General features: G+C 42.2%; 1 protein-coding gene across 1 annotated transcript; it reads right to left on the bottom strand.

Annotated features, from left to right (window-relative positions):
- Positions 1-3,514: 3,514 nt before the first annotated feature.
- Positions 3,515-20,564, bottom strand: LOC120020673 (caM kinase-like vesicle-associated protein). The gene is made up of 10 exons (XM_038964377.1): positions 20,470-20,564; positions 20,044-20,175; positions 17,899-17,973; positions 17,170-17,308; positions 14,450-14,570; positions 13,222-13,297; positions 12,806-12,942; positions 12,549-12,627; positions 4,154-4,241; positions 3,515-3,925 (listed from the first exon to the last, which is right to left on the bottom strand). The coding sequence occupies exons 1-10, from the start codon at positions 20,562-20,564 to the stop codon at positions 3,515-3,517; spliced, it is 1,353 nt and encodes a 450-aa protein (XP_038820305.1).
- Between the last annotated feature and the right edge of the window lie 51,525 nt (positions 20,565-72,089).

Here is a 72,089-nt window from a genome sequence, read left to right on the forward strand (position 1 = left end):
GACAAACTGCACATATTTATCATTGTCATAATCTTTGTGCATTCAGTCACTCTGATGATGATGGATGATGTCACTTCAGTGTCACAGGAAACAGAAGCATCCATAGTAAACGGTAAAGCTGAGTGGTTTATTAAGAGAGGCAGGCTGAATGACATTACATATGACCTGAAATTGGCAGCTCTATTTAAAGGTAATTATGTGCAGCGTTTATCGTGAATGCAGTCACTGCTGACACAGGACCATTGGCTTTAAATTTCAATCATGCTGTAACGCTGAACTTCCGCGATACGGATTGAATAGAGCCCTAAATTTTGGGTTCTGATGGGGTACAACAGTTGAACGAAGCTCATGAGGCATTTATAAGTTATATTCTTCAAGAATCAATGGGTATATATAATTAATTTCTAAGTACAAAAATGTATGTAGCAATTAAGGAATAGCTGTGATCACTGGTCTTTAATTTTATTAGCCGCCAGTCTTTAGGAGGTTCAGGAAACTGACAGTCTCATTCCTCCCAACACAACTTAATGTAGTCATTACATGTCACAGTGAGAGAGCTAGAGAGCATCTCTCAGGCCTAACGATAGCATGGATGGCTGAATACAGATGAAAAGAAGGCCTAAAACATGGGAAGCCTCACTAGAGGAAGGATATCCCATTCCCATCTCAGCCCAGAGAGGCGTCTTTACCCATTACCATTCAGAAACCAATCTGAATCAATTCCAAGTATCCTGGCCAGTAGGCTATCTAGTCTACAGTGCCTACTGGCTAAACACATATCAAATATGACAGAGAGGGCATAATATGAGGTGCCTGCTTATGAGTCACTGGTGAATCTGTCCATCTTTTCAAGTGAAGCTCATGTACAACACCGAGGGCTCGATTCAATTCTTAGCGCTGAAGATCAGCACTATAGCGCGTTTGAAATGTATAGCAATGTTCGCGCATTGGCGGAGACCGCATTCACGGTAAACAAAGGATATGTCGTGTGGATCAGAAATTACCTTTACATTTCAGTTGCGCTATATCGCTGATCTTCCGCGATACGGATTGAATCGAGCCCTGAGTCTTTGCCCTGGATTGGATAGTTCCTTGCCGTTCTAGATAAGACATGTTCTGGCCATGTATAGCACATCGTAGAAAAGTAAATGGCTGAGGGGCACACGTGAGATAGCCACAGATATTCCATGGGTAAACTTTTATTACCATCAAAGTCATGAACTCAGTCAACGAGTACATTACAGAGCTTACACATGAGAAACAGTCAGAACCTACAGGTGACCACTGGTCCTGATGAACATTACATCAAAAACAACAGGTACATCAGAAAGTGCATGTAGAAATGAACAGATGTGGAATACTACATACAGTGGCACTGAAACAAAGCATTGCTTTAGATTGTGTAGCAGTATTTATTTGTGGTCTTAAGAGGATGAACGACACAAAATGGTACATTCATACAACTTATTTCAGATATTCCTGTTAAGCTTTTTGTGGAAATCTAAATGTTTTAACAAAATAAAGACATTGTGTAATGCTATATCTCAATAATGTTTCTGAATATGCATATCAATCAATCAATACCTTTTCGTAGATAGAGATGTGAATAGACAATAGACTGGGGAGCAATAACTTATCTCTGATCCAAAAGAAAAGGAGCAAATTTGATTTGACTTCCTGCATTCTATTGAAAATAATTGCTCCAAATTGTCTTAAATACATATTCCATAAAATGTAGTACCTTGAAAAGTAACCTGCAGAGGGACCCATAAAACACATGAATATACTGTATAAGTGTGCATTATAGCTACTGTGTACTGTTAATAAAACCACTGTCTAGCTGTGACAAGGAAGGACGAAGGCTGTATGGAGGATGGCACTGTAAATACAGTACAGAAAGAGGGGACCAAGTCAAGCATGACTAATATGATCTAGGCTCGGCCTTGTTTGACACTGGCCATGTGTTATTGACTGGCCATCTGGATAGGGTATCGACGGTTCTTACGGACTACAGGCTTTTAACTTACAGGTACGTACATGTACTCTATGGAGGACTGTACTCTATATAGAACACCAAGAGAATAATCACAGTTTCGGCAGCAAGTTGAATATTGCAAAATGTATGGTGATTACAGAGAACTCTTGCAGTACCTTATTATCGACCATACTGAAGGGAGCCAGGCTATAAACCGACAACTATTCTGTTTCATATTATTGTTAGGAATAACTTGAGAATAAGTAAACATATGAATAAATAGATAAATAAATACATATGTTTGTAAATATTAAAGACGTTTTAACACAATTGCTCTTAGTTTTTCTGTTTCCTGTAAGCAACAAAAAACGTGTCAACAAAGCTGGTGGGGGGCAGAAAAGCCTTTTACAGTGGTGCTTTTACACAGAAAACTGTATGTAATAGTTTTCCTTGTCGACTAAATTATAAATTATATTTCTTTATAAATACATCCACGTATTAAGGATGTATAAGAATGAATAAGTCAGGTGAAGTGGTGAATCAGAAACAGAATGTAAAACACATTTTAAAGAAATAGAAAAAGTTAATCTAGTCACATAAGATGGATATGTTAGGACAGAGGCCAATTGTGACATTCATAAAGATGAGCTACAAAATACCTTCATGTTTCCAGTTTAAAGGTCAGTAGGATTAGTATGTTTTTTTTTTTTACGAAGTGCTTAAAAATGTAAAATTTACAGCGAAAGTTAAGAATACATGCTGTTTTTGTTACTTCTACAAAGGTTTCTATATACAGAATCTTTACACTGACAGCCATGTGGTTCTTCCTAAGCAGAAGGATGGTATGGCGTGGATGCTGACTTTCACTAACACTGGGCCTACTGCATCCCCCAGTAAACCTACTAACTGCAGCACAAACATAACTACTGATCAGTGTATACAAAAAATAACAAAGAGAGCAATGGTCACCCCCCCCAAAAATATATTATTGTTTAGAGGGGGGTGTGAAGGAGGAGTTTTACAGATCATTATGTAAAATCAACACTACAAGAGCATAGCCAAGCTGTTCATTACCTTATTGACTGCCATGATAATGGAGTGGAATAATATGAGAGTAGGACGGGGGAAAAAGTTCCCAAACATGTCTCATTAAGAAGAAATCAAAGCAGGTTTGGCATAATTACATTACACTTTCATTACAAAAGGCAAAAGTTCAGAGGAAGATATGCAGCTGTTAGCTATAAAGTAAACCTCCTTTCCCCCCCCAAAAAACAACATAATATGGCAAAATCTGGGCTGCATTAAACATTAAAAGCCCCTGTAAGGCCAGAGGGCTGTTTTAAAAAGACAGAATACATATAAAAATGTAGCCAGATAAATTCAACACTCAGGAAAGATAGCATACAGGCTCTGTGAGATGTTACTAACGCTGCAAGTGAGAGATAAGCAGAGTCAGTGTCACCATGCTAGCAGCTAATGTACAGTGTGCAGGAAGGAGGATCTCTGGGAGTGAAGGTGGCATAGGAGGGCGGTGGCTGTCTAATCCTGCTCATCCCCAGCTTCAGCTGCCGGTTGGAGGGGAGTTGGGGCCTCTCCGTTACACTGCAACAAAAGATCAACCTCCTCCGGGGCGGGGGCCTCCACTGGGGCCTCCGCTGAGCTGGCCTCCTCCTCAGGTGGAGCTGTGACTTCTGCTGCAGCCTGGGGAGTGACATCACATGCCATGGCCTTCATTTCAGCAGGGGGCTCTGTGACAGCAGCAGGCTCCCCCTCAGGAGCTGCAGAAGCGGGGGCTGCAGAGGGGTCACTGGGAGCCTGGGGGTCTGCTGGAGCTGGGGCTGGTTCTCCTGCTGCAGGGCTGGTTGCTACTGCTGGGCTGGTAGTCCCCGAGTCAGTACCCTTATCTGGCGCTCTCAGTCGCTTCATCATGGTAGTGACCCGCACTGCTTTCTGTGGGAGGCAGTCGCAGTACACACTCAACTCAAGGGGCCTAGTTACTATATATTTTATATATTTAACAGAATATGTTTCTAATTCAAAAGCCTTGTACTTTCACCAATCATTTATCCCATTTCAAATTCTCAAGGCCCATAAAACTTATATAAAAAATGTGTGATGGATAGTTTCCTTCAATCTCTCCTTCAGTGATGACAAAATAGAACAGATAAAGAGGCTTACCTTCCACTTAGCTTTGGCAAAGTTCTTCTCTATCTGTGCACAGACATTATCCTTAATATTCTTATTTGAGGCTGCATTTCCAGAAATCCTGAGAAGATAAAGGGGGAAAAGGTAACTTCACTATAGGTTTCCACCCAACCTTTTTATGTGGGTAAAGTACGTCGGATAAAAAATATCACGAAAAGCCTGATGGAAACAGCAAATTTGTTTCCAAATGTCGACAAAACAAAATACGCTAGACAAGGTGGGATCTTTTTGTGTTGATAAAATTAAAATTAAATGGCAGTAAAACCCATTATATCGAAGTAAACTTGGAGTCACGGGATGAAATGTTGTGTGGCCCTCCCACTACGACTCGGGAAAGCATGCAGATGAAATAAATGATGAGGAACTTCACAGGGTGGTGAACGTGCACCGTGATGAGCTTGATGCTCCTTTCCAATAAGGGTCTTATTCTGGTGACATCATGATCAATGCTTGGCTGCTGTAATCTCACTCTTATCCATTAAAATCTCATCTTGTAAGTAGCATAGTACATTTTCTACTTGAAAATTGCACTGTTGGTTAGAGCCTGTAAGTAAGCATTTCACTGTATTCGGTGCACATGACAAATAAACTTTGATTTGATTTGATACCCACACTGTATCTGCGAGCTGTTGGCTAGAGCAATTGTGCCAAGACCAGTAACCAGAGTGGGCACATAAGCTTTATAACGACTTTCATTGTGACAAAACCATTATTAGAGTTTTTTATTCCATTTTATTCCGTATATAGGAATGTAACTGCAAAAGTAATTGTTATGTGCACTATGTCATCACGCACAGCCTTTTATCTGCAACAAGTCCATTTGATGGAAACACATCTCTGGTGGGAGAAAAAAAATTATGCGGATTATTGAATATTCGCATGCAAATCTGAGTGAAACCAAGCCAGTGACAGCTCAGCAGATGGAGATGAGTATTACTAATGAAACAGCATCTATAACAACTATGAATCATGATGGCTCCAACCAACATAATGACATTGTCAAATTTGAGTCCTGGTCATTTAAGAACACACTCTACCCTTATCATGAACACATCATACTCTAAATTCATCTGGTTGATTTTCACTGTGGTCATCTGGTAAATCTCCATAGTACTGTGGTCATCCGGTATATCTCCATAGTACTGTGGTCATCCGGTATATCTCCATAGTACTGTGGTCATCCGGTATATCTCCATAGTACTGTGGTCATCCGGTATATCTCCATAGTACTGTGGTCATCCGGTATATCTCCATAGTACTGTGGTCATCCGGTATATCTCCATAGTACTGTGGTCATCCGGTATATCTCCATAGTACTGTGGTCATCCAGTATATCTCCATAGTACTGTGGTCATCCGGTATATCTCCATAGTACTGTGGTCATCCGGTATATCTCCATAGTACTGTGGTCACCCGGTATATATCCATAGTACTGTGGTCATCCGGTATATCTCCATAGTACTGTGGTCATCTGGTATATCTCCATAGTACTGTGGCCATCTGGTATATCTCCATAGTACTGTGGTCATCCGGTATATCTCCATAGTACTGTGGTCATCTGGTATAAATCCATAGTACTGTGGTCATCCAGTATATCTCCATAGTACTGTGGTCATCCGGTATATCTCCATAGTACTGTGGTCATCCGGTATATCTCCATAGTACTGTGGTCATCCGGTATATCTCCATAGTACTGTGGTCATCTGGTATATCTCCATAGTACTGTGGTCATCTGGTATATCTCCATAGTACTGTGGTCATCTGGTATATCTCCATAGTACTGTGGTCATCTGGTATATCTCCATAGTACTGTGGTCATCGGTATATCTCCATAGTACTGTGGTCATCCAGTATATCTCCATAGTACTGTGGTCATCCAGTATATCTCCATAGTACTGTGGTCATCTGGTATATCTCCATAGTACTGTGGCCATCTGGTATATCTCCATAGTACTGTGGTCATCCGGTATATCTCCATAGTACTGTGGTCATCTGGTATAAATCCATAGTACTGTGGTCATCCGGTATATCTCCATAGTACGGTGGTCATCCGGTATATCTCCATAGTACTGTGGTCATCTGGTATATCTCCATAGTACTGTGGTCATCTGGTATATCTCCATAGTACTGTGGTCATCTGGTATATCTCCATAGTACTGTGGTCATCTGGTATAAATCCGTAGTACTGTGGTCATCCAGTATATCTCCATAGTACTGTGGTCATCCGGTATATCTCCATAGTACTGTGGTCATCTGGAATATCTCCACAGTACTGTGGTCATCCAGTATATCTCCATAGTACTGTGGTCATCTGGAATATCTCCACAGTACTGTGGTCATCCAGTATATCTCCATAGTACTGTGGTCATCTGGTATATCTCCATAGTACTGTGGTCATCTGGTATATCTCCATAGTACTGTGGTCATCGGTATATCTCCATAGTACTGTGGTCATCCAGTATATCTCCATAGTACTGTGGTCATCTGGTATATCTCCATAGTACTGTGGTCATACGGTATATCTCCATAGTACTGTGGTCATCCAGTATATCTCCATAGTACTGTGGTCATCCGGTATATCTCCATAGTACTGTGGTCATCCGGTATATCTCCATAGTACTGTGGTCATCCGGTATATATCCATAGTACTGTGGTCATCCGGTATATCTCCACAGTACTGTGGTCATCCAGTATATCTCCATAGTACTGTGGTCATCCGGTATATCTCCATAGTACTGTGGTCATCTGGTATATCTCCATAGTACTGTGGTCATCCGGTATATCTCCACAGTACTGTGGTCATCCGGTATATCTCCATAGTACTGTGGTCATCCAGTATATCTCCATAGTACTGTGGTCATCCAGTATATCTCCATAGTACTGTGGTCATCTGGTATATCTCCATAGTACTGTGGTCATCCGGTATATCTCCATAGTACTGTGGTCATCCGGTATATCTCCATAGTACTGTGGTCATCTGGTATATCTCCATAGTACTGTGGTCATCCGGTATATCTCCATAGTACTGTGGTCATCTGGTATATCTCCATAGTACTGTGGTCATCTGGTATATCTCCATAGTACTGTGGTCATCCGGTATATCTCCATAGTACTGTGGTCATCTGGTATATCTCCATAGTACTGTGGTCATCCAGTATATCTCCATAGTACTGTGGTCATCTGGTATATCTCCATAGTACTGTGGTCATCCGGTATATATCCATAGTACTGTGGTCATCTGGTATATCTCCATAGTACTGTGGTCATCCGGTATATCTCCATAGTACTGTGGTCATCCAGTATATCTCCAGAGTACTGTGGTCATCCGGTATATCTCCATAGTACTGTTTGGACATCTGGTATATCTCCATAGTACTGTGGTCATCCAGTATATCTCCATAGTACTGTGGTCATCCGGTATATCTCCATAGTACTGTGGTCATCCAGTATATCTCCATAGTACTGTGGTCATCCAGTATATCTCCATAGTACTGTGGTCATCTGGTATATCTCCACAGTACTGTGGTCATACGGTATATATCCATAGTACTGTGGTCATCCAGTATATCTCCATAGTACTGTGGTCATCTGGTATAAATCCGTAGTACTGTGGTCATCCAGTATATCTCCATAGTACTGTGGTCATCCGGTATATCTCCATAGTACTGTGGTCATCTGGTATAAATCCGTAGTACTGTGGTCATCCAGTATATCTCCATAGTACTGTGGTCATCTGGTATATCTCCACAGTACTGTGGTCATCCAGTATATCTCCATAGTACTGTGGTCATCCGGCATATCTCCATAGTACTGTGGTCATCTGGTATATCTCCATAGTACTGTGGTCATCCGGTATATCTCCATAGTACTGTGGTCATCCAGTATATCTCCATAGTACTGTGGTCATCCGGTATATCTCCATAGTACTGTGGTCATCTGGTATATCTCCACAGTACTGTGGTCATCCAGTATATCTCCATAGTACTGTGGTCATCTGGTATATCTCCATAGTACTGTGGTCATCTGGTATATCTCCACAGTACTGTGGTCATCCAGTATATCTCCATAGTACTGTGGTCATCCAGTATATCTCCATAGTACTGTGGTCATCCAGTATATCTCCATAGTACTGTGGTCATCTGGTATATCTCCATAGTACTGTGGTCATCTGGTATATCTCCATAGTACTGTGGTCATCCGGTATATCTCCATAGTACTGTGGTCATCCGGTATATCTCCATAGTACTGTGGTCATCTGGTATATCTCCATAGTACTGTGGTCATCCGGTATATCTCCATAGTACTGTGGTCATCCGGTATATCTCCATAGTACTGTGGTCATCTGGTATATCTCCATAGTACTGTGGTCATCCGGTATATCTCCATAGTACTGTGGTCATCTGGTATATCTCCATAGTACTGTGGTCATCTGGTATATCTCCATAGTACTGTGGTCATCCGGTATATCTCCATAGTACTGTGGTCATCTGGTATATCTCCATAGTACTGTGGTCATCCAGTATATCTCCATAGTACTGTGGTCATCTGGTATATCTCCATAGTACTGTGGTCATCCGGTATATATCCATAGTACTGTGGTCATCTGGTATATCTCCATAGTACTGTGGTCATCCGGTATATCTCCATAGTACTGTGGTCATCCAGTATATCTCCATAGTACTGTGGTCATCCGGTATATCTCCATAGTACTGTGGTCATCCGGTATATCTCCATAGTACTGTGGTCATCCGGTATATATCCATAGTACTGTGGTCATCCGGTATATATCCATAGTACTGTGGTCATCCGGTATATCTCCACAGTACTGTGGTCATCCAGTATATCTCCATAGTACTGTGGTCATCCGGTATATCTCCATAGTACTGTGGTCATCTGGTATATCTCCATAGTACTGTGGTCATCCGGTATATCTCCACAGTACTGTGGTCATCCAGTATATCTCCATAGTACTGTGGTCATCCAGTATATCTCCATAGTACTGTGGTCATCTGGTATATCTCCATAGTACTGTGGTCATCCGGTATATCTCCATAGTACTGTGGTCATCCGGTATATCTCCATAGTACTGTGGTCATCTGGTATATCTCCATAGTACTGTGGTCATCCGGTATATCTCCATAGTACTGTGGTCATCTGGTATATCTCCATAGTACTGTGGTCATCTGGTATATCTCCATAGTACTGTGGTCATCCGGTATATCTCCATAGTACTGTGGTCATCTGGTATATCTCCATAGTACTGTGGTCATCCAGTATATCTCCATAGTACTGTGGTCATCTGGTATATCTCCATAGTACTGTGGTCATCCGGTATATATCCATAGTACTGTGGTCATCTGGTATATCTCCATAGTACTGTGGTCATCCGGTATATCTCCATAGTACTGTGGTCATCCAGTATATCTCCAGAGTACTGTGGTCATCCGGTATATCTCCATAGTACTGTTTGGACATCTGGTATATCTCCATAGTACTGTGGTCATCCAGTATATCTCCATAGTACTGTGGTCATCCGGTATATCTCCATAGTACTGTGGTCATCCAGTATATCTCCATAGTACTGTGGTCATCCAGTATATCTCCATAGTACTGTGGTCATCTGGTATATCTCCACAGTACTGTGGTCATACGGTATATATCCATAGTACTGTGGTCATCCAGTATATCTCCATAGTACTGTGGTCATCTGGTATAAATCCGTAGTACTGTGGTCATCCAGTATATCTCCATAGTACTGTGGTCATCCGGTATATCTCCATAGTACTGTGGTCATCTGGTATAAATCCGTAGTACTGTGGTCATCCAGTATATCTCCATAGTACTGTGGTCATCTGGTATATCTCCACAGTACTGTGGTCATCCAGTATATCTCCATAGTACTGTGGTCATCCGGCATATCTCCATAGTACTGTGGTCATCTGGTATATCTCCATAGTACTGTGGTCATCCGGTATATCTCCATAGTACTGTGGTCATCCAGTATATCTCCATAGTACTGTGGTCATCCGGTATATCTCCATAGTACTGTGGTCATCTGGTATATCTCCACAGTACTGTGGTCATCCAGTATATCTCCATAGTACTGTGGTCATCTGGTATATCTCCATAGTACTGTGGTCATCTGGTATATCTCCACAGTACTGTGGTCATCCAGTATATCTCCATAGTACTGTGGTCATCCAGTATATCTCCATAGTACTGTGGTCATCTGGTATATCTCCATAGTACTGTGGTCATCCGGTATATCTCCATAGTACTGTGGTCATCCGGTATATCTCCATAGTACTGTGGTCATCCGGTATATCTCCATAGTACTGTGGTCATCCGGTATATCTCCATAGTACTGTGGTCATCCGGTATATCTCCATAGTACTGTGGTCATCCGGTATATCTCCATAGTACTGTGGTCATCTGGTATATCTCCATAGTACTGTGGTCATCCGGTATATCTCCATAGTACTGTGGTCATCTGGTATATCTCCATAGTACTGTGGTCATCTGGTATATCTCCATAGTACTGTGGTCATCCGGTATATCTCCATAGTACTGTGGTCATCTGGTATATCTCCATAGTACTGTGGTCATCCAGTATATCTCCATAGTACTGTGGTCATCTGGTATATCTCCATAGTACTGTGGTCATCCGGTATATATCCATAGTACTGTGGTCATCTGGTATATCTCCATAGTACTGTGGTCATCCGGTATATCTCCATAGTACTGTGGTCATCCAGTATATCTCCATAGTACTGCGGTCATCCAGTATATCTCCATAGTACTGTGGTCATCCGGTATATCTCCATAGTACTGTGGTCATCTGGTATATCTCCATAGTACTGTGGTCATCCGGTATATCTCCATAGTACTGTGGTCATCGGTATATCTCCATAGTACTGTGGTTATCGGTATATCTCCACAGTACTGTGGTCATCCAGTATATCTCCATAGTACTGTGGTCATCCGGTATATCCCCATAGTACTGTTTGGACATCTGGTATATCTCCATAGTACTGTGGTCATCCAGTATATCTCCATAGTACTGTGGTCATCCGGTATATCTCCATAGTACTGTGGTCATCCAGTATATCTCCATAGTACTGTGGTCATCCAGTATATCTCCATAGTACTGTGGTCATCTGGTATATCTCCATAGTACTGTGGTCATCCGGTATATATCCATAGTACTGTGGTCATCCAGTATATCTCCATAGTACTGTGGTCATCTGGTATAAATCCGTAGTACTGTGGTCATCCAGTATATCTCCATAGTACTGTGGTCATCCGGTATATCTCCATAGTACTGTGGTCATCTGGTATAAATCCGTAGTACTGTGGTCATCCAGTATATCTCCATAGTACTGTGTTCATCCGGTATATCTCCATAGTACTGTGGTCATCTGGTATATCTCCACAGTACTGTGGTCATCCAGTATATCTCCATAGTACTGTGGTCATCCGGTATATCTCCATAGTACTGTGGTCATCTGGTATATCTCCATAGTACTGTGGTCATCTGGTATATCTCCACAGTACTGTGGTCATCCAGTATATCTCCATAGTACTGTGGTCATCCAGTATATCTCCATAGTACTGTGGTCATCTGGTATATCTCCATAGTACTGTGGTCATCCAGTATATCTCCATAGTACTGTGGTCATCCAGTATATCTCCATAGTACTGTGGTCATCCAGTATATCTCCATAGTACTGTGGTCATCCAGTATATCTCCATAGTACTGTGGTCATCTGGTATATCTCCATAGTACTGTGGTCATCCGGTATATATCCATAGTACTGTGGTCATCCGGTATATATCCATAGTACTGTGGTCATCCGGTATATCTCCATAGTACTTTGGACATCTGGTATATCTCCATAGTACTGTGGTCATCCAGTATATCTCCATAGTACTGTGGTCATCCAGTATATCTCCATAGTACTGTGGTCATCCGGTATATATCCATAGTACTGTGGTCATCCGGTATATATCCATAGTGCTGTGGTCATCCGGTATATCTCCATAGTACTTTGGACATCTGGTATATCTCCATAGTACTGTGGTCATCTGGTATATCTCCATAGTACTGTGGTCATCCGGTATATCTCCATAGTACTGTGGTCATCCGGTATATCTCCATAGTACTGTGGTCATCGGTATATCTCCATAGTACTGTGGTCATCCAGTATATCTCCATAGTACTGTGGTCATCGGTATATCTCCATAGTACTGTGGTCATCCAGTATATCTCCATAGTACTGAAGTCATCTGGTATATCTCCATAGTACTGTGGTCTTCTGTTATATCTCTAATAGTAGGCTACTGTGTTAATAATGTGTATTTTCCATACCACTCATGGTTGATGGCCTCCTGAGCAGTCAGTCTCTGATCCTGGTCTACCTCCATCATACGGGTTACCAGGCCTTTTGCTGAAACAAAATAAAAGCATAATCTCAACAAACAGCAGTTACTACTCCTGATGGAATCAGAGAAAAATGATAATTTTTTACATGAAAAAGTAAACAGATGATATCCTCCCTTTTGAATTGCTGTTTACCCAGTAAACTGTCATTCACCCAGTCTCCTGTCACTTCATCTTAAATGTACCTGACTCTGAGATGTCGTCCCAGTATGGAGAGTCAAACTCATAGTCCCCAGCCAAGATCTTCCTGAACAGGTTCTTGTCGTGGTTTTCATAGTCGTCATCATCAGTTTCATCATAGAAAGGAGGGTTGCCTGAAAGCCTGAGGGCCACAAGACAAAAGGAGCTCTTTATCAGCTTGTATTGTTATACCATGTGCATAAATGTCATGTAAAGATATGATTTATTGCAATGGGTAATACCCTATAAATAAGATTCCCTGACTAGTGTTGTGCATAGCATGTGGATTACAGTGATGGTCTCTTTCAGTAAAGTATTCCTGTTGCTCTTCTGTATTATTTCTAATCCCCAGTCCTCTGAGCAGACTCACAGCCAACCCCTCTTGTATATGGGACCCTATGCCGATAATTAAACCACTCACAGGATGTACATGATGACACCCAGGGCCCAGCAGTCCACTGGCATGCCGTATCTCTGTCTCCCAACCACCTCTGGTGCTGCAGGGACACAAACACAGTTAAGGATTATTATTGATGTTTCTCTCACAAATGCTTTTCTGCACTCCCATAAACTACTCCCCTAAACCAAATCTCAAAAATACCCTGCTCCTTCCCCAGACCTTACCCAGGTACTAATCCCTTCCCCGCTCCTTCCTCAGTCCTTAACCAGGTACTAATCCCTCCCCCTCACCTCCCACAGTCCTTAACCAGGTACTAATCCCTCCCCCTCTCCTCCCCCAGTCCTTACCCAGGTACTAATCTCTCCCCAGCTCCTTCCCCAGTCCTTCCCCAGTTCTTCCCCAAGTACTAATCCCTCCCCCAATCCTTCCCCAGTCCTTCCCCAAGTACTAATCCCTCCCCAAATCCTTCCCCAGTCCTTCCCCAAGTACTAATCGCTCCCCCAATCCTTCCCCAGTCCTTCCCCAAGTACTAACCCCTCCCCCAATCCTTCCCCAATTCTTCCCCAAGTACTAATCCCTCCCCCAATCCTTCCCCAGTCCTTCCCCAAGTACTAACCCCTCCCCCAATCCTTCCCAAGTCCTTCCCTAAGTACTAATCCCTTCCCCAATCCTTCCCCAGTCCTTCCCCAAGTACTAATCCCTCCCCCAATCCTTCCCCAGTCCTTCCCCAAGTACTAACCCCTCTCCCAATCCTTCCCCAGTCCTTCCCCAAGTACTAATCCCTTCCCCAATCCTTCCCCAGTCCTTCCCCAAGTACTAACCCCTCCCCCAATCCTTCCCCAGTCCTTCCCCAAGTACTAATCCCTTCCCCAATTCTTCCCCAGTCCTTCCCCAAGTACTAATCCCTTCCCCAATCCTTCCCCAGTCCTTCCCCAAGTACTAATCCCTTCCCCAGTCCTTCCCCAGTCCTTCCCCAAGTACTAATCCCTTCCCCAATCCTTCCCCAGTCCTTCCCCAAGTACTAACCCCTCCCCCAATCCTTCCCCAGTCCTTCCCCAAGTACTAATCCCTTCCCCAATTCTTCCCCAGTCCTTCCCCAAGTACTAATCCCTTCCCCAATCCTTCCCCAGTCCTTCCCCAAGTACTAATCCCTTCCCCAGTCCTTCCCCAGTCCTTCCCCAAGTACTAATCCCTTCCCCAATCCTTCCCCAGTCCTTCCCCAAGTACTAATCCCTCCCCCAATCCTTACCCAGGTACTCTGGGGTTCCACAAGGGTCTTTGATGAGCCCGGTCTCCAGCTTGGCCAGGTGGAAGTCACTGATTACTATTTTGGAGTGCTTCAGGCGGTTAAAGTACACCAAGTTCTCCAGCTGAGAAAAGGAACAGGACGACAGCTAAAGTTTGCCAAAGTTTTGCTAAAGTAATATCATTCAAACATATAGACTTAGAGCAGACTTCATCGCTGTTTAAGGTAGATATTGAAGCAGTCAAACACTTCAGTGTCACACAAGTGCCTAAAAATGAGTCCAATTTTTTTTGTTCAAACAAAGCAAGACCACTGAGTCAATCTTATCAAGTATATTTGCATAATAAATGTGACTTTCAAAATGTATTTTTAAAAAATGGCTCACCCATCTACACACAATTCCCCATAATGACAAAGTGAAAACATGTTTTTAGAAATGTTTACATAAGTATTTGCAACACTGAGACAAGAATGTTAGAATCACCTTTGACAGTGATTGCAGCTGTTAGTCTTTCTGGGTAAGTCTCTAAGAGCTTTGAACACCTGGATTGTACAATATTTGCCCATTAATCTTTTCAAAATTCTTCCAGCTCTGTAAAATTGGTTATTGCTAGACAACCATTGTTAAGTCTTGCCATAGATTTTCAAGCAGATTTAAGTCAAAACTGTAAGTCAGCCACTCAGGAACATTCCCAGTCTTCTTGGTAAGCAACTCCAGTGTAGATTTGGCCTTCTTATTTAGATTATTGTCCTGCTGAAAGCTGAATTCATCTCCCAGTGTCTGTTGAAAAGCAGACTGAACCAAGTTTTCCTCTTGGATTTTGCATGTGCATAGCTCCATTCCATTAATTTTTTTATCGCAAAAAACTCCCCAGTCCTTAACGATTACTGGCATACCCATTACATGATGCAGCCACCGCTTGAAAATATGGAGAGTGGTACACAGTAATATGTTGTAATGGATTTGCCCCAAACATAACACTTTTTATTCAGGACAAAAGTGAATTTGCTTTGCCACATTTTGTGCAGTATTACTTTAGTGCCTTGTTGCAAACAAAACAATGTTTTTATTCTGTACAGGCATCCTTCTTCTCACTGTTTCAATAAGGTAAGTATTGTGGAGTAACTACAATGTTGTTGACTATTTTGGAGTGCTTCAGGCGGTTAAAGTACACCAAGTTCTCCAGCTGAGAAAAGGAACAGGACGACAGCTAAAGTTTGCCAAAGTTTTGCTAAAGTAATATCATTCAAACATACATCCTCAGTTTTCTCTTATCACAGCCATTAAACTCTGTAACTGTTTTTAAGTCACCATTAGCCTCATGGTGAAATCCAAGACCAGTTTCCTTCCTCTCCGGCAACTGAGTTAAGAAGGACGCCTGTATCTTTGTAGTGACTGGGTGTACACCATCTAAAGTGTAAGTAATAACTTCACCATGCTCAAAGGAATATTCAATGTCTTTTTTTTACCCATCTACCAATAGGTGCCCTTTGTGAGGCATTGAAAAACCTCCATGGTCTTTGTGGTTGAATATGTGTTTGAAATGCACTGCTCGACTGAGGGAGCTTACAGATAATTGTATATGTGAAGTACAGAGACGAGGTAGTAATTAAAAAATCATGTTTAATAATATTATTGCCATAGATTGAGTCCATGCAACTTTTTATGTGACTTGTTAAGCACATTTTTACTCCTGAAATTACTTAGGATTGCCCTAACAAAGGGGTAGAATACTTATTGACTCAATTCATTTCAGCATTTGATTTTTAATTTGTTTGTAAAACTTTCTTAAAACATAATTCCACTTTGACATTATGGGGTATTGTGTGTAGGCCAAAGGGAAATAAAAGTTAGTTGAATCCATTTTAAATTCAGGCTGTAAGACAACAAAAGGTGGAAAATGTCAAGGGGTGTGCATACTTTCTGAAGGCACTGTATATAGTATAGCTTCAAAAGTATTGGGACAGTGCATTTCCTTATTGTTGTTTTGGCTCTGTACTCTAGCACTTTGTATTTGAAATTATACAATGATTGTGAGGTTAAAGTGCAGAATGTCAGCTTTAATTTGAGGGTATTTTCATCTTTATTGGGAGAATCGTTTAGAAATTACAGCACCAAAAGTATTGGGACAAATTCATTTATGTGTATTAAAGTAGTAAAAAGTAAAGTATTTGATCCCATATTCATAACACACAGTGACTACATCAAGCTAATTTGCAAATTTGTTGGATGCAATTGCTGTTTGTTTTGGTTGTTTCAGATCATTTTGTGCCCAATAGAAATTAATGGTAAATAATGTATTATGTCATTTTGGAGTAACTTTTATTGTAAATAAGAATATAATATGTTTCTAAACACTTCTACATGAATGTGGATGCTACCATGATTACAGATAATCCTGAATGAATCATGATTAATGATGAGTGAGAAAGTTAGATGCACAAATATCATACCCCCCCCCCCAAAAAAATGCTAACCTCTCACCATTACAATCATTTCTTGGGGGTGTGATATTTGTGCTGGAGTTCAGAGCCAAAACAACAATGTGTATATATATATATCTATATATATACTGTATATACTCCAACCTACAGTAATTCAACACGTCAATTACTTTTAAAGAACCTGTGGCATTTAAAAGAAGGAGTGCTGCTCAACATTCAGGCATTTACAGTATATTGGGGTCCTCCCCTTGACCATCAGAGGCCCCAGGGCTTAGTACCTTGAGGTTCCTGTGGACAATATTCAGGGAGTGAAGGTAGGCGACGGCCTCTAACACCTGACGGACCACATTACTGGTGTCGCGCTCGGAATAGTAGCCCTGGTCCAGGATCCAATCAAATACCTCTCTGCCTGTAGCACTGTGGGAAGAACATGAGCGGCATGAAGTATGGTGCTGACCTACTGTAGATGCTTTGAGCCTGACAATGTCTCTGGATCAAAGCATTCACAGATACTTTTCAAAAATACAACTGACACAGAGACACTTTGAACATGTGAAAATATGGTTGAAAAATTGCATTACTATATATTCCCATAGAAATTACAGCCTCGACAAAATCATGGAATCCACCAAACCTGCTTAATGTGATGATTTCATTCATTTCAACACTGGATTCTCCTCTGATCTCTGATAGTTTACCTTATGACCAGAATTACAGACCCACAAATCAATGCAATCCTGGAGGAGATGAGTATCATATATTTAATGTATCTATGGTAATGCAACAAATCCCCAAGAACACAGACTGATGAGAATATGGAGCAACCAGAAATGAATAATATCTGAATACCAAATGAAGGCTGCAGAAGTGGAGTTCAGAGCTGTGCTCATATCTACATAGCCTCCGGCTACTACAGTTCATTCCCCATGAGTGCATAATCAACACATAGACTCCTGCTGCTGCAAAGACAGGAGCGCAATCTCAACCAATCAGACAACTCAACTCACAGTTCAAGGAAGAGGAAATACTCTTTTCTGGTCTCATAGACCTCCACCAGCTGGAGAATATTGGGGTGCTTCACCCTGGATAGAGCAGGCGACAGGGGGAGAGAGGAGAGTCAAAAGGAGTGTGAGGGGTGGAGAGAGATGGGGGTGCCGTCATTGAAACACATACAGTACGGTATATCAGTACATTAACACTCATGAATAACACACTACAACAGTCAGCCATGCCGAGAGGAACGGCATCCATGTGCAGGAAAGAATGCATCAGTAAACAATCAATTTAATTAAAAAAGGACTGTGAGATCTGCATGCTTAAACATCTTCTTAATGGAGGAAAAATGTATACCCATAAATAATGTACTGTGCTTCATGTATGAGTTGAATGTCTGTTTATGAGGGCCTTACGGTACAAGTCAAAAGTTTGGACAAACCAACTCATTCAAGGGTTTTTCTTTATTTTTTACTATTTTCTACATTGTAGAATAATAGTGAAGACATCGAAGCTATGAAATAACACATATGGAATCATGTAGTAATCAAAAAAGTATTAAAAACATAAATATATACTCCAAATGTTTGATTCCTCAAAGTAGCCACCCTTTGCCTTGATGACAGCATTGCACACTCTTGGCATTCTCTCAACCAGCTTCACCTGGAATGCTTTCCCAATAGTCTTGAAGGAGTTCCCACATATGCTAAGCACTTGTTGGCTGCTTTTCCTTCACTCTGCGGTGCAACTCATCCCAAACCATCTCAATTGGGTTGAGGTCGGGTGATTGTGGAGGCCAGGTCATCTGATCACTCTCCTTCTTGGTCAAATAGCCCTTACACAGCCTGGAGGTGTGTTGGGTCATTGTCCTGTTGAAAAACAAATGATAGTCCCACTAAGTGCAAACCAGAAGGGATGACGTATCGCTGCAGAACGCTGTGGTAGCCATGCTGGTTAAGTGTGCCTTGAATTCTAAATAAATGCGTCTCACAAAGACATGGCGGTTGGAACCAAAAATCTCAAATTTGGAGTTATCAGATCAAAGGATAGATTTCTACTGTTCTAATGTCCATTACTTGTGTTTTTGGCCCAAGCAAGTCTCTTCTTATTATTGTGTCCTTTAGTAGTGGTTTCGTTGCAGCAATTCGACCATGTCCTGATTCACGCAGTCTCCTCTGAACAGTTGATTTTGAGATGTGTCTGTTATTGAACTCCGTAAATTACAATCTGAGGTGCAGTTAATTGCCGATTTCTGAGGCTGGTAACTGTAATGAACTTATCCTCTGCAGCAGAGGTAACTCTGATTTTCCTTTCCTCTGGTGGTCCTCATGAGAGACAGTTTCATCATAGCGCTTGATGGTGATGAACAATGCAGAGTGTAACACTTAAGATGTTAGACAACATGGAAACCATTGGCCGTATGTGGTAGGTGTGCTGCTGGCTTTCAATGGTGCTTCAGGGGATTGGACTGACAGACTGGTATATTTTCCAGTCACTGAAAGTAATGGCCACCAACCACAAGAAAATAAATAAAATCCTCCTGTTCGAGAATTTGAAGAAACCAATTGAAATTGCAAGCCCGATGAAGGTCATGCTTTAGTATATTGGGAGAAAAGACTCCACGGTATTAGATAACCCTTCAAGAAATGACACTTTCATCTTCCATTATGTACATTGGCTTTTTCATCTGTGTTCTTTGAGTTCCCTGCTGCCTGTAACAAATTGTTTGATAAGGCTCAGGTTATGCTAATGTTGGTTTTACTGGAGAGGGATGTGATGAAAGAGAGGCTGCCACAGAATGATGAATAAGGAGCCTAATGGGAGAAAGATAGTTGGAGATAAACACTGTTGGAGAAAATAATGCTACCCAGTGTGATCATTCACTGGGATGATGTTTGCTTTCCTTTTTCATAAAAAATGCTACAGACATTTCTCTGTTCTTCGCTCTAATGGATGTCCACTGTGCGCATTCTGTCTTTCAAAAGATGAAGTGTATAGAAACAAAACATCTTATTCCTCATAGAGATTACACATTCACATAGCCTACAGGAATAATAAACCATCTGTTATAAAACAAAATTCATTTACAGAGAATAGTTTTGTGAACGCAGACACAAAATGACAGATGGCAGAGTTTAAAGTTGATTAAAGCAACTCACATCTTTAAAATGAGGATCTCATTTTTTGCAGCCTTCCGAACTTTCCTCCCATCCTTTTTCAAGAACTTTTTACAAGTAAACATTTTCAGTGTGTTTTTGTCCTTGGCCCTGAAGATCTCACAGAACTCCTCCCTGAAAAAGAAATGCACAAAATCACACATTTATAAACATCCAAAGTAAACGTAAATGGGGTTCTAAATTAGTAAAGCCTTGATTATGATTTTATCATTATGGCTATGGAAACAGCCTTCCTATACATTGTAGGTGGACTTGAATAACACATTTGTCCTTATTGATTTTTTACTTAGTACATTTTCAAATAATCTGGTGCCATACACAAAGGAAAAACACAGACTAGAGGGTTGATGGTGGGTTTCCTGTATTTCCTGTTTGTTCAGTCTGGTGGACCACTAGCAGCATACTTACGATTTAACAATCTGTCCCAGGTCATATTTATCAGTCACCTCAGAGGGATTGTTGTAATCCTTCTTTTCCCCGAGCGTTAAACAGCCAAATGGCATGGCCACTCTTGCCCTGAAAGAGAGAGAGAGATCGAAAGACCTGGAATCATGTAATGAATGTCACACGCTATTTACCATGACTGTACATTATTACACACCACATCAAACAGGATCCCTAAACCATGAAACATGGCACCAGTGGCGAGAAAGAGGGACTGACTGCTGGCCAACGCCAGCAGACAGTATGGTACGACTTTTGAGCCGATTGTTTCACGTGGCTACTGTAACAAGCCTTTGATAATCTTCTATTAACAAAAGCACATTTTGATGAGCTGCAGAGCATGATGCAAGGAGCTGCTAGGCGACTCAACTTTAAAAGCAGCAGGCAACTGACTGACAGGGGGGTCCAAATGCTAACGGAGGCTGAGCAGGAGAATAGAAACTCTACTGCATTGTGCTCCATCAGCGAGGCTGCCAGCCTGCCACAGCAACAAGTGAAGTATTTCCAATCAGGGAAGAGGAGCGACAGATTATGAGCAGAACACCAGAGGACACTGAGAAAAATGAAAGCGCTTTATGGGCTCCGCATGACATTTATGGACCTAATCGCAGTGCTGCTTCTACTTCTCTCTAAGAGCACTGAGTGAAACTGGAGAACAACCTATCGAAATTTACTGTAGAGGAGTTTATGGACAGCTTAATTGGCATGTTATTTTGTTATTTTTGGGGGGTATTGTATCGTCTCTTAAAGACAGGGCCATAGAGTTGTTTTGGAAGTCATGAAAAGAAAGGAGTGTATTGACAAATGTTTGATTTTGGAGAGAGAATCTATCTGGATAAGTGAATGAGTTAATACAGTACCAGTCAAAAGTTTGGACACACCTACTCATTCAAGGGTTATTCTTTATTTTTTACTATTTTCTACATTGTAGAATAATAGTGTAGACATCAAAACTATGAAATAACACATGGAATCATATAGTACCAAAAAAGTGTTAAACAAATCAAAATATATTTTATATTTGAGATTCTTCAAAGTAGCAACCCTTTGCCTTGATGACAGCTTTGCTAAATCTTTGCATTCTCTCAACTAGCTCCCTGGAATGCATTTCAATTATTAACAGGTGTGCCTTGTTGAAAATTAATTTGTGTAATTTCTTTCCTTCTTAATGCATTTGATCAGTTGTGTTGTGACAAGGTAGGGGTGGTATGCAGAAGAATGCCCTATCTGTTAAAAGATAGATGAAATGACACAAATTCATTTTTAAAATGGCAGTCCATCATTACTTTAGGACAAGAAGGTCAGTCAAGCCGGAAGAATTCAAGAACTTTTAAAGTTTCTTCAAGTGCAGTTGCAAAAACCATCAAGCGCTATGAAGAAACTTGCTCTCATGAGGACCAACACAGGAAATGAAGACCCAGAGTTACCTCTGCTGCAGAGGATAAGTTAATTTGCGTTACCAGCCTCAGAAATTGCAGCCCAAATAAATGCTACAGAGTTCAAGTAACAAACACATCTCAAAATCAACTGTTCAGAGGAATCAGGCCTTCATGGTCGAATTGCTGCAACGAAACCACTACTAAAGGACACCAATAATAAGAAGAGACTTGCTTGGGCCAAGAAACACGAGCATTGGACATTAGACCGGTGAAAATCTGTCTTTTGGTCTGATGAGTCCAAATTTGAGATTTTTGGTTTCAATCGCCGTGTCTTTGTGAGACGCAGTGTAAGTGAACGGATGATCTCTGCATGTGTGGTTCCCACTGTGAAGCATGGAGGAGGTGGTGTGATGGTGTGGGGTGCTTTGCTGGTGACACTGTCTGTGATTTATTTAGAATTCAAGGCACACTTAACCAGCATGTCTACCACAGCATTCTGCAGCAATATGCCATCCCATCTGGTTTGCGCTTAGTGGGACTATAATTTGTTTTTCAACAGAACAATGACCCAACACACCTCCAGGCTGTGTAAGGGCTATTTGACCAAGAAAAAGAGTGATGGAGCGCTGCATCAGATGACCTTGCCTCCACAATCACCCGACTTCAACCCAATTGAGATGTTTTGGGATGAGTAGGACCGCAGAGTGAAGGAAAAGCAGCTAACAAGTGCTTAGCATATGTGGGCACTCCTTCAAGACATTCCAGGTGAAGCTGGTTGAGAGAATGCCAAGAGTGTGCAAAGCTGTCATCAAGGCAAAGGGTGGCTACTTTGAAGAATCTAAAATCTAAAATATATTCTGATTTGTTTAACACTTTTATGGTTACTACATGATTCCATATGTGTTATTTCATAGTTTTGATGTCTTCATTGTTATTCTACAATATAGAAAACAGTAAAAATATATTGTAGATTTGATTTTTAGGCCATATCACCCAGGCCTAGTCTGTTGTGTTGCGCAGGCGACGTGAGAGTGTATTGTGTATTGCAGGCGAAGAGAGAGTGTATTGTGTATTGCAGGCAAGGAGAGAGTGTATTGTGTATTGTGTATTGCAGGCAAGGAGAGAGTGTATTGTGTATTGCAGGTGAGGAGAGAGTGTACTGTGTATTGTGTATTGCAGGCAAGGAGAGAGTGTATTGTGTGTTGTGTTGTGTAGCGCAGGAGAGGAGAGAGTCTGTGTTGAGTCTGTGTTGTGTAGCACAGGTGAGGATAGAGTCTGTGTTGAGTCTGTGTTGTGTAGCACAGGTGAGGATAGAGTCTGTGCTGTGTAGCGCAAGAGAGGAGAGAGTCTGTGTTGAGTCTGTGATGTGTAGCACAGGTGAGGATAGTCTGTGCTGTGTAGCGCAAGCGAGAAGAGAGTCTGTGTTGTGTTACGCAGCCGAGGACAGTGTGTTGTGTAGCGCAGGTGAGGAGAGAGTTTGTGTCGTGTAGTGCAGGCGAGGACAGTGTGTTGTGTAGTGCAGGCGAGGACAGTGGGTTGTGTAGTGCAGGCGAGGACAGTGTGTTGTGTAGTGCAGGCGAGGACAGTGTGTTGTGTAGTGCAGGCGAGGACAGTGGGTTGTGTAGTGCAGGCGAGGACAGTGTGTTGTGTAGTGCAGGCGAGGACAGTGTGTTGTGTAGCACAGGCGAGGACAGTGTGTCGTGTAGCACAGGCGAGGAGAGAGTTTGTGTCGTGTAGTGCAGGCGAGGACAGTGTGTTGTGTAGCACAGCCGAGGAGAGAGTTTGTGTCGTGTAGTGCAGGCGAGGACAGTGTGTTGTGTAGCACAGGCGAGGAGAGAGTTTGTGTCGTGTAGTGCAGGCGAAGACAGTGTGTTGTGTAGTGCAGGCGAGGACAGTGTGTTGTGTAGCACAGCCGAGGAGAGAGTTTGTGTCGTGTAGTGCAGGCGAGGACAGTGTGTTGTGTAGCACAGGCGAGGAGAGAGTTTGTGTCGTGTAGTGCAGGCGAAGACAGTGTGTTGTGTAGTGCAGGCGAGGACAGTGTGTTGTGTAGTGCAGGCGAGGACAGTGTGTTGTGTAGCGCAGGCGAGGACAGTGTGTTGTGTAGTGCAGGCGAGGACAGTGTGTTGTGTAGCGCAGGCGAGGACAGTGTGTTGTGTAGTGCAGGCGAGGACAGTGTGTTGTGTAGCGCAGGCGAGGACAGTGTGTTGTGTAGTGCAGGCGAGGACAGTGTGTTGTGTAGCGCAGCCGAGGAGAGAGTTTGTGTCGTGTAGTGCAGGCGAGGACAGTGTGTTGTGTAGTGCAGCCGAGGACAGTGTGTTGTGTAGCGCAGCCGAGGAGAGAGTTTGTGTCGTGTAGTGCAGGCGAAGACAGTGTGTTGTGTAGTGCAGGCGAGGACAGTGTGTTGTGTAGTGCAGGCGAGGACAGTGTGTTGTGTAGCACAGGCGAGGACAGTGTGTTGTGTAGCACAGCCGAGGAGAGAGTTTGTGTCGTGTAGTGCAGGCGAGGACAGTGTGTTGTGTAGCACAGGCGAGGACAGTGTGTTGTGTAGTGCAGGCGAGGACAGTGTGTTGTGTAGTGCAGGCGAGGACAGTGTGTTGTGTAGCACAGGCGAGGACAGTGTGTTGTGTAGCACAGCCGAGGAGAGAGTTTGTGTCGTGTAGTGCAGGCGAGGACAGTGTGTTGTGTAGCGCAGGCGAGGACAGTGTGTTGTGTAGTGCAGGCGAGGACAGTGTGTTGTGTAGAGCAGGCGAGGACAGTGTGTCGTGTAGTGCAGGCGAGGACAGTGTGTTGTGTAGCGCAGGCGAGGACAGTGTGTTGTGTAGTGCAGGCGAGGACAGTGTGTTGTGTAGAGCAGGCGAGGACAGTGTGTCGTGTAGTGCAGGCGAGGACAGTGTGTTGTGTAGCGCAGGCGAGGACAGTGTGTCGTGTAGCGCAGGCGAGGACAGTGTGTCGTGTAGTGCAGGCGAGGACAGTGTGTTGTGTAGTGCAGGCGAGGACAGTGTGTTGTGTAGCGCAGGCGAGGACAGTGTGTTGTGTAGTGCAGGCGAGGACAGTGTGTTGTGTAGCGCAGGCGAGGACAGTGTGTTGTGTAGTGCAGGCGAGGACAGTGTGTTGTGTAGCGCAGGCGAGGACAGTGTGTTGTGTAGTGCAGGCGAGGACAGTGTGTTGTGTAGTGCAGGCGAGGACAGTGTGTTGTGTAGTGCAGGCGAGGACAGTGTGTTGTGTAGTGCAGGCGAGGACAGTGTGTTGTGTAGTGCAGGCGAGGACAGTGTGTTGTGTAGTGCAGGCGAGGACAGTGTGTCGTGTAGTGCAGGCGAGGACAGTGTGTCGTGTAGTGCAGGCGAGGACAGTGTGTTGTGTAGTGCAGGCGAGGACAGTGTGTTGTGTAGCGCAGGCGAGGACAGTGTGTTGTGTAGTGCAGGCGAGGACAGTGTGTTGTGTAGCGCAGGCGAGGAGAGAGTTTGTGTTGTGTAGTGCAGGCGAGGACAGTGTGTTGTGTAGTGCAGGCGAGGACAGTGTGTTGTGTAGTGCAGGCGAGGACAGTGTGTCGTGTAGTGCAGGCGAGGACAGTGTGTCGTGTAGTGCAGGCGAGGACAGTGTGTTGTGTAGTGCAGGCGAGGACAGTGTGTTGTGTAGTGCAGGCGAGGACAGTGTGTTGTGTAGCGCAGGCGAGGACAGTGTGTTGTGTAGTGCAGGCGAGGACAGTGTGTTGTGTAGCGCAGGCGAGGAGAGAGTTTGTGTCGTGTAGTGCAGGCGAGGACAGTGTGTTGTGTAGCGCAGGCGAGGACAGTGTGTTGTGTAGCGCAGGCGAGGACAGTGTGTTGTGTAGTGCAGGCGAGGACAGTGTGTTGTGTAGCGCAGCCGAGGAGAGAGTTTGTGTCGTGTAGCGCAGGCGAGGACAGTGTGTTGTGTAGTGCAGGCGAGGACAGTGTGTTGTGTAGTGCAGGCGAGGACAGTGTGTTGTGTAGCACAGCCGAGGAGAGAGTTTGTGTCGTGTAGTGCAGGCGAGGACAGTGTGTTGTGTAGTGCAGGCGAGGACAGTGTGTTGTGTAGTGCAGGCGAGGACAGTGTGTTGTGTAGTGCAGGCGAGGACAGTGTGTTGTGTAGTGCAGGCGAGGACAGTGTGTTGTGTAGTGCAGGCGAGGACAGTGTGTCGTGTAGTGCAGGCGAGGACAGTGTGTCGTGTAGTGCAGGCGAGGACAGTGTGTTGTGTAGTGCAGCCGAGGACAGTGTGTTGTGTAGCACAGGCGAGGAGAGAGTTTGTGTCGTGTAGCGCAGGCGAGGACAGTGTGTTGTGTAGTGCAGGCGAGGACAGTGTGTTGTGTAGTGCAGCCGAGGACAGTGTGTTGTGTAGCACAGCCGAGGAGAGAGTTTGTGTCGTGTAGTGCAGGCGAGGACAGTGTGTTGTGTAGCACAGGCGAGGAGAGAGTTTGTGTCGTGTAGTGCAGGCGAGACAAAGCATTCACCTTTCCCTGATCCCTCCCTCCATTAGACAATGCAGCTTGGGAAAGAAATAGACTCATGCTAGAGCATCATTCAAATTAAAGCAGAGCTGGTCTGGCAAGCCTCGCCATTAACAAACGCATCAGGAAAAAATGGATTTTACTAATGCACATACAAGACAATAAAAATCAAATTGTCTTTCCCCAAGTGGCTATAACACAGACAGACAGACAGACAGACAGACAGACAGACAGACAGACAGACAGACAGACAGACAGACAGACAGACAGACAGACAGACAGACAGACAGACAGACAGACAGAGACAGACAGACAGACAGACAGACAGAGACACAGACAGAGACACAGACACAGACACAGACAGAGACACAGACACAGACAGACAGACAGACACAGAGACAGAGACAGAGACACAGACAGACAGACAGACAGAGACAGAGAGACAGAGACAGAGACAGAGACAGAGACAGAGACAGAGAGACAGAGACAGAGAGACAGAGACAGAGACAGAGAGACAGAGACAGAGAGACAGAGACAGAGACAGAGAGACAGAGACAGAGACAGAGACAGAGAGACAGAGCGAGCGAGAGAGAGATAAAAGCCTGTTTGTTATGGTTCTCTTTTTTAAAGCCCTGATGAGTTCTATCGGATGCTGCCAAGGTAAAATTAATGTCCATTAAAGTAGCAGATCTAAGCAAACAAACATGTATCCTAAAAGTGGAAGTGATTACAGATTAGGGCGATTGCAACATTACGGACATTACATTTGCATGCAAAATCACAACTTTAATGTCTCACAGAATGGACAAACAAAATATAAATTAAACTTTTGATGTGTGTGTCTATAGTACTCATTAGGGGGAATGTATCCCCAAAAAATCTGACTTGTTGGAGAGATTTAGCAAATAAGAAGTGTTATGATGTTACATGAAATGGACAAGCTTTTTGGGGAGACTGAACATATTAGCAAATTTTTGAGTTTGTAAGTCTTAAGTTAAAATACGCATTGTCATTTCCAAGGAAAGGCTTAGCTGAAAACAAAAATGATCATTTTGAAAAGATTGTCTTTTCCATTATTACTTTAGAGGGGAAAAACATCCGTCATGGATGTTACACCCTCCGTTATTGATGTTACAGCGTCTGAAAACGACATTCAAATCTGAAAGATGTCTTGATCAAATTCATAACACATCTGTTGTCATTTAGAATGTTTTTAAAATGTCAGCAAAAGGCATAGTACCTTAGGATTGGATAATTACAGGGAGCCTGAATAGTATACAAGGCCAGGAACCATACCCTTTATATACACTGAGTGTACAAAACATTATGAACACCTACTCTTTCCATGACATAGACTGACTAGGTGAATCCAGGTGAAACCTATGATCCATTATTGATGTCACTTGTTCAATCCACTTCAATCAGTGTAGATGAAGGGTAGGAGACAGGTTAACGAAGGATTTGTAAGCCTTGAGACAATTGAAACATGGATTGTGTATGTGTGCCATTTAGAGGGTGAATGGGTAAGACAAAATATTTAAGTGCCTTGAACGGGGTATGGTATTAGGTGCCAGACGCACCGGTTTGTGTCAAGAACTGCAACGCAGCTGGGGTTTTCATGCTCAACAGTTTCCCGTGTGTATCAAGAATGGTCCACCACCCAAATGACATACAGCCAATATTGGTGCAACTCAATATTAGGAAGGTGTTCGTAATGTTTTGTACACTCTGTGTATATAAAAATGTACCTTTACCAATTGAATTAAGACACAAATATAAAACTTGTTTTGTACGACAATTTTTCTGAAATATTGTAACAAGATATGCAAATGAGACAATATACTGTACATGTGCGTATACTAGCAAACCATTTTTCTGGACACTGGGTAAGGTCCGAATATTCTGGGGGACTTTCAATTGAAAAATACACTATAGGACTATTCACAGATTACTGAAAAACACATCTCATCTTTCTATCCAGAAATCAGTAATGTCATGTATGAGAAATGCCTTTGGGCATATACTGTATATTCCAAGAGAATCTTAGCTAAAACACATCATTTTCAAGATATCAACAATGAATTGCTTCAGTAAAAGTCTGAAGAATACATCCCAGAACAATGGTGGTGAATGCACAAGCTTCTGAAGCCAAGATATGATACATCAATATCCATCACATTCACAAGCGTTATGCATGTTACGGATATCATAATGCTGAAAAAGGATACTGACAATGAAAATAACAAAACCAATTGTATACCATATAAAACCTTGATGAAAGTGAATGTTTTATAACAACTCCCCCCCCCAAAATACGTTATGGATGATACATTACCTGTCCCAGTCCCTATCTTTACAAGACTGTAGAACACGCAAACAAAACTCAAGACACTTCAATTTGGTCTGTATTGCTACCCTGTAATCTCATCTTCATAAGTAACACTGGGGGACAGCTGTGAGTGGGAAAAAAGCTATGTGAGCCCTTTCTAAAAGCCATGAAATATGATTGACTGAAAACCCTTTTTGGGGACTTGGCCACCTACCCTTTATTGGTCAAAATTACAGCAATTTCCTATTTAAACTTTTCATACAAAGCCTGACCTCCAACATATAGACTTTAAGGATAATTATGAACATGGCTTCAGACTCACTTTACTTGTGCATGCTCAGGTTGACTTTTACACAGAACCGCCGATTAGCTTTCTACTCTGTCACTCTGAAGTCACTCAACACACAGGTTCACAGAGAATGATATTTCTTTGATATCGAACTGTGGAGGCAACCTGGTTTCAGAGCATTTCATATTATTCTGTATGTAAATCTGAGACACTCCATTTAGTATGATATGCTACATTTTGTATGGTATGTATTAATTTGTGGATGTCCATCACTCATTTTGTATAATATGTTACGAATTCCAATTCATACTATATGTTATAAATGTGAAAACGTACAATATCTTACTAATTCGCAAAATGTACTGTATGTTCTGAATTTGCCAAATGTATGATATGTTACGAATTCCAGCTAGGTGGTTAACATTAGCTAGCTGGCTAATGTTAGCTAGGCTAGGGGAAGGGTTAGCTAACATGCTAAGTAGTTGCAAAGTAGATAAAAAAGTAGTAAGTAGTTGAAAAGTTGCTAATTGGCTAAAATGCTAAAGTTGTCTGTGATGAGAATCAAACTTGCAACCTTTGGGTTGCTAGACGTTCACATTATACGCCCACATCCACCCCGACCAACCACCCTACTTTCGTTTTTGTCTAAAGTAACCATCTGTTTTACAGTACGTAACCATACCAAATATAACATATCATACTAATCTGAGTGTACCTGATTTACTTTTACAATGTTATGTTTAGTCTATGAGACCAGGCTTGCAGAGGAAACACAGCTCTCTGATGACGGGGTTGGTTAGACTAGTGGTCTATTAGATGAAAAAGTACATAAACTCAGCAACAACAAAAAACGTCCTCTCACTGTCAACTGTGTTTATTATCAGCAAACTTAACATGTGTAAATATTTGAATGAACATAACAAGGTTCAACAACAGAGACATAAACTGAACAAGTTCCACAGACATGTGACTAACAGAAATGGAATAATGTGTCCCTGAACAAAGGGGGGGGTCAAAATCAAAAGTAACAGTCAGTATCTGGTGTGTCCACCAGCTGCATTAGGTACTGCAGTGCATCTCATCCTCATGGACTGCACCAGATTTACCATTTATTGATGTGAGATGTTACCCCACTCTTTCACCAAGGCACCTGCAAGTTCCCAGACATTTCTGGGGGGAATGGCCCTAGCCCTCACCCTCCGATAAAACAGGTCCCAGACATGCTCAATGGGATTGAGATCTGGGCTCTTCGCTGGCCATGGCAGAACACTGACATTCCTGTCTTGCAGGAAATCACGCACAGAACGAGCAGTATGGCTGGTGGCATTGACATGCTGGAGAGTCATGTCAGGATGAGCCTGCAGGAAGGATACCACATGAGGGAGGAGGATGTCGTCCCTGTAACGCACAGCATTGAGATTGCCTGCAATGACAACAAGCTCATTCAGATGATGCTGTGACACACCGCCCCAAACCATGACGGACCCTCCACCTCCAAATCGATCCCGCTCCATAGTACGGTGTACTCTGGCCTCAGTGTAAGGCTCATTCCTTCGACGATAAACGCAAATCCAACCATCTCCCCTGGTGAGACAATACTGCGACTCGTCAGTGTAGAGCACTTTTTGCCAGTCCTGTCTGGTCCAGCGACGGTGGGTTTGTGCCCATAGGTGACGTTGTTGCCGGTGATGTCTGGTGAGGACCTGCCTTACAACAGGCCTACAAGCCCTCAGTCCAGCCTCTCTCAGCCTATTGCGGACAGTCTGAGCACTGATGGAGGGATTGTGCATTCCTGGTGTAACTCGGGCAGTTGTTGTTGCCATCCTGTACCTGTCCCGCAGGTGTGATGTTCGGATGTACTGATCCTGTGCAGGTGTTGTTACGTGGTCTGCCACTGCGAGGACGATCAGCTGTCCGTCCTGTCTCCCTGTAGCGCTGTCTTAGGCGTCTCACAGTACGGACATTGCAATTTATTGCCCTGGCCACATCTGCAGTCCTCATGCCTCCTTGCAGCATGCCTAAGGTACGGTCACGCAGATGAGCAGGGGCCCATTCTTTTGGTGTTTTTCAGAGTCAGTAGAAAGGCCTCTTTAGTGTCCTAAGTTTTCATAACTGTGACCTTAACTGCCTACCGTCTAAGCTGTTTGTGTCTTAACGACCGTTCCACAGGTGCATGTTCATTAATATGAATAGTTTATGGTTCATTGAACAAGCATGGGAAACAGTATTTAAACCCTTTACAATGAAGATCTGTGAAGTTATTTAGATTTTTACAAATGATCTTTGAAAGACAGGGTCCTGAAGAATGGATGTTTCTTTTTCTGCTGAGTTTAGTACTTATTCTTAGATTCTCTGAAAAAAAGGCTGAGAAATAACCTAAAGTACACACTTTAAGCTGCTTATCGCATATAATTGATTCATTCACTTAGAGACCAGAGGCACAAGGCAGTGATATCAAGTATGCAATGACACAGTGTAATCACCATTCGAATAAGTCGAGCAGTATCATCCTGTGTTTCTACTGTAATCTTCCAATGGGGTGAAGAGATTGTGTGAAATGCTTTACAGCATTCGGCAGTGTGACCCTCACACAGCCAGTAGCCCTGCCGGGGGCGGCCTTCTATATCACTGATTTTCTGCAGACACAGCAATGAATTATGAGAAGGAAAATGGATAAGGACAAAGAGCCAGGATTTTTAGATGCAGCATACTTTTTCCGATGAGGCAAGGTGATGAGCAAATTAGATTTCTCTCATGTCCATTGAAATCGTTGTGAAACTCCCTTACCTCTTGTGTTGGGATAAAGCTGGGATTAAGTTAAACACACTGATTAAACACTGCAGTAAAGGGGATTATTTTACCTGGCGGTATGACGAATGCAATGGAGAAATGAGTGGTATTTGTCTGGGTTGGTAAGCTTTACCTACAGAAGAGAACTGTCATCCTGCCTAATCCCACCATGAAATGTCTCTGCTGAGACTTTGTTGTTTACTTTTCTTTCTCACTCTTTTTCTCGATATCATTTCTCTATGTCTCTAACTCTATTTCTCTCTCTAATGCAATGGAGGAAGTGTGTGCAATTGTTGCATTGCTGTCTGAAAGCACTCGCTCTCTTTTTTTCTCCCTCTATACCTCTTTCTTGCACCATTCCAAAATGAACATCCCTAACATGAATTGATTTTATCCGTCCTGACTTCTGGGGATTGCTGCAGAGGTAGGATGGCTATAAATGTGTCTCTCCCACCCTGCAGTTAAGTGACTATGATACGGTCAATATGGAGGGGCAAGACGACAACTGTATTGGCTGAGGAAAGACTGGTGTCAGAAGGATGCTGATGTTCTAATGTTTGCCTTTTACTGTCTTACACTCGGATGACAGAGAGGATCACTGAAAATAAAGGCTTTGAGGACTTGGCATGTTATTACACCATTTCACTCAACCTAACCATGACTTCAAAATATATGCTGTGCTGTTGAGGGTGACTTTGAAGAGGGATTGTTATAGTGAGCAAACCTGACTTGTTCGTTCCAGTACTAGCAACTTGAAATACAAAGAAGATGTCAGAAAACATGCAAACAGGCAATAAGTACAGAGGAGTCTAGAGAAAATTGAAGAGATGTTACTGTATTGGCTTTTGGATTAACGAGCAACGTGTGATAATTGCAGGAAAATTGCCACTGTGGAGACAGGCTGGAGAATTGTGTGTTGTTTTCTCAGTGCGAGGCTTGGCAGTACGGAGGAGAGGACCAGTCTAGGGGCTGTTTGGCTGGTTAAGTGTGGGCTGAATGTCAGTGCTGTCAGAGGCAAAGCAGACCCAGCCAAAGGTCGCCCCCGGGAAACACTTTGAAATGAAATGCTGCAACTAGCCATAAAGAAGTAAACAAAAAGGGCATAATATTTTAAGACTCACATTTAAGGCATATTCTGGATTGACTCTTTATACTCCCTGAGATGTTTTGTGTGTTTAGTCGCATTCCTTGTGGCTTGAGCAAGGCAGTTAACCCACTGTTCTCCAGGCGCCGAGGGGTTGGGTTAAATGCGGAAGACACATTTCAGTTGAATGCATTCAGTTGTACAACTGACGAGGTATCCATCTTTCCTTTTCCCTTTCTCTTGAATAAGTGCACTACTAGCAAGAGTATGGCGACAAAACAACCAATTACAGAACTGTACACAATGTGGACAACATCCATACAGTACACTCTTTCAATACAGTAGTATACTATTTCCATAGCCTATTTCTCTAACCCTGTATAACATATGAGGTAGGGGCCTCACCCACCTTCCCTGCAACCTTACTGAGGCAGAGAAAATCAGAACTGCAGGGGTTTCTTAATTAAACACCTTTAAATTCCTATCAGATGAAATGAAAGTTGCCCTGACAGATGTGATAACACCAATGAATATGTTAAATCTAATGTATGTTCACAAAAGGCAATAAAAAAGTGAATTATTGCATTTGCAGCTATTAGGCTGTGAAGAGTAAAGCCGCCTTGCATGCAGATATGCTAATGAACGTTTCCCAGCAAGGTTGTATAACAGTAAAAGGTCCCATTACGCCAAGGCTGTCTCTGATTCAAAGTGAACTTTTATGGATGAAAGGAGGGCCAAAATAATTAATTAGCACTCAGCTTGTGTACAGTACAGTAGATGAGATATTGTGATTTTATAAATCAAGGTCTAGATACAGTGCCTGGCATCCACTTCCCCATCGACATAGGTCATTAGTCCAAATCTATCATGTAATTGTTCGCTGAATGTTTTTTCATGAAATTGAATATAACTAGAAAGAACACAATGAAAGTAGTCAACTTTGAAGCCTTTATATGGGTAAGGGAGGAAACAAGCCCTTATATACAGTGGGGTCCAACATTTTTGACACCCCTGATAAAGTTGAGTAAAAAGGACTGTATGAAGTAAATCATTCAAATACTAATTTAAAGTACATTGTATGCTCCCCCAAAAATTTGAAATTATTTTACACTAAAACAATTGCTCAGAGAAATTGATTATGTTTAACAAGTAATACTTTCTTTCTCAAAACGTTAGGGGTCAAAATGATTAACACCCCTGTTTTCAATATCTTTCAATACCTCATCTTGCAAAGATAACGGCAATGAGCCTTTTTCTAAAATGTTTTATGAGTTGGAGAACATATTGGGGGGAATCCTTCCAGTTCCTTGATATTCTTCGTCTGTGCTTATGGGCTGTCTTCTTCAATTCAAACCACAGGTTTTAATGGGTTTCAAGTCTGGAGACTGAGATGCAGTCAGAGTGCAGTATATCTGCAGTACACTGCAGTATAACTGTAGTGAGTACAGTATAAATGCAGTATGCTGCAAATACTGCGTCCAAAATAACAGTTTTTTTTGCTGCAGTCATTTTGCAGTGTAACACTTGAAAACAGGGATGTTAATCAAGTGCAGTATACAGTATATTCGGAAAGTATTCAGACCACTTCCCTTTTTCTACATTTTATTACGTTACCGCCTTATTCTAAAATGGATTAAATTAAAAAAATATTCTAATCAATCTAGACACAATACCGCATAATGACAAAGTGAAAACAGGTTTTCAGAAATGTTTGCTAATTTTTTTTAAATAAAAAAACAGAAATACCTTTTTTTACATAAGTACTCAGACCCTTTGCTATGAGACTCGAATTTGAGCTCAGGTGCATCCTGTTTCCATTGATCATCCTTGAGATGTTCTACAACTTGATTGTGGTAAATTCAATTGATTGGACAAGATTTGGAAAGGCACACACCTGTCTATATAAGGTCCCACAGATGACAGTGCATGTCAGAGCAAAAACAAAGCCATGAGGTCGAAGGACTCTTCCTAGAGCTGTCCACCCGGCCAAATTGAGCAATTGGGGGATAAGGGCCAAGGACCAAGGGTCAAGGAGGTGACCAAGAACCTGATGGTCACTCTGACAGAGCTCCAGAGTTCCTCTGTGGAGATGGGGGAACCTTCCAGAAGAACAATCCTAGAGCTATTTGGCAACACACACCAGTGGTGGGTTTGGCATTGAAGAACCCCATACCTACTGTATAATATGGTGGGAAACCTGTGGTGTGAAATGAAGAGGGCAGTCCATAATGAAGGGTATCAAGTATCTGGAAGGATTTTGTATGGACGAATGGTCTAAGATCCCAATGTGTTCTTCAACTCATAAAACATTTTAGAAAAAGGCTCAGTGCCGTTATCCTTGCAAGGTGAGATACTGAAAGGTATTGAAAACAGGAGTGTCAATAATTTTTACCCCTACCTTTTTGAGAAAAATAAATATTACTTGTGAAACAAAATCTCTTTCTCCGAGCAATTGTATTAGTATAAAATAATAGAATGTCCCCATTTTTTGCATACATTATAGCTCATTATTTAAATGATTTATTCTGTACAGTAATTTTTGGTCATCTTTATCAAGGGTGTCAATCATTTCGGACCCCCACTGTACATAGGTTAGGGGTTATTTTTTAGTATTGTGGCAACCCGGCGGCCAGCAGGGAGCTACGAAGGAAGGAGCAGGACCTTGGTCAGCTCCAGAGGGCTAGAGAGGCCAAGTCGAGTCAGCACCATGGACAGCTCTACAGGCACCAACTGGAGCTGGTGGTTTAAAAAAATAAATATTTCACCTTTATTTAACCAGGTAGGCTAGTTGAGAACAAGTTCTCATTTGCAACTGCGACCTGGCCAAGATAAAGCAAAGCAGTTTGACACATACAACAACACAGAGTTACACATGGAATAAACAAACATACAATCAATAATACAGTAGAAAAATCTATATACAGCATGTGCAAATGAGGTAGGATAAGAGAGGTAAGGCAATAAATAGGCCATGGTGGCAAAGTAATTACAACATAGCAATTAAACACTGGAATGGTAGGGTGTGCAGAAGATGAATGTGCAAGTAGAGATACTGGGGTGCAAAGGAGCAAGATAAATAAATAAATACAGTATGGGGATGAGGTAGATTGGATGGGCTATTTACAGATGAGCTATGTACAGGTGCAGTGATCTGTGAGCTGCTCTGACAGCTGGTGCTTAAAGCTAGTGAGGGAGGTAAGAGTCTCCAGCTTCAGAGATTTTTGCAGTTCGTTCCAGTCATTGGCAGCAGAGAACTGGAAGGAGAGGCGGCCAAAGGAAGAATTGGCTTTGGGGGTGACCAGAGAGATATACCTGCTGGAGCACGTGCTATGGGTGGGTGCTGCTATGGTGACCAGTGAGCTGAGATAAGGCGGAGCTTTACCTAGCAGACACTTGTAGATGACCTGATTCAACACCAATACTACCCAGTCCAGGTGCTGCAACCAATTGGCACCTGGAATTGGTCCCACCTGTCCCTCATTACCCCAAATGGGTATAAGTAGAGGTGCAGTCACTCGGGCGCTTGGGTAGACAGGCAGAGGATACGTATAGACCTCAGAAGAACCGGAGTAAGTATGAGAAGCACCTCGATCAGACGCCAAAGAAGATACTAGGCTATGTTTGACTCACCTGTCTCTCTCTCTCTCTATTCCTTTTCTTTGCCCCCAAAGGAAGAGGACACATTCCCGGGCAGTACAAAACCCGACGCAAGTTGAGAGCAAGTATTGAAACATTGCATTCTCTCTCTTGTTTTTGTTCATTAACACAGGTGGTCCGAGAAGCCGCCACGCTTGACACAGTGACCCACCCGTTACCTGAGAGGCCTTTCAGTTGTGTTTCTCCCCTCCCTGTTCTCCCCAACCTTTAATAAAGAACATCTTGTGTTTCACCTGACTCCCTGGGCTGCCACAGTTGTTACAAAACCGCATTAATTTACTCAAGTAGTGAATTCTATGGCATTGCTTCCTTTAAAAGGCTCGCTGGGGAAGAACAAAATTCTGCAGCATCAACACACTGCCTCATTACTGCACCTCCAAATATGTATGCCTTAAAGTAACTGTCCAGTTAAAATCTCACTTAAAAGTTCATATTCTGTTACTGTAACTCATACACAAATAATATTGTTGACTCGTCCTATACTCGTAATGGTAGCTAAAGCATAAATTGGAGAAAACACTTAGTGGCATTATGTAACTTTTTTGGGCAACCCAACCAAATTCACATAGACAATGTTCAATTATATTCCATGATATTCTTACGATACGTGTTGACTGAATATAAGCAGCAAGTGATGTTTCTAACAATCAAGTTGATGGCACAGTCATATAGCCTCGGCACCTACGTACATAAAGCTGAGTGACTCACTCATTCATGGCTTCGGATCAAAATAAATAAGTACCAACATTCTTTCTGATAGTCTAGAAGTGAAAAATAGAACATTTAAGTGATTATAAAAGGCACGACTCCACAATTGATCGCTAGTTTTGCGCTCAAATAAGCACGGTGTGTGAAGAGCGTTTAACTAAAAAGTCAGGCGGAGAGCGACCTGTTTAAATTATATAATCAAAAAATATTACATTTTATTTGTAATGGCAAGCCAGACAAACTTAAAAGTGCCTATTGTCTCCCCCCATGTTCAAGAATAGCCTTTTTCCCTTTATTCAGATTATAGCCGCTCATTTTTGGTTATTTGAAAACATCTCCAAAATATTGTTTTTAAAACAAGGACTTGAACATGAGACGTTTCCAGTCTGAGAATGGTAAATGACAGTAACTAATACATTCATTCAATACATTGGAATACAAAAGAAGCCATCCATCCACCCATTATGGGCTATTAGCAGGACAATAGACTCTTGCCAAGAAGGAGGTTAGTGGGAGAATTGTCTCGTCAATTTCTCTAGCTAAAACATCTTGATGGCAGAGTTACGGATGAATGTTTTCAGTTGATGCCAAACAAGTTCGATCGGGTTTAAATCAGGAGACCTACATGTAGAGATTATTTTTTGCTGTTGTAGATATACTGTAGGCCTACCGTAGGTGTTGTAGGTCTTTAATTTAACCTTTATTTTACTATATAAAGGTCTGCTTACTCTGCTAGCGTCTGGACCCAGTTTATGCCCTCATTTGCAATGTAAACCCGGGCGGCAGTGTGTTTTGGTCCGAGCAGACCCTTTTCCGGCTTACAGACATAGTTTTCATCAAGCTAGCTCCTTTCTATGGTGCGGCCCGTTCCAAGGTTAGGACTGTAACCACCAGTGGACTTGAAATTGAGCCAGAGCTGAGAGGATCACCAAAACTAAAGGTGTTTGGTTTCAAAAAATGTATATAGCCTATCATGTGTAGGCATACTGTCTAATAAAATTGATAATTGTGTACTAAAAACGTCTGTTTTTGCAGAGAATACAACCATGTCGACAACCATCAGTGGAGATCAGTGGACAAAGGGCTGGACAAAAAATAAATATAAATATTGATCATGGCTCCCGAGTGGCGCAGCAGTCTAAGGAACTGCATCTCAGTGCAAGAGGCATCACTACAGTCCCTGGTTTGAATCCACGCTGTATCACATCTGGCTGTGATTGGGAGTCCCATAGGGCTGCGCACAATTGGCCCAGTGCCATCTGGGTTTTGCTGGGGTAGGCCGTCATTGTAAATAAGAATTTATTCTTAACTGACTTGCCTAGTTAAAAAAAGGATAAATGTAAAAAAAATATATAATATATTATATATATGTACAGTGAGGGAAAAAAAGTATTTGATCCCCTGCTGATTTTGTACGTTTGGCCACTGACAAAGAAATGATCAGTCTATAATTTTAATGGTAGATTTATTTGAACAGTGAGAGACAGAATAACAACAACAAAATCCAGAAAAACGTATGTCAAAAATGTTATATATTGATTTGCATTTTAATGAGGGAAATAAGTATTTGACCCCCTCTCAATCAGAAAGATTTCTGGCTCCCAGGTGTCTTTTATACATGTAACGAGCTGAGATTAGGAACAACAGCACAACAGCAAAGGACCTTGTGAAGATGCTGGAGGAAACAGATACAAGAGTCCTATATCGACATAACCTGAAAGTCCGCTCAGCAAGGAATAAGCCACTGCTCCAAAACCGCCATAAAAAACCCAGACTACGGTTTGCAAATGCACATGGGGACAAAGATCATACTTTTTGGAGAAATGTCCTCTGGTCTGATGAAATAAAAATAGAACTGTTTGGCCATAATGACCATCGTTATGTTTGGAGGAAAAAGGGGGAGGCTTGCAAGCCGAAGAACACCATCCCAACCGTGAAGCACGGGGGTGGCAGCAACATGTTGTTGGGGTGCTTTGCTGCAGGATGGACTGGTGCACTTCACAAAATAGATGACATCATTAGGAATGAAAATTATGTGGATATATTGAAGCAAAAACGTAGTTTAAATGTATTTGGCTAAGGTGTATGTAAACTTCCGACTTCAACTGTATATATATATATATATATATATATATATATATTAATATAAAAAATATGTCTTACAGAGCCTTTCCATATGTCAACTCAAGTTTCTTCAACTGTCTTCTGACTGTGATTAGAGTGATGTAAAAATGTAAAAATGATGACCAGCAGGGTCAAATAATATAAACAGTGGTTATAGAGGGTGCAACCGGTCAGCACCTTAGGAGTAAATGTTAGTTGGCTTTTCCTAGCCGAGCTATGGCGGAAATTACAAGATTATGTTAGAATACTTTTATTGCATCAAATGGTTGCTTTATGCAACAGAATAGAGGGTTCTTATAACTCTATTGTGTCCGTTTGAACTGAAAGTGGGCCTTTGGGAGATAACACTGACAGGAAATTTACAATGTCTTTTGGGGATACCGCATTCCAGAACATGAGTTAATGTTTCTGTTCTATACGGTACCAGGGAGAGATGGCTCCAGTATGGAGTTGGGAGGCCAGACACTGGTCTCTACATAATGAGACCTGTTTTTACAGCAGATACTGTCTGCTGTGAATTATCTTAGTATCTTTCATACAAATCTTAACCTTGTGACCCATTCCATACATCTGTTGTGTGTCATGTAGACTGAAGGAGGATGGACTTTGCAATAAAATTCTGTGGCTCAAACCAGCTCGTTGAGTTCTCAGTGATCACCTCCAGGGGTGATTGCCGACCAGCTCCATTACCGCAGTAATAAAAAAATAAAGTTTGATTGTTTTGAAGAAATCTAAAAGTCTCTCCTTTTGATTAAAATAATTCCACCACAGAGCATTCAGAGGTCAAGACAGCAAGTGTGTGTGAGTGAGTGAGTGAGTGAGTGAGTGAGTGAGTGAGTGAGTGAGTGAGTGAGTGAGTGAGAGAGAGAGAGAGAGACTATCGAAACACACACAGTAACGCGTGTTAATGAGTTCCGAGAGCCAATCTGTTATCCAACGATTAGTTTAATAGCCCGGCTACTGTAGGTGTGAAAATTGTTGTACAATTGTGTGATTAGCCTACCAGTTTGTGTAACTGTATTGTTAATTATCTTGAGAGGAATTTTGCTCTTCACTATCACAATATTAAAAACTTTCAAATGCATTCACTAATTAAATCGCTTTAACCGACATATTGCGGTTCACCTGATGAAGGATTGACTCGATCTATAAGCCCAGGACGATAGTAAAATGGGCAATAAGATACACTACAAGAAAGAGAACACATATATAACCGTAGAAAACGGTTGCAGGTCGGAAGGCCATCTAACAAGTGCAGATCGGAGGGCCATCAAGTGAAACAGACCAATGAAGTACAGGTAAATGGCGGGAGTATCTATGACTCTCTGAGGACTGGGTAGGGTAGGGGGCCCACGTCCTCCGCTTCTCCCTTTCCTCGGCACGGGTTTCTGGGTCGGCAGGGTGGCTTTGGCTCTCGCTCCAGCTCGGTTCCCCGCATCTCCATGTCGCCTGGGTTGCGCCCTACCGGCTCCATCCCCCCTTTCCCAATTAGGCAGGGCCGTATGGCGCACCCACTTTTCCCGTTGGACACAGCTGCATGGCGCACCCCCTTTTGCTGTTAGGCACAGCCACGTCCGAAGGGGATCGGGGGTTGCTGGTGAACCGGGTCTTCCCGCCTCCGTCTCCAATATCAAGGTGCACATGGGCCTATTTACATAATGAATATGAATTCAGAGTGCAGAAATTATTAAATATTCTGATCTGAATGGTTACCATGACCTAAATATTGGAATAAAGTAGGCTAATGAAGGCAACTAATTGTTGATTACTGAAACTCCCAAAGTCCTACAATTATTATAATAGGATTTGAAGCAATAGCCTACCCGCGTGTGGTCAACTATTTCAGCACCATTTCACGCTCCTCTCATACAAGCATGGGGACTGGTCTTGATAAATCAATGAGATTTTATTCACTGAATCTCCATTTGGGAATTGGTTAGACTACAATTAAGGTGTGGAAATGTTCTGATTATTTTGCTCTTAGTACTGTAGCCTACTCCCGACCGGTCACGTTTTACAGCGCCATATTTTCCTAATGGACACCCTGAGGGTTTAATTTTTCTTGGAATAGAAACACCATAATATTAATAAAATGAATTAAGGTACATTTCTTAAAATCAATCCCATATAATATGTTCTTACTTAAATTCTCTAGTACAGACAATATTTTAAAAAGTCAAATGCTTCTCTATGATGCCCTCTGGTGGTCAAACTAGCACTAACTAGCATTAATGGCAAAAATGGCTGACACTTAAATAACGTGCCATAGAATTCTGCGGCAGCCCACCAGGTGTGCTGCAGTACGACGCAACTTTTACAGGAAGAACCACTGTATCATTCTACTTGAAAGCAAGTCTAAGAAGCGGTAGATCTGTTCTATTTGCGCCATTTCTACTCTTCCCGTTCTTAAGTTTTGTTTTTGCGTCTTTCACATTAGGTTTTGTACACCAGCTTCAAACAGCTGAAACAATATTTTTGGTTATGGAAAATATATTTCACAGCAGTTTTGATGGTACAATGATTCTCTACACTAGCTTATTTTGTCACAAACTGAAATTAAGCTAACTATTTGAGTTTTAGCAGAAAGGAAATGGCGGAGCGATTTCTGCATCGTGCAACTTGTATCTCAAACAGACCTTTAAAAAAAGTGCATGCTATTTCCCCATAGAGTATGATGTCATACTCCTGAGGATGAGCTGGTCAATCAGCAGTCTACTTGCGTTAATATTTTTAATTACCAGTATACGCCCACACCATTCTGTTGTTGGGTTACACCCACACCGTTCATGGAAAAGCTACTTTAACATATTTAAGGACAACTACTTCACTCATATTGTAAATAATTATAGATAGATATTTCATACAAATTTGAAAACACTGGACAGTTACTTTAAGGTGAAATGGCTTCTTTGAAATTTTGAAGAAACATTTTCCTGCACAATCACGCAAGCTTTTATACTAATTAAAGTTACTTTGCAGCATATTACAGCATATTAGAATTGCTGTTTCAACCGTAGCAGGCCAGGAAGGAATGTTGAGCTGAGAGAGAGAGGATTATAATGAGTAGAGAGGAGCGGGAGAACAACCCCGTATTGGGAATAAACGGGGTGAGGGAAATAGGCATCAATCATCAGCGTTCATAAAAGGAGGAGGATTATAATGAAGACAGAGAGAGATGGAGAGGGGGACACAATCATATGAATTATTCACGCCTGGCGGTCTCGTCTCCCTGGGCCTGTGTTGGTTCATGTTTCTTGTGTCTGAGAATCAGTGTGTCCCGCAGCATTTGCCTGCCAAGACTCATTGGTGACTGACGGTTTTTCAAAGCAGCCAAACATACTTTATTTCCTGGAGCTGATTCAAGATCCATGGACCCTATGATCAGAGCTTTTCATGTACAGCTGCTTTGTATCTGGTCAGACCAGCATGTCACAACACCACCGTAGTCATGCATTTTCACATAGATGTCTTTTTCCTCTCAATGATTCATAGAGAGTTCTATAGCTGTGTGAATCATCTTCTTTTCTGTGAATCTTCAATTGTTGCACTTGCAGTCTCATTCCAAGAGAACATATATTGACTTTTCATGCAGCCATTCCTCCTATACAGATGTAAGATCTTAATTTTATCACCCTGTTGCATCAGTGTTCATTTTGGCATTCTTTTATTAAAATGTAATCTAGTCTTAGTCATTTTTAATAAAATATAATTAAGTCAAATTGTCATTATTTTAATATTGTCTAGTTAATGTCAAAATGATGAAAACATCACATTTTTATTGCCTCATTAAACTATAGTAAACATAAATCACTGACTTCCATGAGCACAAACATAGACTCAGTTTATAAGGAACACCACCCCATTCATGAAAATGGATCACTCCTACAGACTGAGAGTCACGTGGTCGTGGCCTGCTATATCAAGCAGGCAGACAGGCATAGAGGCATTCAGTTACTGATTGAACAATAGAAGGGGCAAGACGAGTGACCTAAGCAACTTTGAGTGTGGTATGATCGACGGTGCCAGACGCACCTGATCCAGTATCTCAAAAACGGGCTTTTCATTTTCATCCAGTCAGCGGCAGTATGTAGGCAAAAACAACTCGTTGACGAGAGAAATTTAAGAAAAATGGCAAGAATCGTGCAAGCCAACAGGAGGGCAAAAAAACAGACAAATAACGGTGCAGTACAACAGTCTAACCTTGTCACGGATGGGCTAATGCAGCAGACGACCACACTGGGTTCCACTCCTATCTGCCAAAAAATGACAAAGCGGCTTAATTGACAATTGAGGAGTGGAAAAGCATTGCCACGCCCGACGAATCTCGATTCTTGTTGCGTCATGCTAATGGCAGAGTCCGTTTCTGACACCTTGTAGAATCCACGCCCTGAAAAATTCAGGTTGCTCTGGAGGTAAAGGGGGGTCCGACCAGTTACAAGATGGGTGTGCCTCAAAAACTGGCCAATGAGTGTACATGGCCTTGTCCTACCAACATATTTTTCTGCATAACATCTTATTCTATTCGTGGATCGTGGACTTCAGGAAACAGCAGAGGGAGCAGCCCCCTATCCACATCGACAGGACAGTAGTGGAGAAGGTGGAAAGTTTTAAGTTCCTCGGCGTACACATCACGGACAAACTGAAATGGTCCACCCACACAGACAGCGTGGTAAAGAAGGCGCAGCAGCGCCTCTTCAACCTCAGGAGGCTGAAGAAATTCAGGTTGTCACCAAAGACACTCACAATCTTTTACAGATGCACAATCGAGAGCATCCTGTCGGGCTGTATCACCGCCTGGTACGGCAACTGCTCCGCCCACAACCGTAAGGCTCTCCAGAGGGTATCACCGGGTGCAAACTACCTGCCCTCCAGGACACCTACACCACCCGATGTCACAGGAAGGCCAAGAAGATCATCAAGGACAACAACCACCCGAGCCACTGCCTGTCCACCCCGCTATCATCCAGAAGGCGAGGTCAGTACAGGTGCATCAAAGCGGGGACAGAGAGACTGAAAAACAGCTTCTATCTCAAGGCCATCAGACTGTTAAACAGCCATCTAACCTTGAGTGGCTGCTGCCAACATACTGACTCAACTCTAGCCACTTTAATAATGGAAGAATTGATTTAATAAATGTGTCACTAGCCACTTTAAACAATGCCACTTTATATAATGTTTACATACCCTACATTACTCATCTCATATGTATATACTGTACTCGATACCATCTAATGCATCTTGCCTTTGCCGTTCGGCCATCACTCATTCATATTTTTATGTACATATTCTTATTCATTCCTTTACACTTGTGTGTATAAGGTAGTTGTTGTGAAATTGTTAGGTTAGATTACTTGTTAGATATTACTGCATGGTCGGAACTAGACGCACAAGCATTTCGCTACACTCGCATTAACATCTGCTAACCATGTCTATGTGACAAATAAAATTTGATTTTATTTTAATTTTATTCCTAACAGCAGAAATATGACAAACATACACTAAATATACAAAAGTATGTGGACACCCCTTCAAATGAGTGGATTTGGCTATTTCAGCCACACCCGTAAGCAGACAGGTGTATAAAATCGAGCACACAGCCATGCAATCTCTATAGCCAAACATTGGCAGTAGAATGGACTTACTGAAGAGCTCAGTCACTTTTAACATGGCACCGTCATAGGATGCCACCTTTCCAACAAGTCAGTTGGTCAAATTTTTGCCATGCTAGAGCTGGTCAACTGTAAGTGCTGTTTTGTGAAGTGGAAACGTCTAGAAGCAACAATGGCTCAGCCGCGAAGTGGTAGGCCACACAAGCTCACAGAACGGGACCGCCGAGTGCTCAAGCGCGTTAAAATTGTCTGTCCTCGAATGCAACGTCAGCACAAGAACTGTTCGTCGTAAGCTTCATGAAATGGGTTTCCATGGCCGAGCAGCCGCACACAAGCCTATGATCACCATGCGCAATGCCAAGTGTCGGCTGGAGTGGCAGTCCGACGAACCAATCTGGGTTTGGCAGGAGCCAGGAGAATGCTACCTACCCCAATGCATAGTGCCAACTGTAAAGTTTGGTGGTGGAGGAATAATGGTCTGGGGCTGTTTTTCATGGTTCGGGCTAGGCCCCTTAATTTCAGTGAAGGGAAATCTTAACGCTACAGCATACAATGACATTCGAGACGATTCTGTGCTTCCAACTTTGTGGCAAAAGTTTTGGGAAGGCCCTTTCCTGTTTCAGCATGACAATGCCCCCATGCACAAAGCGAAGTCCATACAGAAATGGTTTGTTGAGATCGGTGTAGAAAAACGTGACTGGCCTGCACAGAGCCCTGACCTTAACCCCATTGAACAACTTTGGGATGAATTGGAACACCAACAGCGAGGCAGGCCTAATCGCCCAACATCAGTGCCCAACCTCACTTATACTTTTGTGGCTGAATGGAAGCAAGTCCATGCAGCAATGTTCCAACATCTAGTGGAAAGCCTTCCCATAAGAGTGGAGAGTGTTATAGCAGCAAAGGAGGGACCAACTCCATATTAATGCCCATGATTTTGGAATGAGATGTTTGACAAGCAAGTATCCACATACTTTTGATCATGTAGTGTATATAAGAATTATGGGTGTCTGGGATGATGGTGTTGATGTATGCCATGACCAGCCTTTCAAAGCATTTCATGGCTATAGATGTGAGTGCTACGGGGGTTTTGTCATTTAGGCAGCTTAGCTTGACATTTTTGGTCACAGGGAACAAGTTGAAACAAGCCTTCCACGACTAATCATCTACACTGTCGGAATTGAAGACTTCATCTACAGTGACACAGTGAAACAACGTGTTCATGCAAATGAAAATGTATCTTTCATAGATCATGAAGAGAGGGCTTCTTCTTGTTGTGTGTGGATACAGTATAGCTCCGTCCACTGTGCTAGTGTTACAATACCTAACTGACATGGAAGCCCATCATGAAGTACATTCTAAACTGCCTCAAACCTGCTCAGGTCTGAGAGACTGCCCCCACTGCCACTGATGCTGCTCTGTACCTTTTTGGGGTCAAAGGGAAAACAGAGGCACAGAGAGAAATAATGAGAAGGTAAAATAAGAGGGCTTCTCTATCAATTATTCCCATCTCTCAGAGGCAGCTCTCTGACAGGTCCTCCGAGCCTGTGTGCGTTATACAGCCTTTGGAAGCGCTGCCTCTCACAGTTTATCCGATGCAGCTTTGCCACAGTAGCATCGTCAGTCATTCCCTCTGAGCTGAGCTGCGCTGCTTTCTCAACCCTCCCCACCATCTGTGTGACTTAGAAAATCCAAGACACATGTGTTACTATATTTATCATTCACATTATTTATAATAACTATACATAGAATGATGTCAAAATGGTTCATCTTGATTACCTTCCACAGATGAACACATCCTAAAACCAAATATATGGGAGAGGACAATAGCTACTGTGCATAGCGTCAGCGTCACACAGAAAACTTTTTTAGACACCGAGGAAACATGTCTTCTCATGACTCCTCCCGTGCCGTAGAGACACCTCTCTTTAGTGCCTGTAATCCTCAGTCAGAGCCAGAGGTATTATTCTGAGTATTCCTGTTTCATACATGAGATGGTTGTATAACATAGATAACCAGAGACCTATGTATGCCAGCAGCTCCTCTGTGCATTCTGTAAGCTGCCAGGGTGAACAGAAGAAATGCATTTTTGCCACCCTCTCCTTTTAAACCATGGCAGAGCCTGGGTAATTAAGTCACAGAGAGACAGTGAATGTGAGACACCACGGAAGTGTGCATCTAAGACAGAGGTTCTGTTTGTATTCAGTGTTGGTAGCTGAACCATAAATATGTTTTATGAAACAGGTTTTGAGAAATCTGCAATCCGATTGGCTGAAATTAGGTTCCAAGCCATTGACAATTCCCTGTTATCCACACTGTCTATGGAAGTAGTGACAGTTTTCAAAACATCAATACGCCAACTCCGAGCCCTGAACAAAATAAAAAACATGTAGGCACAAACTTCAGTGAAGGTTATCTTAAAATTAAAAGACTAATCTAACATTCCTGCATATATACTGAACAAAAATATAAACATGCAACAATTTCAAAGATTTTATTAAGTTACAGTTAATAGAAGGAAATCAGTCAATTGAAATAAATGAATTAGGCCCTATTCTAAAGACTTCACATGACTGGGCAGGGGCACAGCCATGGGTGGGCCTGGCCCAGCCAATCAGAATAATTTTTTTCCCCACAAAAGGGCTTTAATGCAGACAGAAATACTCCGCAGGACCCACTTCCCCCTCCTCAGATGATCCCACAGGTGAGGAAGCCAGATGTGGAGGTCCTGGGCTGGCCTGGCTACACGTGGTCTGCAGTTGCGGCTGGTTGGATGTACTGCCAAATTTTCTAAAATGACATTGGAGGCAGCTTATGGTTGAGAAATGACCATTCAATTCTCTGGCAACAGCTCTGTTGGACATTCCGGCAGTCAGCATGCCAATTGGTCCAAACACACCAAGACAGTCGTGAAGAGGGCACGACAAAGCCTATTCCCCCTCAGGAAACTAAAGAGATTTGGCATGGGTCCTGAGATCCTCAAAAGGTTCTACAGCTGCAACATCGAGAGCATCCTGACTGGTTGCATCACTGCCTGGTACGGCAATTGCTCGGCCTCTGACCGCAAGGCACTACAGACGGTAGTGCGTACGGCCCAGTACATCACTGGGGCTAAGCTGCCTGCCATCCAGGACCTCTACACCAGGCGGTGTCAGAGAAAGGCCCTAAAAATTGTCAAAGACCCCAGCCACCCCAGTCATAGACTGTTCTCTCTACTACCGCATGGCAAGCAGTACCAGAGTGCCAAGTCTAGGACAAAAAGGCTTCTCAACAGTTTTACCCCCAAGCCGTAAGACTCCTGAACAGGTAATCAAATGGCTACTCTGACCCCCCAAAACCCTCTTTTTACGCTGCTGCTACTCTGTTTATCATATAATCATATATGCATAGTCACTTTAACTATACATTCATGTACATACTACCTCAATTGGGCCGACCAACCAGTGCTCCAGCACATTGTCTAACCGGGCTATCTGCGTTGTGTCCTGCCACCCACCACCCGCCAACCTCTCTTTTATGCTACTGCTACTCTCTGTTCATCATATATGCATAGTCACTTTAACCATATCTACATGTACATACTACCTCAATCAGCCTGACTAACCAGTGTCTGTATATAACCTCGCTACTTTTATAGCCTCGCTACTGTATATAGCCTGTCTTTTTACTGTTGTTTTATTTCTTTACTTACCTATTGTTCACCTAACACCTTTTTTGCACTATTGGTTAGAGCCTGTAAGTAAGCATTTCACTGTAAGGTCTACAACTGTTGTATTCGGCGCACGTGACAAATAAACTTTGATTTGATTTTAAAGACCTGGTAATCTTTTACCTCAATAGCAGTCAATATTTCTCGCTATACACCAAGTCACTTGGCTCTGTCATATCCTCACATGGTCTCTCCTATCATTGCTATGCAGACGACACACAATTAATCTTCTCCTTTCCCCCTTCTGATAACCAGGTGGCGAATCGCATCTCTGCATGTCTGGCAGACATATCAGTGTGGATGGCGGATCACCACCTCAAGCTGAACCTCGGCAAGACGGAGCTGCTCTTCCTCCCGGGGAAGGACTGCCCGTTCCATGATCTCGCCATCACGGTTGACAACTCCATTGTGTCCTCCTCCCAGAGCGCTAAGAACCTTGGCGTGATCCTGGACAACACCCTGTCGTTCTCAACTAACATCAAGGCGGTGACCCGTTCCTGTAGTTTCATGCTCTACAACATTCGCAGAGTACGACCCTGCCTCACACAGGAAGCGGCGCAGGTCCTAATCCAGGCACTTGTCATCTCCCGTCTGGATTACTGCAACTCGCTGTTGGCTGGGCTCCCTGCCTGTGCCATTAAACCCCTACAACTCATCCAGAACGCCGCAGCCCGTCTGGTGTTCAACCTTCCCAAGTTCTCTCACGTCACCCCGCTCCTCCGCTCTCTCCACTGGCTTCCAGTTGAAGCTCGCATCCGCTACAAGACCATGGTGCTTGCCTACGGAGCTGTGAGGGGAACGGCACCTCCGTACCTTCAGGCTCTGATCAGGCCCTACACCCAAACAAGGGCACTGCGTTCATCCCTACCACTGAGGGCCTGCTCGCCTCCCTACCACTGAGGAAGTACAGTTCCCGCTCAGCCCAGTCAAAACTGTTCGCTGCTCTGGCACCCCAATGGTGGAACAAACTCCCTCACGACGCCAGGTCAGCGGAGTCAATCACCACCTTCCGGAGACACCTGAAACCCCACCTCTTTAAGGAATACCTAGGATAGGATAAAGTAATCCTTCTAACCCCCCCCCCCCCCCCCCCCCCCCCCTAAAAGAGTTAGATGCACTGTTGTAAAGTGGTTGTTCCACTGGATATCATAAGGTGAATGCACCAATTTGTAAGTCGCTCTGGATAAGAGCGTCTGCTAAATGACTTAAATGTAAATGTAATGTAATATTTAATCGTCACTTTATTTAGTCTCATCTGAAAGTCGCAAATTCTTGATTATCTTCACGAACCCTGGCTAATAAGTTGAATCGGCAATACAAAATGGTTTAGTTATTTATTTACTAAATACCTAAATAATCACACAGAATTACATCTACACAGAATGGATCATACATTGATTACAAAGTATGTCATAAAGGAAAACGTCCCTAGCGGACAGAAAAGATACGACGGCTGGTTACACAAAGAAAGGGGTTGGGTTTGAGTGAAAGAGCGGGAAGACTGAGGAGCAAAAAAGGTTTTGTGTCTCTATCGGGCCGTAGGCAGCTATGCTATCATAAATACAGTATATTATGCATTCTAAATAACCGCCCATTTGAAAAAGGAAAATGCAATTAATTTTTACTCTGAGCTGCGCTTCGGTAGATTGGTCGTAGATAGAAGGCGGGGCGGTCCAGCATGGATCTCTGGTCCTCTGAATAATGTCTAGTGGTGAACTGGAGCGTGGTAGAATGGATACTCTGTCCGTCCTCTCCTAGCCCACGTTTAGCGGGCGGAGAGGCTATCACTTTTTTAGTGAATAGGAGTTCAAAGTTCATACCAAGTTGCCATACTTTTAAGCTCATGCTATATTCTGGCTGGTATAGTCGAAATTCATCCTTTCGGCGTGTTGACCGTCATCTTCCCATTGAAATTAAATGCTAATTTCGTTATGTTCTTGTCGTTCAACCAGAGATCACGCTGAGGTTGGCTTACTTCTGCAGGTGATCTTTGTCCATTCAACGTGGGGACCGCAAGTCCGCACGTCCTTGGAACAGGAAGTTGAATTTTCGTCAACGGGTTTATATCGTGGTGAAAGAAGGGCGTGTTTCATAGTTTACAACCAGTGTCTGTTCACTTGGGCGGGGCCTCTGAGTGAGCAGAGTTTCTCTATGACAAACCCTTCTCTCATTTAAGAAGCTAAAATTACATTTAATCTTTTCACAAATAGTTTCATATTTAATTATTTAAATTGCACAACAATTCCATTTGAATCTGATAACTAGAATGTGTCGACTTTCCAAGATACAGTTTATGTCATCCTGTCATTAGTAATAATGTCTCAGACGCCAACTTATCTGACATCATATTCATTAAGTACCAACTCATATTTTCAACTGGTTGGATTACCGAAATAGGGTTCCGTTTCCCACCTTTTGATGTTCCCAGACTCTCAAAGGGATTTTCAATAGTCACATCGGTAGAGTAGAGAGGAAAAAGGGGAAAGGTATTTATGGGGGTCATGAACCTCCCCCAACAGGCCAATGTCATGACAGTACTGACGGAAAATTGTCTCCAGCTACACTATGGTCTTACCCTAGAGAGTGCTGTTGAGCCTACAGTGTTATTTAATCAGTTATTTGGTGACGTGAAAATATTTAGTATTGTTTTTTCTAAAAAGGATAAGTTTTTTAATGTTTCACTATTTAAATTTTTATGAAATTCACTGAGTAGGATGGTCCTCCCCTTGCTCCTCTGAGGAGCCTCCACTGGTATATGTTGAACCCAGTGCCAGGGGAAAGACACAAAGAGGGGTTGAGAACGGCTCTCCATATGGCCCAGCGTCCTAGAGGGATCATGTTACCACCTGCCCCCTGCCCACCTGCTCCCATTCAGAGCCAACCAAACCCTGTCCCCATGCTGGGCACACTTCCTGACTAATACACTTAGTGACACACACACACAGTACGTCATTGTGTTTGGCACACAAACCAACATTTAAATCATTATGAGCACTGATGCACGTCTCACACACACAGTGTGATCACATTTGTTCTGTCCCAAGAGATATGCATCAGGGTCCAACCAACAGCCGCTCCCTGCTGCCTTTTTTCTTACCTCAGACCAAGGCAGTTTATTGGGCACTCTACACTAGGATGGTTGCTGAAGTGAGTCTTCATCCCCGCATCAAAAGCTCCAACTTTAATGTTTCACTTGAAAGTTGTGGATAGCCCGTCCTCCTGTCCTCCCCTGGGTGACAGTAGTTTAGAGCAGTGAAGACTAAATTACTCTTTATAGGCCATGTCAGAGGGCATAATCCTGTCATAGTGATGCAAATCCACACTGCAGACAAAAATCCACTATTTCACAAACATTCAGTATGGTCACACTGTAACTTGAAGTAGACTACAACTGGCAAGGCAGGGGAAATAGGTTTTTAAAAAATGGGAGTCAGGCTCATTTCAAATTACAGCAGAAAAGCGAGCCCATTACAAATGTGAGCTGAGAGTATTGGGGCCAGAGAACTGAAAGCCCATGGGTCAGTGTTCTGAGGCAACATACGTGCCCTTTATAGTGTATGTTAACAGAGCTGGGAGAGCAGCCTCACTGTCACTGCACTGCAGAACCTGCTGTCCACCACAAAGCTGAAACTATGCTTCCTTACTCCCACGTGGATGACAAAGCTCACCTCCGAGGCCCTTCTTCAGTCTATTGTAGCAGTCTGAATCTAAAAATATTTCCTTTGTTTTCCTTAGTCGAGAGGCACGGATACAATGAATGATCTCTGGGTACTGTAGATGCTGCTTAGTGCAGAGCAGCGAGAGGCTCAAGTAACACACAGGGAACAGGCAGTTGAGGCAGAGGGAGGTGGCTCCCTGTGACAGGGGTCAGGGAGGTAGGACGTGGTGGTGAGATGACTGAAGTGTGAATCCTGCCTGCCGTTAATGGAGGCATCCATCCACCCCCATCAGCTCCTCTTCTGATCAACATCTCTCCTCCAGTTTCACTTTCAATAATTGTCCATTAGTATATGCTCAAATACCCATCTTAACTGACTTGCCTAGTTAAATAAAGGTATAATACATTTTAAAAAATCACAAAACAATCTATTATAAATTACCCCTGGTTTGGTTATAGGGGAACTTCCATTGCAGTACTGTACAGTAGAAACCATAGACACCATATGCTTTCTCTAACCTTACTTTTTCAGATCATTGAAGGTGACTGAGACAAGGATCGGAGGCCACTTAATATTTTGTCCCCCTGGACACCCCTGGATGCTCTGTGCTGATCTGTTTGAGCAGTGGGTTATAAAAGAGGGCCCATTCACTGCCTCACCTCTCACCTAGGAGCTTCTGAAAACCTGGAGACCCACAGACACAGGATAGACGTGTCAGTAGACACTGCACTGGAGAGGTGTGCAGACTTTTAAAGTACACTGGCTACACTGCACTTAGAAAGACACCTGGGGAGAGCAAACATCGGACGGATGCCACAGTGGTGAGTGATGGGTCTAACGTTGAGCAGAAAGTAGGGTTGAGAAAATAATAGGTGGCTAGAATGAAGGGATCAACAACCTATTTATTCAATGTATGTGATGCTATTGCAATTCAACTGAATCAGTTATCTGTAATAAGTGTGAAATATACTACATTTCAGACAACAACAGGTGGGGGCTCTCGGTATTAAAGTACAGATGGTAAAGTAGCTTGCTGTTCTAACTATTATTCATCATTTGCACCTGTTCTTACTCCACTCACACAAAGCATGTACATTATTTATTTCTACTGACTGCACTAAGAAAAACAAACCACTCCGTTTTTCCGTTTCCCCCCTCGGATTCCGAGAGATGTACATGAGAGCAAGGAGCTCCTAAATTTAGCCCAATACAGCAATCACATACATCCTCATTTTCCTCTAACCCAGTGACACTGCTCTCCGCATTCATCTGGAACTCTACACAGTACTATGATGCCATTGAAGGACTTTGTAACCAAGGCAACAAACAGGCACATAGAATGGTCAGATTAACTGGTGAAGTGTGAAGAGGAAGCATTTTTATTTAAGCCGGTATGGCTTATTGGTTTTAACTGTGACTATTCACTCCTAAGTAGACACAGTTTTTACTGCCTGCAGCGCTCATTTTGTCAGCATGGTATCAACATGTTGAAGTGTAAAAGCACTATGTACAGTAAATTGTCTTTCAGCTGCATGCTTTTGTATCAGTGCAAATGGAGGGAAAGAAGTAAGAGGAGGATTTCTCCTCAAACTATTGAGATGAACCCCAGGTGTCAAATGTCCCAATACATCATCATAAGGCTAACACGAGAGGAACATTAACCCCTCGCACTGGGGTCTGCTCGCGGCACGGCACTGCCTCCTGTCAGAGAAGTGACAAACATCCTGAGCAGAGCAGATCTCTCTCTCTCTCTCTCCATCGATTGGTCCAATTTTGACATGTAAATGTAGCGTGTCTGCAGGGCCTGTCATGCTACTTTAATGAAAATTGATTTTTGCAATCCTTTACCTGGAAGACTTGCAGTCGGAGCGTAAAGAAATGCCTCCACATTGGTTGGATGGAGTCAAAATTAAATGGCTCCATTTGTTGACAGGTTTTCCCTCAAAAAACCTGATGAAGAGTGACAATAGGCAAACATATTTATGTGATATCTCCTGGACAATCAGAGGATGTTCTCCTCAGATAAGAAGCAAATGTTCCACATGCCATAAAAATTACATCAATGCTCTATCTACTGTGGTGGATTGGGAAATAATTTTATTTTCGAAAAATTGAATTTCAAATGACATCAAGATTAATCGGAATTTATGGCAGAAGACCGAACCACACTGAGGCTCAGAATTGATTTGAAAAACGTCACCTTCAAATTACCTTCCTTTGCCTATTATCATGGAAAACTGTCACTCCTCTCGACTGCAGGAAGCAAACAAACATCACCAGTAGGTTTCTCAGAATCAATAATAATTCCATCCATTCATCATCCTGTTTATCTTTTCAGCCCCATCAATTCACACTACTGCTTTGAATGAGAACATTACATTCACAAGCTGAGCAGCAATAACTTTAAAATGGCAGCAGTACTGTCCACATGGGGCCCATTATTTCTGATGCACAGTGGAGAGGAGAGGATGCCGCAGATCAAGAAGGCAGTAACGTCACTGCTCCTCTTTGCATAAGCAACTCAGTGGAAGATGAACATATCTACAGTGGCAGCATGAATCAATTGATGAAATATGAAATATTTATCCATTTCCATTTAGAATTCCCCTTTAAATTAGCTATTTGTGAATGCTAGCTGGGGTGACTTTTTGAAGCCACATTGCGCCACAAGTAACTCTTTCAGTAAAAAGGAGCTCTGAGGGAAGAAAAAGTCTGGTACTGCATCTTCCAATTCACTCATCTGCTCTCTTCATCTGTCCTCTATCCAATTGATAGAATCAATCTCTCTATAAAACAGAGGGATACCACCCCACTCCCTCTCACAAGGAGAATAAGTATTGGAGCTGAGAAAACTGATTGCCACATCGTGACAGCGGTGATGTATCATCCTAGCGTTTCACCACATCTGTCTGAATCCATCCACAGCTTCTCTCCACCTGATAATACACATGGTGAACTGTGACCAAGGTGAACTGTGACTGTGTGCCTCAGCCTAGATCTGCTTGGCCTTGTGTTGATTGATGCACTAACGCTGACAGACTTCAGTATCAGATAGCAGGATGTAGAGACAGAAAGAAAGGAAGGAAGTTACTGTTACATGCACCAGTGGGAAAGAGCATAGAAAAGACATCAATGATGCAACACAGTAGCTGAGGACTCTCTCTGTTCAGCCAACACTGCTCTAAACAACCAATGCATTGAAATGGGAGTTCCATTGGTACTGAGCCCCAAAAGCTGTACAGTACTAGTAGTACTATAGTAATAGTATATTAAAATATATTTTATCAATGTAAACAAAGTTATTAAACACCCCTGGTATTGAAATAGTAATGACATAATAAAGGCCATTTCCCATTTCCCCATTTCATTGTCTCCATACAGATGCAGCCTGGATGACAGCATACATTGTGATGCTGTATGTGCTGTATGTGACCACTTATAGCCAGTGACATTCACTGATTAACTGGCAGTCCGAGATTATATTTGTCATTATGTTCACTTAAGGCACTTCAAACCTAAAGCTCGCCACATGATCATCTAGGGTAGATTTCATCAGGGGCGGACTGGGACCAGAAATCAGCCCTGGCATTTCTAACACACCCTTTTTCCCCATGTGGCCCAAACACCGGACCATTTTTTTCTTCAAGGCCCCCACACCGGCCCATGTTTGTCCTCGAAGCCCCCACACCGGACATCCATCACCTCCAACTTCCTTATTGGGGGTTAAGGATTAAGAAGGAAACAAGGCAAATATATTGCTGCTCCCAACAGCCTATTGATTCAAATCAACGGAAGATAGAGGGAGGAGAAAGTAGCACCAATGATGAGAGTAATGGAATGTGACCCATCTCTAGGAGGCAGTTACACATTCAACAGTGGAAAGATTCTATTTATTGTCAGGGAAAATGAGGACAGCCGATACATTTTTATTTATTTATTTCACCTTTATTTAACCAGTTAAGCCAGTTGAGAACAAGTTCTCATTTACAACTGCGACCTGACCAAGATAAAGCAAAGCAGTGCGACAAAAACAACAACACAGAGTTACAAACAAACGTACAGTCAATAACACAATAGAAAAATCTATGCACAGTGTGTGCAAATGTCGAAGATTAGGGAGGTAAGGCAATAAATAGGCCATAGAGGCGAAATAATTACAATTTACCATTAACACTGGAGTGATAGATGTGCAGATGATGATGTGCAAGCAGAGATATTGGGGTGCAAAAGGGCAAAAAGATAAATGACAATATGGGGATGAGGTAGTTGGGTGTGCTATTTACAGATAGGCTGTGTACAGGTACAGTGATTGGTAAGCTGCTCTGACAGCTGATGCTTAAAGTTAAAAAGGGAGATATAAGTCTCCAGCTTCAGTGATTTTTGCAATTCGTTCCAGTCATTGGCAGCAGAGAACTGGAAGTAAAGGCGGCCAAAGGAAGTGTTGGCTTTGGGGATGACCAGTGAAATATACCTGCTGGAGCGCGTGCTACTGGTGGGTGATGCTATGTGACAAGTGAGCTGAGAAAAGGCGGGGCTTTACCTAGCAAAGATGACCTGAAGCCAGCGGGTTTGGCGACGAATATGTAGCGAGAGCCACCCAACGAGAGCATACAGGTCGCAGTGGTGGATAGTATATGGGGCTTTGATGAGAAAACAGATGGTACTGTGATAGACTACATCCAGTTTATTTAGTATTTTGTAAATGGCATCGCCGAAGTCAAGGATCGGTAGGATAGTCAGTTTTACAAGGGTATGTTTGTCAGCATGAGTGAAGGTGGCTTTGTGGCGAAATAGGAAGCTGATTCTAGATTTAATTTTGGATTGGAGATGCTTAATGTGAGTCTGGAAGGAGAGTTTACAGTCTAACAAGACACCTAGGTATTTGTAGTTGTCCACATATTCTAAGTCAGAATCGTCCAGAGTAGTGATGCTGGTCGGGCGGGCGGGTGCGGGCAGGAATCGGTTGAAGAGCATGCATTTCGTTTTACTAGCATTTAAAAGCAGTTGGAAGCCACAGAAGGAGTGTTGTATGGCATTGAAGCTCGTTTGGAGGTTTGTTAACACAGTGTCCAAAGAAGGGCCAGATGTATACAGAATGGTGTCGTCTGCATAGAGGTGGATCAGAGAATCACCAGCAGCAAAGGCGACATCATTGGTATATACAGAGAAAAGAGTCGGCCCGGGAATTGAACCATGTGGCACCGCCATAGAGACTGCCAGAGGTCCGGACAACAGGCCCTCCGATTTGACACACTGAACTCTATCTGAGAAGTAGTTGGTGAACCAGGCGAGGCAGTCATTTGAGAAGCCAAGGCTATTGAGTCTGCCGATAAGAATGCGGGGATTGACAGAGTCGAAAGCCTTGGCCAGGTCGATGAAGACGGCTGCACAGTACTGTCTTTTATCGATGGTGGTTATGATATCATTTAGGACCTTGAGCGTGGCTGAGATGAACCCATGACCAGCTCGGAAACCAGATTGCATAGTGAAGAAGGTACCGTGGGATTCGAAATGGTCGGTGATCTGTTTGTTAACTTGGCTTTCGAAGACTTTAGAAAGGCAGGGCAGGATGGATATAGGTCTAGAACAGTTTGGGTCTAGAGTGTCTCCCCCTTTGAAGAGGGGATGACTGTGGAGGCTTTCCAATCTTTGGGGATCTTAGACGATATGAAAGAGAAGTTGAACAGTCTAGTAATAGGGGTTGCAACAATTTCGGCGGATAATTTTAGAAAGAGAGGGTCCAGATTGTCTAGCCCAGCTGATCGAGCTGAGCAGACTGGCAGGTATTGACCGAGCTGAGGCTGGCTGATGTCCAAGTTAACGGTGAAGACCGCTAGCAGTGGCTAACTGACTACTAGCTAGTAGCGGTTCTAAAGAATAAAAATAGCAGATTACCTTTGGTCAGTCAATAAGAGCAATGAAATGCAATGCATTATAATGGGGGCCATTAACTAATACTATTATACATCAACTTAGACATAGAGAGATGGATAACATTAAAGGGGAGAACAGAGTAACAGACTATTTTACGTCTTCTATTACTATGGCAGAGGAAAAACAGTGCCGTTGTTATGCTTAGCTGTCACATATAGGAAACAATATAAGACACGTTTGCTATAATAGAATAGAAAATATGTATAAAATGAGATTGAGGCTAATCACTTATGCAAAGTCAATATAACATTGTCAGACTGGAGAAGTTTAATATCTTTGATTCTACACATCAAAGGAAAAACTATTCTCTCAATTCAAATTTTGTTAGTTGTGAATGAACTACAGTCTTATCTTATTACTCAAGTAGATCTAATACTTTCAAACTCTTGGGATGTTATCACTGCCTTCAAATCATTAAACGCTCTCGTCTGTGGAAATATGAACCTTTCACTCCACCCAAAAGGCTGCTATTCTCATTCTCACAACAGTCCCATCACTGACACTTCAATCTAATGAAAGACCAGTGAAAAGTTTTACTGTACTCTAATGCTGTTGCCCTTGCCTCCCCACACTGACAATGTCTAAGCCAGAGCTCTCCAACCCTGTTCCTGGAGAGCTACCGTCCTGTAGGTTTTAACTCCAACCCTAATCTAGTTTAGCTGATTCTAATAATTAGCTGGTTGATAAACTGAATCAGGTTAGTTACAACAGGGGTTGGAGGAGAAACCTACAGGAGGGTAGCTCTCCATGAACAGGGTTGGAGAGCCCTGGTCTAAGCTGTGTGTCAAGACATGTAATTCATCTTCAGTAGAGTGGAGGAGTGAATGGCCTTGCTAAAATCAGACAGGCAGGAAACCCATTGGGCGGTAGCTGCATGCCAGGGAGGAAGCCACTAGTATCAACTCCCAGTCTCAACTCCATCCATTTGGGATTAAAACAAATCAGAGAGTTGCATGCTGTCAACCACAAACACCTCTGGAGGTGAGAGAACAATGTACAACCACATGACCAGTGGTGTAGTGCTATATCTTCTAGGTGAATGAGCTCAATATATTTTTTCAAAGTTTGTACCGACAGATGTAGCCAATTGAATAGCATATCTTAGCAAAGGTGCCAGCTAGAGATGACGTGCAGGAGCTTGCAGGGATTTGCATGATGTCTACTTTGATGCTAATTAGCATTTTCGAATCTGAGAGTAAATAGAGCAGAATATATTGATAAAAGTCACCTTGTCCGAGAGACATTTACATGGCTATCAAAACGTCACACCAGGGTAAGCCTACACGAAACACAATTGTAACAATGTGTTGAAGCGAATCAAATCAAAGTTTATTTATGATACAGCATGTAAGCTACAAAATACAATGAAATGCCTACTCACAATAAAACTGTTCTCGCAAACAGTGCAATGATATTATGCTATATGTATTTGTATTTACATTAAGCTATAGCCTACAAATATCTATACCACGTAGTCGTAAGACTATTAGGCTATAAGCCAACTGCAAATGATTGTTTGTTCCTGAACTGGTCGAATGACAGCTTTCCTTCAGCACCACAAAACTTATTTGACATCATTGCGCGATCCTGGAGCTGTCCTTTCAGCACCACAAAGGGCGCTCCAAATGCTTAAAATGACATATCATCAAGACTCCTGTAGCGGGCCGGGCGCATGCACACTGACACGGTTGCCTGGTGTACGGTGTTTCCTCCGACACATTGGTGTGGCTGGCTTCCGGGTTAAGTGGGCATTGTGTCAAGAAGTAGTGCGGCTTGGCTGGGTCGTGTTTGAGGACACATGGCTCTCGACTTTCGCCTCTCCCGAGTCCGTACGGAAGTTGCAGCGATGGGACAAGACTGTAACTACCAATTGGATACCCCGAAATTGGGGAGAAAAAGGGGTAAAACATTTTTTTTTACATAAAAAGAAGATTATTACTTCTCACAATGGTGCTTGTTTAGTAAAGTTAGATCAAAGCTGAATCAATGTCTCGCAAGATAACATAATGATTAATTTGCATTTTACAGAACTGAATATAATAACATAGCATTGTAGGCCTATGATGTTACTGTTACACCAAAAACAACATTTCTAATGAGATTTTAGGATGGTTAGGATTGTTTTTCTCATGCGCAAAACTCAGAGCGTGCCACTAGGCAGGATATATGCTTCGATTGAAACAAAATACAATAAAGGCTAATAGTTTGTTAACACCATCTGCTCTAATTCGCCCACAAAACAGTAATTCAAGAAGATCTAAATACATATTCCCACGAAACTGATTGAGATCAAGCTGATTGGCATGGAGATGCAGTCTGGACGTTTCACAGGTAGAACGTGAAGAATAATAATTCACGATTGACAGTAATGGCCTATTTTGAAATGAGGTAACCTATGCCTAACTTGGTGTTTGAGGATATGACTTCTTTTTTTTTTACTGTGTGTGGGCATAGGCAGACATTGCAATTGGAAGATGCATTTTCTACAATGTGCTAACAGGTACATTTAAGAAATGTTGCAAATTTATTCATTCTGATTCAGAGAGGTTGGGTTAAATGCGGAAGACACATTTCAGTGTGTAAAGTACTTAAGTCAAAATACTTTAAAGACCTACTACTTTAAAGTCCTACTTAAGTAGTTTTTTGGGGTATCTGTACTTTACTATTTATATTGTTGACAACGTTTACTTTTACTTCACTACATTCCTAAAGAATATAATGTACTTTTTACTCCATACATTTTCCTTGACACCCAAAAGTACTCATTATATTTTGAATACTTAGCATGACTGGAAAATGGTCAAATTCACACACTTATCAAGAGAACATCCCTGGTCATCCCCCTCTTCAAGGAGGTGGTGATCTATAAGCGTGGTTGCAATATTGGAGATAGTTCGGTGAGATCTGACATGCCCCCTGAGCCTACTCAGATACTCTTATCTATCCCAAATGGGAACTACAAATGTGGCTCATGTGCACAGTGCAATAGCACTATAAAAACGTCTTTCTTCAGACACCCACATACAGGTCGAAAGATCCCTGTTACGGGTATCATCTCATGCAAGACCAAGGGAGTAATCTATCTCATCACCTGTTCATGTGGAAAAGCCTACAAAGGGAGGCTTACTGGATATCATATCTAAAAACACTGACCCCTGGTGGTCTGAAAATTTACTTTGATCTCAACAAGTCTTATAAATTGAAAAATTATTTTTACAACTTATTAGCGTACACCTAATATGTTCCCCCTGTTGATGATGCTCATTATATATTAAGGTTGAACCAAAAGATTACATGTAACAAAAATGTAATGAAATACGAAATTATTATGTGAAATTGAATGAAACAATAATGTATGTTGATGCCAATATGATGTACGATATTCCATTGTTTCCATATGATAACAATAGCGTAATATATTTAATATGCCATATACTATTTTTTAACAGTTTCATGATTTCATTTTAATTAACTTAATCATTATGACAAACCCCTCACTATTGTCATTGGTTACACTAATTGTACTGTTTGTCTACATAACCTGGTTCAAGTATTCATGACATTACCCTGAGGAAGGCACAGTGATGCCGAAACGTTGGTAAATACCCATTAAATTGCTGGGAGTTTACACATGGAGTGTGTGACTTTCTTTATTTTGATAGGTTATCCTGACATGGACACCATGTATAGTATTAAATAAGCACTCCCGATTGGCGCAGTGGTCTAAGACACTGCATCAAAATGCATTGCTACAGATGCAGGTTCGATACCTGTGCCGGGAGACTGATATGTAATTATTGTCGGTCACGTCATTGGATTTTTTTCCCCCCCGATATACTGTGGGCCTACCGTAGGCGACATGAGTCTCACTAGTGTTGAGTAACGTGCTGTTAAAAGTGGTGTAGGTTTTATTTATTTAAAGAGCAGCTCTAGACCCCAGGTGGTCAACTATTTTAGCACCGTTTTGCGCTGCTCTGAGACAAGCATGGGGACTGGTCTTGATAAATCAATGAGATTTTTATTTTCACTGAATCTCCGCTTGGGTGTTGGTTAGTCTACAATTATACAATTAGGGTGTGTAAATGTTATGCTCTTAGTACTGTAGCCTACTCCCGACCATCACGTTGTACTGCGAAAACCCTGAGGCTTTTCTTGGAATAGATACCCCCTAATATTATGCAAATTAATTAAGCAAAATTTCTTAGAATCAGTCCCAGATACTATGTTCTTACAAAAAAAGGTTTTACATTCTCAAATACAGACACAATTGAAGGCTATCAAATGCTTCTCAGAGATGCCCTCTGGTGGTCAAACTAGCACTTACTAGCTTTAATGGTTACAATGGCTGACACTTAAATAACGTGCCATAGAATTCTGCGGCACCTTGCAAGCTGTGCTGCAGTACGCTGCAATTTTTAAAGGACGAACCCCTGTAGCTGTTCTGGAAAGAGCAAAGAACTTGAGAGTAGAGGTCGACCGATTATGATTTTTCAACGCCGATACCGATTATTGGAGGACCAAAAAAAAGCCAATATCATTAATTGGCCAATTTTTAAAAATGTTTTTGTAATAATGACAATTACAACAATACTGAATGAACACTTATTTTAACTTAATATAATACAACAATAAAATCAATTTAGCCTCAAATAAATAATGAAACATGTTCAATTTGGTTTAAATAATGCTAAAACAAAGTGTTGGAGAAGAAAGTAAAAGTGCAATATGTGCCATGTAAGAAAGCTAACGTTTAAGTTCCTTTCTCAGAACATGAGAAAATATGAAAGCTGGTGGTTCCTTTTAACATGAGTCTTCAATATTCCCAGGTAAGAAGTTTTAGGTTGTAGTTATTATAGGAATTATAGGACTATTTCTCTCTATACGATTTGTATTTCATATACCTTTGACTATTGGATGTTCTTATAGGCACTTTAGTATTGCCAGTGTAACAGTATAGCTTCCGTCCCTCTCCTCGCCCCTACCTGGGCTCGAACCAGGAACACATCGACAACAGCCACCCTCGAAGCAGCGTTGCCCATTCAGAGCAAGGGGAACAACTACTCCAAGTCTCAGAGTGTGTGACGTTTGTAACGCTATTAGCACGCATCCCGCTAACTAGCTAGCCATTTCACATTGGTTACACCAGCCTAATCTTGAGAGTTGATAGGCTTGAAGTCATAAACAGCTCAATGCTTGAAGCATTGCAAAGAGCTGCTGGCAAAACGCACGAAAGTGCTGTTTGAATGAATGCTTACGAGCCTGCTGGTGCCTACCATCGCTCAGTGAGACTGCTCTATCAAATCATAGACTTAATTATAACATAATAACACACAGAAATACGAGCCTTAGGTCATTAATATGGTCGAATCCGGAAACTATCATCTCGAAAACAAAACGTATATTCTTTCAGTGAAATACGGAACCGTTCTGTATTTTATCTCGACGGGTGGCATCCATAAATCTAAATATTCCTGTTACATTGCAGAACCTTCAATGTTATGTCATAATTACGTAAAATTCTGGCAAATTAGTTCGCAACGAGCCAGGCGGCCCAAACTGTTGCATATACCCTGACTCTGCGTGCAATGAACGCAAGAGAAGTGACACAATTTCACCTGGTTAATATTGCCTGCTAACCTGGATTTCTTTTAGCTAAATATCCAGGTTTAAAAATATATACTTCTGTGTCCTGATTTTAAGAAAGGCATTGATGTTTATGGTTGTGTACAGTCGTGCAACGATTGTGCTTTTTTCGCAAATGCGCTTTTGTCAAATCATCCCCCGTTTGGCGAAGTTGGCTGTCTTTGTTAGGAAGAAATAGTCTTCACACAGTTCGCAACGAGCCAGGCGGCCCAAACTGCTGCATATACCCTGACTCTGTTGCAAGAGAAGTGACACCATTTCCCTAGTTAAAAGACATTTATGTTAGCAGGCAATATTAACTAAATATGCAGGTTTAAAAATATATACTTGTGTATTGATTTTAAGAAAGGCATTGATGTTTATGTTTAGGTACACGTTGGAGCAACAATAGTCCTTTTTCGCGAATGCGCACCGAATCGATTATATGCAACGCAGGACACGCTAGATAAACTAGTAATATCATCAACCATGTGTAGTTAACTAGTGATTATGATTGATTGATTGTTTTTTATAAGATACGTTTAATGCTAGCTAGCAACCTTGGCTTCTTACTGCATTCGCGTAACAGGCAGGCTCCTCGTGGAGTGCAATGTAAAGCAGGTGGTTAGAGCGTTGGACTAGTTAACTGTAAGGTTGCATGATTGAATCCCTGAGCTGGTAAAAATCTGTCGTTCTGCCCCTGAACAAGGCAGTTAACCCACCGTTCCTAGGCCGTCAAAAAATAAGAATGTGTTCTGAACTGACTTGCCTAGTTAAATAAAGGTGTAAAAAAAAAGAAAACGGCCAAATCGGTGTCCAAAAATACCGATTTCCGATTGTTATGAAAACTTGAAATTAATTAATCGGTCGACCTCTACTTGAGGGGTACGTATATCTTTCTCAACGAGGACTATCCTTAAGCTGTGCGCCTGAGTTCAAACATGTCACGTCGAGCCCTGGATTTCCACAGTCAAACAGCCAGGCTGAGAGAGCAGTTCAGACTGAAGAACCTGTTGAAAAAAGCACAAAACAGCAATGGAGATCCTTACATAGCTCTACTTGAGTACAGAAACACACCCCTGGATGGAGTAGGTCTCATCTGCACAGCTACTAATGGGAAGGAGGCTGAAGACAAAGTTCCGACATCAAAGAGATTGTTAAAGCCAGGACTCTATCAGCATGTCAGCTGTCGTCTCACAAGCAGACAACAGAGACAAAAACACTACTTTGACCAAGGCACATGTAAGCTTTCGGTCATGAAGGAAAGAGAACCAGTCAGGATCAGACAAGATAACAAATGGCAACCAGCAACTGTACTTGGAATACATGACCAGCCAAGTTCATACATAGTACAAACACCAAACGAGAGAATCTACAGAAGGAACCTGAGACACCAGTTAAAAACACATGAAATAACACACACGGAGAGAAACCATAATGGATGTACCTTATCCGGTGGAAAGAGAACCTGAAACAATTGTCAGTGTCACGATCGTCAAAGGGAGAGAGATTGGACCAAGGCGCAGCGTGTGAGAAATACATCTTCCTTTTAATATATATGACGAAGACGTAACACGAAAAGAAACAATCTTACAAAAAACTAACAAAACAAACAAACGTGAAGCTATGAACGTAGTGCACACACAGGCTACAGACGTATAACATAGACAATTACCCACAAATGCATGATGCCTATGGCTGCCTTAAATATGGCTCCCAATCAGAGACAAATGAAAGACATCTGTCTCTGATTGAGATCCACTCAGGCAACCATAGACATACCTAGAAACATACACTCAACCATAGACACAGCTAGACTTCTATACTAAACATAAACCCAACTACTCTAATAAACCCCCTAAACCTTACAACCACCCTAGACACTACAAAAAACACATACATTCCCCATGTCACACCCTGACCTAACTAAAATAATTAAGAAAACAAAGAATACTAAGGCCAGGGCGTGACAGTCAGCCTGGAAGCAAACTACTCACCTGTGTGTTCTCCAGCACCAATAACACCAAAACAAACAATAGAAACCAACAATGTAAACACTGACACACCCGTGAATTCAACTCGTTATGGAAGACCTATCAGAATGCCAAAACATTACCAGTACTGAAAGACTATACTGAAAATGATGTCAGTGTTTATAGTTCAAACAAACTATTGAGAAAAAAAAGTTTTAAAAATAATTAATAATAACAATGTGATGACAATTGGGATGTCTATGTTATGAAGAAAAAAGCTAAGTTTATTGTTTGCACTGTGAAACACTGAGTTGAAAGAAAACATTGTTTTGAAAAAAAATTATCTAAAGAAAGGGAGATGTCATGTACTGTATGTACATGTACTTACCTGGAGTGCCTGAAGGTGGCGCATGAAGGTTACTACCTACTGCATGTGATCATCTGTACTTGCACCTGACCCATGACATCACATAAACATTGTTCTTTTACCCATATCCCTGCCTCAGTGTGCTAATATATTACAAGGACAATCGTGTCATAACTTTTTAGAGCCAACATTGCTTTAGTAACTGTTTATGTTCACATCTCTCAAACATGCACATACACTGTGGACAAAAGCGCACACACAAACATGTCATACAGAAACGTGGGGAGACCCAATCTTAAACTCTGAGAGCCGGGGAATTCCATGTAAATTGTTCAAAGTAGTCATTGTGCATCACAGGAGGCTGCTGAGGGGAGGACAGCTCATAATAATGGCTGGAAAGGAGTAAATGGAATGGCATCAAACACATGGAAACCATATGTTTGATTTATTTGATATCATTCCACTAATTCCGCTCCAGTCCTTACCACAAGCCCGTCCTAATTAAGGTGCCAGCAACCTCCTGTGTTGTGCATAGAGTTGTATGGTTAGTTAAACTTTACATCAATATTTTTTGTTTGGCATACATTTTAAAGTGAAGAATCTGAGTCTCAGCGTAATTCCGTTACTGCGGAATTACCCAGCCATGTTCCCTGGAGATCTAATTGTGTACAAACTGCGAAGTAATGTGCTAGTCTGTTTCTGTTCCTGTTTACAGCGGCGGCTGCTGCTGCTGTTCAGAGGCCACCTGGGGTCTAGAGCTGGACCCCTTCTGGTTACTCATGAGGCACGTATCACATGCTGCTAAACACTATCTAGGCTACATGCCGATGCTCCATCTTAAAAGCCCCCACAGTCTCCTTAGAGACTCAACATATGGTGGAATGACCGTGTAGTGCAGAAATGTATTCACAGTCCATTCTATTTCATGTGTAAAACTCCAGACAAAAAAAAAAATCGGTATATAGGCAACCGAGAGAATTTCAACCAGGGGATTTCAGAGTTGTGTGTGTGTCCTTCCAGTTACTGGCAGCCGCAGCCCTTGTGCCCAGCATCATTTCATTTCAGTGAGCATGGTCTTAATGTGTCACGTCATTGTGCTTCACCAGCTGCAATAAAAATAGCTCGTTTCTGATCTCACATCCCTGTTAGCTACCTCACAGGGTTGTAGCAATAGATTTGGAGGCTTATTGTCATGGGTTGATTATTGAATTTGACATACATATTAACTTGTGTCTAAGAATATGATAATGCAGAACGTCATAGTGGTTATGGGAATCTCTCCAAATAAATAAATGAAAAAGAAAATGTGTTAATGTATGACAGTCCATAACTACATTGATTTTGGATTTGAGACTAGATCTCTAATTAGAGACTAGGTCTCTAAATCCCCAAATTCTGGGACTTGCTTGACCTGTTTAAAATAATTGTTGTGGTAGTTGAACCACTTGATTGGTAGAAGTTATTTATTTTCTTATTTCAGATTTGAGACGCAGAGACGAAGAGGAAGACTTCATAAAACCTTAGAAGATATTTCTGATCCGATTTCAGATTTAAATAGCAGAAAAATAGACTAAGATTTGAAACACTAACATGTTGTTGGGAAAGTGAATAGCAGAGTAGAAGAAGATTTTATGCGCGCTAACTTTTTGTCTAACTTCTTGGGAAAGTAGACAGAATTTCAGTTTTTTTCAAGAAGTTCGAGATTTTTATGCTGTTACTAAAACAGCTATATTGTTAGAATGGTAGAATATATTTTCATTCTGATTTCATATTTGAATTGCAGAGAAGTATCGTAAGATTTCATATGCAATAACTGTTTGTCTAACTTGTTTGGAAAGTGGTCAAAGTAGCTGGTTTGTGTCAAAAGTTGCATTGTTCATAGTGAATGGAATGTTGGAAGTCATGTGACTTTTTAATAATGGGGAGCACTAGAATGTTTAAAAAAGTCACATTAAAGTGAATGAAGATGGACAAAAAAAAGCACAAAAAGCTTAATAGTTTAAAAAGTATAAAACATATCAAAAAGTTGTGTAAGCACACTATTCCAGACAGGTCTGTACATTTTAAAGTGTGAATTTTTTTTTTTTTGCTTAAATGGTGTAAAAGGAGCAGGTTGTTAAATAATAACAAGTCAGAAATATGACAAAGATTTGGAATGGGACATTTGCTATCGCAAGTCTCATTAATTACTGGAAAAATAAAAAGTTGCATGACTGATATAGTACTATATCAACTGGAATGTGTGGCCAGAAATAGTCAAGCATTACACAATACAAGTAATGAAAATGAATAGCATGACTGATTGTAGGAGTCATTCTAAAACTAATCTGCCACGGCATAAATGGAAGTGTCAGTCATTGGGTTGACTGCTTGATGACCGCCTGAGTGTCAAATTTCTCATCCTTTATCAGCTTCCCAGTTGTTCTTATCATGGAGACAGAAAGTGCTCACTTTCCTAAAGAAAATAATAATATATACACTGTTTAAATATGCTATATATTGTCAGTGGCTTAACAAACGTAAAGTTTTTTATGCAACTGTTTCACGGGTGTTGAAGCTGTGCTATATTGCTGCGCTTCTTAACACCTGCCTGCTTAACCCGGAAGCCACCAATGTGTCGGAGGAAACACTGTTCAACTGACGACGGAGTTCAGCCTGCAGGCACCCGGCCCGCCACAAGGAGTCACTAGAGCGCTATGAGCAAAGTAAAGCCCCCCGGCCAAACCCTCCACTAACCCGGACGACGCTTGGCCAATTGTGCACCGCCCTATGGGACTCGCCATCACGGCCGGTTGTGATACAGCCCAGGATCAAACCCGGGTCTGTAGTGATACCTCTAGCACTGCGATGCAGTGCCTTAGACCGCTGCACCACTCGGGAGGCCCATAGGTGCTGTCTGTTGATGAGCATGCAGCATCGCTGCACAGTTCGCAGCATCAGCACCATGAGGAGGTTGATTGGGAAATAGCCTAGTCTCACAGCCTAAGCAGCGTCGTCCGGGTTTGGCCGGGGTAGGCCATCATTGTAAATAAGAATTTGTTCTTAACTGACTTGCCTAGTTAAATAAAGGTCTCCAGGCCCATCCCCAGCCGCGGCTTTTGCGGCGCGATGGGTAACGATGCTTCGAGGGTGGCTGTTGTCGATGTGTGCAGAGGGTCCCTGGTTCGAGCCCAGATTGGGGCGAGGAGAGGGACGGAAGCTATACTGTTACATTGATGCTGTTGACCCGGATCACTGGTTGCTGCGGAAAAGGAGGAGGTCAAAAGGGGGGTGAGTGTAACTGATGTGAAATGGCTAGCTAGTTAGCGGAGTGCGTGGTAATAGCGTTTCAATCGGTGACGTCACTCGCTCTGAGACTTGAAGTAGTTGTTCCCCTTGTTCTGCAAGGGCAGTGGCTTTTGTGGAGCGATGGGTAACGATGTTTCGAGGGTGGCTGTTGTCGATGTGTGCAGAGGGTCCCTGGTTCGAGCCCAGGTAGGGGTGAGGAGAGGGACGGAAGCTATACTGTTACAGTTACATAAGACAGAAGGTTACTTAAGGAAAAAACGAAAGTAGGGTGGTTGGGTTGGCGTGTAGGGTGGTTGGGTTGGCGTGCAACCCAAAGGTTGCATGTTCAAATTTCATCACGGACAACTTTAGCATTTTAGCAACTTTGCACCTACTTACTACTTTTTATCTACTTTGCAACTACTTAACATGTTAGCTAAGTATTCCCCTAACTTTAACCCTTTAACCTAACTCCTAACCCTAACCTTAACCCCTAGCTTAATTAAGTAACGTTAGCTACCTAGCTAACATTAGCCACAACAAATGTGTAACATATACGGTTCTGAAATTTGTAACATTGTAAAAAATTGCAATTCGAAACATATCATACAAAATGATAAGGGACGTCCACAACTTAATAAAAACAATACGAAACATAACATTTCATACTAATTGTGCCGGATTTTTACATCTAACAGGTTTCCAAAACGAACTGAATAAAATGGGACGTTTGTTGAGTGAGAATTTAGATCTTATAGCATTTAAGAGATTGAGTTTGATTTGGTAGAGTGAGTTGTGATGTTGTTGGACGGTGTGCCAAAAAGTTGATAGCCTACATCTGAACATGCCACTGGAATCTTTGCATATACCGGTTATTCTGCATTCATATGACATTTTTCTCCTCTGCCTGCATTTGGCTATTAAATATAAAACGGAGTGAAGTAAAGAGCCTAGAGACAGAACATTTCAACCTGGACTCAGGGGTAAGGTGCGATGCTGTTTATTAGGCTATATAACTTTTTGCAACAGAGATATTGACGAAACTGTAGCCCTCAGATTTACAAAAGTATAGGCTACTTCACGATGTGCTTCACTAGGCTGTTCAAACCCATGCGCGTCGTTTACAATAGGCGAGCATGGTAAATATCAATTTGACAGCAAACAATTTCGAGCAGTCTAGTCTATCATAATGCGTAAATTCTGGTGCATCGTTCGTTCTCCTTCACTTTATCAGCAAAAATCGCAAGTATTAGGCTATAAACATGAAATAACGGCACTCTTAACCTAGTTAGATTTTATAGGCCATTCAATATAATTAACATGTGTTTGAAAAAAAGTAATTTTCGGATAAAGAATAGGCTACGATTCCCAAATAAACACATTCTGCATGCAAAAGTAGTTATCACCTTTACAAAAGATTTCAGTGGGGAACAGAGAAAATCCATTAGTGAGCTCAACTCCCTGATAGACAACTCAAAATGCGTCAATTTACCTTATCAGCAAATTTCTCAAACGTAGAATCCCGTGACTTTTTCCACTCGACTGTTCACATTAGGGTGTAACTGCAAATATGACGCTATTTCTACTTAGTACTTTTTTCTAGGGAAATTCCAGCGCTCCTTTGTACCATCGGTTGTGCCTCGCGCGTCGAGTTCAGCTCGGGAGGGAATGAGAGGCGGAATTAAAGTATGCACAAGAGGATGGAACACGCGTGAGTGGGGGGCATAGTGGAGCGAATTAGAACTAGTTCATCTGATTTACATCTAATGGGAGTGGTACATTCAGGGTTGGGTAGGTTGCTTTCTAAATGTAACCCTTTACAGTTACTAGTTACCTGTCCAAAATTGTAATCGGTAACGTCACTTTTGTATTACCCCAAACCCGGTGACGCAATCTGATTACATTCAGTTACTTTTAGATTACTATCTCCTTAAGAGCCATTAGAAGAATAAAAAAACGTGTGTTACCAGTTCGACGAAATCTATTGCAGGATAAATCAATGTTAAAGTTTACATAGATGGCTATATATATATGGATGTTAAATGTTACTTTATGGGTTGTTAGGTAGGCTTCTTCTAACCCATCACGTTCTACTACATATAATAATAAAAATCAAAGTCTATCAGAATTCCAGTCATTCCAATAAATGTTATACCCCTTGATATTCAAGAATAGGATTTATAAATATGGAAGTATAGATTAGCCAAATTGTTTTACCTGAGCATAACCCAAAAAACGAAGGACTAATTAGCCAGCCCTACTCTGTAGTTTATGATTTTGTTGTCATGGAGGACTGATTGGGCTCATTGATTCGAGTTGAAACATAAATGCTGAGCTCATGGAATGGCATGCTTTGAGCACTACTGAAAAGTGTTATTTACATGTGAAAAATTAATGCCATATGCTGCATTTGCTCTAGGCCTATTGTTTACGTTTTTGTTGGTGACACTTTGATATCTTGATAATATGCAGCTGTTTAAAGGACAAATTCACAAATGAAACAATAACAAACGGGCCCCGCCTCTGTTTTGGTAAAATGCTGAGGGATGGGCCTGGAGAAATGCAACCACTCTCAGATTTTTTATTCAACCTTTATTTAACTAGGCAAGTCAGTTAAGAAC

This window comes from Salvelinus namaycush, chromosome 2 (assembly GCF_016432855.1).
Source record: "Salvelinus namaycush isolate Seneca chromosome 2, SaNama_1.0, whole genome shotgun sequence".
In the NCBI taxonomy this organism is placed as follows: domain Eukaryota; kingdom Metazoa; phylum Chordata; class Actinopteri; order Salmoniformes; family Salmonidae; genus Salvelinus; species Salvelinus namaycush.

Coding starts and splice junctions, on each gene's coding strand:
- LOC120020673 (XM_038964377.1), bottom strand. CDS start 20,564: ATGCCATTTGGCTGTTTAACGCTCGGGGAAAAGAAGGATTACAACAAT. Junction 12,943..13,221: donor GGTGTCATCATGTACATCCT/GTGAGTGGTTTA, acceptor TGTGGCCCTCAG/GCTTTCAGGCAACCCTCCTT. Junction 4,242..12,548: donor GAGGCCATCAACCATGAGTG/GTATGGAAAATA, acceptor TTATCTTCTCAG/GATTTCTGGAAATGCAGCCT.